Raw genomic sequence first — 72,089 nt, forward strand, 5'->3', positions numbered from 1 at the left:
CTCGGTGGTGGTATCTGCGGCGGTGTATGCTTCCTCCACTAAAGCACCTTCCTCCTCCTCCTCCTCCAACGCAACCTCTGTCTCGCAATCAAGATGTGTCAGCAGCACGTCGCCAGCAGTCGGTGTCACGCGGCGTGGCAGCACAGCGGTGGGCAAGCGTCAGCAGGCCGTGCTGAAACTACTCAGCTTAGGAGAGAAGAGGCACACGGCCCACGAACTGCTGCAGGGTCTGACAGAGCAGACCGACCGCTGGCTTGCGCCGCTGAGCCTCCAACTGGGCATGGTCGTGTGTGACAACGGACGTAAGCTGGTGGCGGCTCTGCAGCTCGGCAGCCTCACGCACGTGCCATGCCTGGCCCATGTCTTTAATTTGGTGGTTCAGCGCTTTCTGAAAAGCTACCCCCACTTGTCATACCTGCTCGGAAAGGTGCGCCGACTCTGCGCACATTTCCGCAAATCCCACACGCACGCTGCCACCCTGCGGACACTGCAACATCGGTTTAATCTGCCAGTGCACCGACTGCTGTGCGACGTGCCCACACAGTGGAACTCTACGCTCCACATGTTGGCCAGACTCTATGAGCAGCGTAGAGCTATAGTGGAATACCAACTCCAACTTGCGCGGCGCAGTGGGAGTCAGCCTCCTCAATTATTTACAGAAGAGTGGCCCTGGTTGGCAGCCATCTGCCAGGTCCTTGGAAAATTTGAGGAGTCTACCCAGGTGGTGAGCGGCGATGCTGCAATCATTAGCGTCACCATTCCTCTGCTATGCATCTTGAGAAGTTCCCTGCAAAGCATAAAGGCAGACGCTTTGCGCTCGGAAACAGAGCCGGGGGAAGACAGTATGTCGCTGGATAGTCAGAGCACCCTCCTGTCTATATCTCAGCGCGTTCAGGAGGAGGAGGAGGAGCATGAGGAGGATGAGGAGGAGGGGGAAGAGACAGCTTGGCCCACTGCTGATGGTACCCATGCTGCTTGCCTGTCATCCTTTCAGCGTGTATGGCCTGAGGAGGAGGAGGAAGAAGAGGAGGAGGAGGATCCTGAAAGTGATCTTCCTAGTGAAGACAGCCATGTGTTGCGTACAGGTACCCTGGCACACATGGCTGACTTCATGTTAGGATGCCTTTCTCGTGACCCTCGCGTTACACGCATTCTGGCCACTACGGATTACTGGGTGTACACACTGCTCGACCCACGGTATAAGGAGAGCCTTTGCACTCTCATTCCCGAAGAGGAAAGGGGTTCGAGAATGATGCTATACCACAGGGCGCTGGTGGACAAACTGATGGTAAACTTCCCATCCGACAGCGCTAGTGGCCGAAGGCGCAGTACCGAGGGCCAGGTTGCAGGGGAGGCGCAGAGATCATGCAGCATGTACAGCGCAGGCAGGGGAACATTCTCCAAGGCCTTTGCCAGCTTTATGGTTCCCCAGCAAGACTGTGTCACCGCTCCCCAGTCAAGGCTGAGTCTGCGGGAGCACTGTAAAAGGATGGTGAGGGAGTACATAGCCGATCGCACAACCGTCCTCCGTGACGCCTCTGCCACCTACAACTACTGGGTGTCGAAGGTGGACACGTGGCCTGAACTCGCGCTGTATGCCCTGGAGGTGCTTGCTTGTCCTGCGGCTAGCGTCTTGTCAGAGAGTGTGTTTAGTGTGGCTGGGGGAATCATCACGGATAAGCGTACCCACCTGTCAACCGACAGTGCCGACAGGCTTACACTCATCTAGATGAACAAAGCCTGGATTTCCACAGACTTCTCTTCTGCACCAGCGGACAGCAGCGATACCTAAGCAATACGTATTATGCACCCGCGGATGGAAGCATTGTTCTCTCTCACCATCCAAAACGGGGACATTTCTGCTTCATCAATCTGTGTATAATATTCCTCCTCCTCCTGAAACCTGACGTAATCACGCCGAACGGGCAATTTTTCTTAGGGCCACAAGGCTCACTCATAATTTTTCTAAACAATTTTTATACGTTTCAATGCTCTTAAAAGCGTTGAAACTTTAACTTGAACCAAGTTTTCGTTCAACTGGGCTGCCTCCAGGCCTAGTTACCACTTAAGCCACATTAACCAAAGCGATTAATAGGTTTCACCTGCCCTCTTGGTTGGCCATGGCCAATTTTTTGGATGTACATTAGTACTGTTGATACAGCAATTTTTGTGGCCCCTCGCCTACAGTGTAATCATAGCAATTTCTATGTTCTTCGCCTGCACTCATGGTACAGAAAGGTGTGTGGGGTTGGCCTACACTTTAGCTACATAAATGTAACTTGTGCCTTGTCTATACTGCAGCTACTGAAATGGAACGAAGACTGCGCTCCCACTATACTGCTGCTTCGGAATTGTTACTGGGGCCTGTCTTGAGTGCTACTATTACTGAAATGGAACTACTACTGTGCTCCCCCTATAATGCTGCTAGTGATATGTTAGTGGGGTCTGTCCTAATGCTACGGCTGAAGTGTTACTAATTATGGGCTCTGCCTATACCGCTGCTAATGGTATGTCTCTGGGGTGTGGAAACAGAGGCTTCCCAAAGACATGATGGCGGCGAGGCCATTTCCCACCAACGCTGTTACTGTTAAGGTGCATATAACCACGGACACGTGGAGAGGACACGTAGTGCCTCAAAAACATCCCCCGCCACAGCCCACTTAATCCTGGCCACATTCCGAAAACCAACAAAATAAAACCGCGCTACTAGGTCCGCAGTCATCAACACATTACCACCAACGCGGTTACTGTTAAGGTACATATTACCAGTCTGACTGGGGCATGCAGTGTGGGCCGAAGCCCACCTGCATTAAGCACGACATTACTACCTCAGCTGTGTTGGGCAGTGCAATGGGATATTTTTATGTACCGCCGGTGGCTTCCTGGCACCCACCCATGCTGTGGGTCCACAGAGAATTATAAATGCATCTGAAAGCACATCTAAAGAACCCCAGTCAGACTGGGGCATGCAGTGTGGGCCGAAGCCCACCTGCATTAAGCACGACATTACTACCTCAGCTGTGTTGGGCAATGCAATGGGATATTTTTGTGTATCGCCGGTGGGTTCCAGGGAGCCACCCATGCTGTCGGTCCACAGGGACTTCACAATAGGGAGTTGTACCTGCCTGTGTCTATGAATTAAAAAGCCCGGTCTGACTGGGGCATGCAGAGACACCTTAACAGAATGAATAGTGTGTGGCACATAGGTTCCCCATTGCTATGCCCACGTGTGCAGCTCCTGATGGCGGTGGCACAGGATTCTATTTCTCATTGCTTCTGTACAGCATTGTGGGCTATCGCCCCGCCCCTTTTAAAGAGGGTCGCTGCCTAGCCGTGCCAACCCTCTGCAGTGTGTGCCTGCGGTTCCTCCTCATGGCAGACGCACTTCTAAATAGGCATGAGGGTGGTGTGGCATGAGGGCAGCTGAAGGCTGCGCAGGGACACTTTGGTGTGCGCTGTGGGGGGGAGGGGGGGGGCGGTTGGGAAGCATGTAACCCAGGAGAAGTGGCAGTGGAGTGTCATGCAGGCAGTGATTGTGCTTTGTTGGAGGTAGTGTGGTGCTTAGCAAAGGTATGCCATGCTAATGAGGGCTTTTCAGAAGTAAAAGTTTTTGGGATGGGGGGGGGCCCACTCTTGCCGCTATTGTGGCTTAATAGTGGGACCTGTGAACTTGAGATGCAGCCCAACATGTAGCCCCTCGCCTGCCCTATCCGTTGCTGTGTCGTTCCCATCACTTTCTTGAATTGCCCAGATTTTCACACAAGGAAACCTTAGCGAGCATCGGCGAAATACAAAAATGCTCGGGTCGCCCATTGACTTCAATGGGGTTCGTTACTCGAAACGAACCCTCGAGCATCGCGAAAAGTTCGTCCCGAGTAACGTGCACCCGAGCATTTTGGTGCTCGCTCATCTCTAGTAACTAGGCCTGGAGGCAGCCCAGTTAAAATAAAAAATGGTGGAGGTGAAAGTTTCAACGCTTTAATGAGCATTGAAACGTATAAAAATTGTTTACAAAAATTATATGACTGAGCCTTGTGGGCCTAAGAAAAATTGCACGTTCGGCGTGATTACGTCAGGTTTCAGGAGGAGGAGCAGGAGGAGGAGGATGAATATTATACACAGATTGATGAAGCTAAAAGGTCCACGTTTTTGATGGTGATAGAGAACAATGCTTCCATCCGCGGGTGCAGCCTACGTATTGTTTAGGTATCGCTGCTGTCCGCTGGTGGAGAAGAGAAGTCTGGGGAAATCCAGGCTTTGTTCATCTTGATGAGTGTAAGCCTGTCGGCACTGTCGGTTGACAGGCGGGTACGCTTATCTGTGATGATTCCCCCAGCCGCACTAAACACCCTCTCTGACAAGGCGCTAGCCGCAGGACAAGCAAGCACCTCCAGGGCATACAGCGCGAGATCAGGCCACATGTCCAGCTTCGACACCCAGTAGTTGTAGGGGGCAGAGGCGTCACGGAGGACGGTCGTGCGATCAGCTACGTACTCCCTCACCATACTTTTACAGTGCTCCCTCCGACTCAGCCTTGACTGGAGAGCGGTGACACAGTCTTGCTGAGGAGCCAGAAAGCTGTCAAAGGCCTTAGAGAGTGTTCCCCTGCCTGTGCTGTACATGCTGCCTGATCTCCGCGCCTCCCCTGCTACCTGGCCCTCGGAACTGCGCCTTCGGCCACTAGCGCTGTCGGATGGGAATTTTACCATCAGTTTGTCCACCAGGGTCCTGTGGTATAGCATCACTCTCGAACCCCTTTCCTCTTCGAGTATGAGAGTGGAAAGGTTCTCCTTATACCGTGGGTCGAGCAGTGTGTACACCCAGTAATCCGTAGTGGCCAGAATGCGTGTAACGCGAGGGTCACGAGAAAGGCATCCTAACATGAAGTCAGCCATGTGTGCCAGGGTACCTGTACGCAACACATGGCTGTCCTCACTAAGAAGATCACTTTCAGGATCCTCCTCCTCCTCCTCCTCCTCCTCAGGCCATACACGCTGAAAGGATGACAGGCAAGCAGCATGTGTACCCTCAGCAGTGGGCCGAGCTGTCTCTTCCCCCTCCTCCTCATCCTACTCATGCTCCTCCTCCTCCTCAACGCGCTGAGATATAGACAGGAGGGTGCTCTGACTATCCAGCGACATACTGTCTTCCCCCGCCTCTGTTTCTGAGCGCAAAGCGTCTGCCTTTATGCTTTGCAGGGAACTTCTCAAGAGGCATAGCAGAGGAATGGTGATGCTAATGATTGCAGCATCGCCGCTCACGATCTGGGTAGACTCCTCAAAGTTTCCAAGGACCTGGCAGATGTCTGCCAACCAGGCCCACTCTTCTGTAAAGAATTGAGGAGGCTGACTCCCACTGCGTCGCCCATGTTGGAGTTGGTATTCCACTATAGCTCTACGCTGCTCATAGAGCCTGGCCAACATGTGGAGCGTAGAGTTCCACCATGTGGGCACGTCGCACAGCAGTCGGTGCACTGGCAGATTAAACCGATGTTGCAGGGTGCGCAGGGTGGCAGCGTCCGTGTGGGACTTGCGGAAATGTGCGCAGAGCCGGCGCACCTTTCCGAGCAGGTCTGACAAGCGTGGGTAGCTTTTCAGTAAGCGCTGAACCACCAAATTAAAGACGTGGGCCAGGCATGGCACGTGCATGAGGCTGCCGAGCTGCAGAGCCGCCACCAGGTTACGGCTGTTGTCACACACGACCATGCCCGGTTGGAGGCTCAGCGGCGCAAGCCAGCGGTCGGTCTGCTCTGTCACACCCTGCAGCAGTTCGTGGGCCGTGTGCCTCTTATCTCCTAAGCTGAGTAGTTTCAGCACGGCCTGCTGACGCTTGCCCACCGCTGTGCTGCCACGACGCGCGACACCGACTGCTGGCGACTTGCTGCTGCTGACACATCTTGATTGCGAGACAGAGGTTGCGTAGGAGGAGGAGGAGGAGGGTGGTTTAGGGGAGGAAGCATACACCGCCGCAGATACCACCACCAAGCTGGGGCCCGCAATTCTGGGGGTGGGTAGGACGTGAGCGGTCCAGGCTCTGACTCTGTCCCAGCCTCCACTAAATTCACCCAATGTGCCGTCAGGGAGATATAGTGGCCCTGCCCGCCTGTGCTTGTCCACGTGTCTGTTGTTAAGTGGACCTTGCCAGTAACCGCGTTGGTGAGGGCGCGTACAATGTTGCGGGAGACGTGGTCGTGCAGGGCTGGGACAGCACATCGGGAAAAGTAGTGGCGACTGGGAACTGAGTAGCGCGGGGCCGCCGCCGCCATCATGCTTTTGAAAGCCTCCGTTTCCACAACCCTATACGGCAGCATCTCCAGGCTGATAAATTTGGCTATGTGCACGTTTAACGCTTGAGCGTGCGGGTGCGTGGCGGCGTACTTGCGCTTGCGCTCCAACACTTGCGCTAGCGACGGCTGGACGGTGCGCTGACAGACATTGGTGGATGGGGCCGAGGACAGCGGAGGTGAGGGTGTGGGTGCAGGCCAGGAGACGGTAGTGCCTGTGTCCTGAGAGGGGGGTTGGATCTCAGTGGCAGGTTGGGGCACAGGGAGAGAGGCAGCGGTGCAAACCGGAGGCGGTGAACGGCCTTCGTCCCACCTTGTGGGGTGCTTGGCCATCATATCTCTGCGCATGCTGTTGGTGGTGATGCTGGTGGTGGTGGCTCCCCGGCTGATCTTGGCGCGACACAGGTTGCACACCACTGTTCGTCAGTCATCTGCACTCTCAGTGAAAAACTGTCAGACCTTTGAGCACCTCGGCCTCTGCAGGGTGGCATGATGCGAGGGGGCGCTTTGGGAAACAGTTGGTGGATTATTCGGTCTGGCCCTGCCTCTACCCCTGGACACCGCACTGCCTCTTGCAACCTGCCCTGCTGCTGCCCTTGCCTCCCCCTCTGAAGACCTGTTCTCAGTAGGCATAGCAAACCAGTTGGGGTCAGTCACCTCATCGTCCTGCTGCTCTTCCTCCGAATCCCCGGTGCGCTCCTCCCTCGGACTTACTGCCCTTACTACTACCTCACTGATAGACAACTGTGTCTCATCGTCATCGGCCTCCTCACCCACTGAAAGGTCTTGAGACAGTTGCCGGAAGTCCCCAGCCTCATCCCCCGGACCCCGGGAACTTTCCAAAGGTTGGGCATCAGTCACGATAAACTCCTCTGGTGGGAGAGGAACCATTGCTGCCCAATCTGAGCAGGGGCCCGAGAACAGTTCCTGGGAATCTGCCCGCTCCTCAGAATGTGTCATTGTAATGGAGTGAGGAGGCTGGGAGGAAGGAGGAGCAGCAGCCAGAGGATTCAGAGTTGCAGCAGTGGACAGCGCAGAACTCTGGGTGGACGATAGATTGCTGGATGCACTTTCTGCCATCCACGACAGGACCTGCTCACACTGCTCATTTTCTAATAAAGGTCTACCGCGTGGACCCATTAATTGTGAGATGAATGTGGGGATGCCAGAAACGTGCCTCTCTCCTAATCCCGCAGCAGTCTGCTGCGATACACCTGGATCAGGAGCTCGGCCTGTGCCCACACCCTGACTTGGGCCTCCGCGTCCTCGCCCGCGTCCACGTCCTCTAGGCCTACCCCTATCCCTCAGCATGCTGTATTACCAGTAATGCAGAAACAGAACGCTGTAATTAAATGTGCCGCTTATTGGCCTGTGGTTGGAGGCTAACTTCGCTTACGGAACGCCAGGAAATAATTTTGTGCAAGCCTGCTGTAACACTTAGCTGGCTGCATATGAATTAGGACAACTACTACACCCAGCACAGACCCAGAACACTGAGGACAGTCACAGGCAGCCCAAATAGATTTTTTTTCCCAAATGTTTTGGCAAAGGCCCACTGCCTATATTCAACAAATATATCTCTTCTCTCTCTGCGTCACCGCTACTGGCCCTGGAGTATGTCAAATAACTGCAGAGTGTTGCACTGTGGACTGGAATACAGCGGTGATTTAACAGCCAACACAGACCCAGGAAATAATTTTGCGCAAGCCTGCTGTAACACTTAGCTGGCTGCGTATGAATTAGGAGGACTACTACACCCAGCACAGACCCAGAACACTGAGGACAGTCACAGGCAGCCCAAATAGATTTTTTTCCCCAAATGTTTTGGCGAAGGCCCACTGCCTATATTCAATAAATGTCTTCTGTCCCTGCCTCACAATATATGTGTTCTGTCCCTGCCTCACAATATATGTCTTCTGTCCCTGCCTAACCACCACTTCTGGCCCTGGAGTATGAATAATTACTGCAGGGTGCAATGCTCTGCGCGGCCGATATACAAAAAAAAAAAAGTGCAACACTGCAAAAAGCAGCCTCCACAGTACTGCACACGGTTAGATGTGGCCCTAAGAAGGACCGTTGGGGTTCTTGAAGCCTACAATACTCCTAACACTCTCCCTATAGCAGCTCCGGCACCAACAGCACTTTCCCTCCTCTATGTCAGAACAAATCTGTGGCGAGCCGCGGGAGGGGACGATTTTTATACTCGGGTGACACCTGATCTCGCCAGCCACTCACTGCAGGGGGGTGGTATAGGGCTTGAACGTCGCAGGGGGAAGTTGTAATGCCTTCCCTGTCTTTCTATTGGCCAGAAAAGCGCGCTAACGTCTCAGAGATGAAAGTGAAAGTAACTCGAACATCGCGTGGTGCTCGCCTCTAGTAACGAGCATCTCGAACACGCTAATACTCGAACAAGTATCAAGCTCGGATGAGTACGTTCGCTAATCTCTACTGCTGACCAATGAAAAATTGTTTTTTAATTTTTCCAACATGTCAGTTTCAAGAACTGACTGTTCATATGTTGCCTAATGTATCCCATCCCTGGAGAGGTGTCATCATGACAAGACAATCAATGTTATGAGAAACTTTAAGAATTGACAGCAGAAAAAAAAATGGTCCGTCTTAGTTAGTTATCTCGCTTGGACAAAGAGGGTCCGTAACGCCGATCTAGAATGACCACGACCAAGAGCATTGTTCCATTCAGTGTTGATGTTGGAGAAGGTACTGTTGCCTATCTGTTGCACCCACGAGTTCCGCAGATGACCAGGGGGCCTCCACCATCCTGCAGGGGGTCGTCTCTCGATTTTCCTAGCAATTGCTGCGGTTAGAGCACTGTGGGCCGGGACAGCTTCTGACAAGCATGCAACATGACCAAAAAGTGCAAGTCGTCTCCTTGTTATTGTTTTTGTGATTGACTCAAGCCTCGTGAAAGCCTGTATCTCGTTGTTTCTGATGAAGTCAAACCAACAGGCACGGAGAATCTGGCGTTGGCATCGCATGTGAAAGGACTCCAGACTCTCAGTGGTATGTGACAGCAAGGTCCAAGTCTTTGAGCCGTACAATAATATTGGCATAACGCAGGTCTGGTAGAATTGAATCTTATTCCTGTGTTATGTTCTGCCTTCACCAGAGTTTATCCAGGGACCTCATCACTGAGGCAGCCAGCGCTATTTTCCGCAGGATGTCTGAAAGCGCCCTCCCATCTGTGTGCTGAACGCTGCCGAGGTACAAGAACTCACTGACAGCGTCGACTCTCTGTCCGTTTACGTCTAGGTCCGGTGGGATTGCGCCGGCTCCTAGATTCTGCAGCTTGTTTTTTTGCCAGGAGATGTGAAGCCCGAGACAGGATGCCTCAAAATCGAACTGTTCCAATGAGTGTCTCAGATTATTAGATGTGACATACAAAAGTGCAACATAGTTGGCGTAGTCCAGGTCGATAAAGTGGTACTCCGAAAGAGTGACCCCATTACATTGGACAATACGCTGAAGAATCCAGTCCATGGCCCTGTAGAAGAGTGCAGGAGTCAAGATGCAACCTTGTCGAACACTAAACGAGGTCTCAAAACTAGCAGAGGTTGAACCGTTGATACAGACTTTGACGGATGTGCCCTGATGCATGTCTTTTAGTAGGTTTAGAAGGGATGTTGGGACGCCAATGCCACACAAGGCCTTCCAGAGGGCTTCTCTGTTGACCGAGTTAAACGCCGCCTTGAGATCAGCAAGGTGGCATTGGAGGTCAGGAGTGGTTGTACCCTTGAGAGTAGAACATGTGCAAAGATCTTGCCGGGAACTGAGAAGAGAGTTATCAGCCTGTAGCTAGTGCAAGTTGTTTTTGGGCCTTTTCGCTCTGTCTAGTGCATGCTTATATATTATTTCCTTTGTTATTTTTCTCTTAGGCCTTAATCAGACAAGCGTGCCTGATTTTGGTCTTCAAAAAATGGGCCAATTTAATGTATGTGTATATCCATGTGATGTTCACATGCGCTGCATTCGTTTGTTTTTTACTTCTATGTGTAATGTGTGTGTTATGTTTTTCTCGAGGACAAAAAAATAGGAGGGAGGTCCAATTTCTTTCTAGTGTTGCTTAGCAACAGTCTATGAAAAATGGAGCATCTGTGTATGATCTATATTCTCTTGAACTGTCATCCAAGAAATCGGATCAGAATAGGATATGTTGTGATTTTTTTTACATGGGCCATCAGTGTGGGAATAGCCCTATTGGCTGTAATGGGTCCATGTAATGCCATCCATGTTTAATCAGTTGCCATCTCAGTGTCAGGATGTTACGTATATCTCCAAATACTACATCCTGAAGCTAGAGGGAATCAAGACCCAGTGCAGCGGGGCTCGACGTTGAGCTACAGCCGGAAGTGAGGTGGGGAAGTATAAAGGCTGCTATGTATTGCATTAATCCAATAGATAATGGCTGGTTTTGGTTTTTTGCGGCCTATCATGACCTCCTTTCTTGATAACAGGTTGAAAATCATGTATTACAGAGTAAATGGGTGAGGGAGGCTGAAAATAGGGGATAGACTCGGTCCCTTAGGTTTGAGACCTGAGATTGTCTCTATTGTGGCAATTTTGGTTGTGCACCAAGATTGGTTAAGGAGAACTTAAGGAATCCTATATTTTGTTATTGTTCTTGACTAGAGATGAGCGAGCATACTCGTCCGAGCTTGATACTCGTTCGAGTATTAGGGTGTTCGAGATGCTCGTTACTCGAGACGAGTACCACGTGATGTTCGAGTTACTTTCATTTTCTTCCCTGAGAAATTTGCGCACTTTTCTGGCCAATAGAAAGACAGGGAAGCCATTACAACTTCCCCCTGCGACGTTCAAGCCCTATACCACCCCCCTGCAGTGAGTGGCTGGCGAGATTAGGTGTCACCGGAGTATATAAATCTGCCCTCCCGCGGCTCGCCACAGATGCCTTCTGACATAAATCAGGGAAAGTGCTGCTGCTGGTGCTGCTGCTATAGGGAGAGTGTTAGGAGTTATTTTAGGCTTCAAGAACCCCAACGGTCCTTCTTAGGCCATAGAAATCGCAGATCGCACCTATGTGCGATCTGCGATTCCTGTTCTCTTCTCTATATGCGCTCAATGGGGCCGGAGGCAGCAGCGCCGACCCCATTGAGAACATATAGAAGACAAATCATTCTTCTCTGCTACAGCTGTAACAGCTGTGGCAGAGAAGAACGATGTTTGCCCATTGAATTCAATGGAGCCGGCAATACAGCAGGTTCCACTGAAAGCAATGGGCTGCCGGCAATCGCGGGATGAATTGTCGGGAAGGGCTTAAATATATAAGCCCTTCCCTGCAATTCATCCAGAAATGTGTTACAATAAAAATATATACCGTATATACCGGCGTATAAGGCGACGGGGCGTATAAGACGACCCCCCAACTGTCACCTTATACGCCGGGAATACAGCGGAGCAAAGAATAAAAATCATTACTCACTTCCCCCGGCGTTCTGCGGCGCTGCTGCAGGCTGTCGCTCCCTCCTGGTCCCCGGCAGAGCATTGCTTTCTGGACGCAGTGCTTGAAATCCCTGCCTCCAGAAAACACACGTGCCTTCAGCCAATCACAGCCAATGACAATGATGTAATTAAATGGCTGTGATTGGCTGAAGGCACGTGTGTTTTCTGGAGGCAGGGATTTCAAGCACTGCGTCCAGAAAGCAATGCTCTGCCGGGGACCAGGAGGGAGCGACAGCCTGCAGCAGCGCCGCAGAACGCCGGGGGAAGTGAGTAATGATTTTTATTCTTTGCTCCGCTGTATTCCCGGCGCATAAGGTGACAGTTGGGGGGTCGTCTTATACGCCCTGTCGCCTTATACGCCGGTATATACGGTATATATTTTTACTGTAACACATTTCTGGATGAATTGCAGGGAAGGGCTTATATATTTAAACCCTTCCCGACAATTCATCCTGCGATCGCCGGCAGCCCATTGCTTTCAGTGGAACCTGTTGTATTGCCGGCTCCATTGAATTCAATGGGCTAGCATCGTTCTTCTCTGCCACAGCTGTTACAGCTATGGCAGAGGAGAGCGATCTTTATGCTGACAGTGGGGGGGGGGCACTCTTGCCGGTATTGTGGCTTAATAGTGGGACCTGAGAACTTGAGATGCAGCCCAACATGTAGCCCCTCGCCTGCCCTATCCATTTCTGTGTCGTTCCCATCACTTTCTTGAATTGCCCAGATTTTCACAAATGAAAACCTTAGCGAGCATCGGCGATATACAAAAATGCTCGGGTCGCCCATTGACTTCAATGGGGTTCGTTACTCGAAACGAACCCTCGAGCATCGCGAAAAGTTCGTCTCGAGTAACGAGCACCCGAGCATTTTGGTGCTCGCTCATCTCTATTCTTGACCATATTTGTGTTTCCCTTGTTTGGGTGATATAATACATGTATATATTGGTCCATTGTGGACGCTAATTACACCGTGGTTTGACGTGTTGTTGATATCTGTGAGGGACTCAAACTTTCACCCTGGGTTGAACTTAACAATACCAAACATATAAGTTCCCACCCAACAAAAAAGGGTCATATGCTGTGTTATTACCCCCAACTTGATTGCCCTTGAAAGGGTACCATGTAACACTATGTTGTAATGTGCTAGTGACGACAGCTTGAATGGGCGCCATTGAGAAATGCAAGTTATTTCCTCCACCAGTTGGACATGAGGGGTTTTACCAGCCATACCTTTGAAAATCAGCTGATAACCTGGGAAGCTACTTTGGGAACTGGGAAACCCATTTACTGGCCTATAGATGCAAACATAAAATATAATTGTTCTGGAATGAAGTTTTGTTTTAGTAAGCGATATTCACTAAAGCTAACTTATTAGTTTGTAAATTGATAATTATGCTGCTACATTTTTGTATTTCTTAAATTAATAGATAGTGTGAATGTTTGAAAGAGAAAACATGAAGATAACAAAGAGCCGTACAACTATAATGGATTATAAAACAGGAGAATTATTTCAGAATAATAACACAACAGCATATCTATTAATAATAGCTTATAGCCTAAGCAGTTGAATTATTGCAACAATGGGTGCATGGATAAAGCACATTCTCTGATGTAAATCCAATTTGCAACTATCAGTGGAAAAAACTGAACATTTTCTAGGTTAATTTTCTTTTGAAATAATGTTAAGATAAATGAAAGAAAACCGTTCTTTCCTCTCCTGCATGCCACAATCCAATCACAGTAGGATATATCAGGCTGCATTAAATACTTTTTAAGAAGATATTCTGTTAGGTCCTAGCAAATGAAGGACAAAATCTATAACCAGCTAAGACGAAGCTTGACTACATGAAGCTTACTGTGTAGAGATGAGCAAGTATACTCGCTAAGGCACATTACTCGAGCGAGTAGTGCCTTAGCCGAGTATCTCCCCGCTCGTCTCTAAAGATTCGGGGGCCGGCGGGGGGTGGGTAGTGGCGGGGGAGAGCGGGGAGAACGGAGGGGAGATCTCTCTCTCCCCCCCGCCCCGCAACTCACCTGTCACCCGTGCCGGCCCCCGAACCTTTAGAGACGAGCGGGGAGATACTCGGCTAAGGCACTACTCGCTCGAGTAATGTGCCTTAGCGAGTATACTCGCTCATCTCTATTAGTGTGAAAGTTTAATTTGGGAACTTTACTTTGATTTTTAGATAATGCTGTCTTTTGCTAACCATGGTGTGCTCTATCTTACATGACTTTTTTATCCTATTAAATTTAATGAGAAGGGAATCCACATATAGTAACATTGTAATGTTTCATGCACAAACTTTATTAGACAAATTGTTTTGGATAACCCACAGAACTGTAGGGATTCCGTGTGTCATGATGCACGGTTCCATGCGGGTGATTTGTGGTGGAGAGAAGAGCCTGACACTGAATTACTTCTTCTGCTTCCTGACACATAGGGTTTTTCTCTTAGAAGAGATTTTTCCAGCTCCTACTGAGCGCTACTGTAGGTGTATAAATTCATTTGCATTGCACTCCTCCTAGTGCAGGCAGTCAGAGCTTTATCATTTATTATTGTTAGTGTAAATATCGCTAATTGGTATGTTTTCAGGTTTCCAAATTCAGTTAATTCATGCTCAAGCATCAAGGAAGTTTGCATATCACACACACATTGGATGTGATTGGAATTCATCTTTTTATTTAATTAGCAAGTAGAAATATATATACAAAGACATTTAAAATGAGGCTAGAACATGCCTCACTTGTAGGAATTATAATATATTATAATTCATTTATTATCATTTGTTATTAAAACACAACGAGAATAATGACATCTTAGTTAGAGGCAGGGCTTCTTTCAGGTCGATTGGAACTATTTCTCATGAGAGTTCTGTAAAATGGCCTTAAAGATAGCCTAGCATTCTTATAAAAGAACAGTAATATGAGCTAAAAAAGGCAGTGAAGAGCTGTAAGAAGAGCCGGTAGCAAAACACAAAAATGGAGGACAGGAAATCTTATAGTTTCTTTCACATTCTATACAGTTTTCTGTGAGGGCTTTATCAATGCTTTTATGCAGTTTTCTTGATGAAGGTAAGGTATATGGGTAAACTTTGGAAGTATGCTTACTATATTGATCCAGAGGAGGTTTAAAAACCCATAAGGCATAAACCTATTTATCTGAAAAATTAAAAAAATATCCCACCTGGTCCCAAGTGGGGATCAGACTGGATTATCACTCCAAACAAAAATTGTATATGTTTACGTGAGTGTTCATATTTTGTTCTCAGAAATCAGCTAATCCCTTTTCTTAAGCCATCATGTGTTACTGCTATAACCAGCTTCAGAGGTAGACTATTTTTTAGATTTCTGACTGCAGCACTGTAGATAACCAATATATTTTTCCATTACTTTTTTTTTAACATAAGAGAAGCACTCAAGCATTTTTATTGTCTATGAAGTGCAACACAGACTATTATCAAAATAATAACTTAGATACTCTTTCTTCCCCTCTACTGTGGTTCTCGTATGTATCCAACATTTCCTATTACTCCTCTGGGTCTTCAGAGACAGAGTGGGCGGAGTCTTTTCACACTGCACTTGCTTTGCTCTGAGTCCTATATAAGGGCAGCAAGCGATAGATCACTGGCATAGAACCTGCCAACTCACACTGCATAGTCTCTGTAACTTCAGCCTATCTCTGAGATGCAACTTCAGCCTATCTCCCCTGCCTCCTATTTGTAATAGGTTTCTCCTTGTCAGCTCTTACGAGCAGTAAGCAAAGGAAAGAGTATGAAGCTGAATCTTATGCAAGGTTGTTTTAGGAGTGTGTGCAAACAAATCAAAAGATACAAGCTTACCACCTTTATCCACTATGTTTCCTTGAGTGCTTAGTTAGCTGCTGGTCTTGCAGTGAAGTAATCTCCCAAGAATCCAAACGAATTCAACACTGCCAAATAAAATCTTTAACTTCTATAATCTCAAATAATGTAACAGGGGGCTTCCTGATAGTTTGGGCTACCACCAAACTGCCTCATCTGTGATGTGCCTACACAGTGGAATTTCACATTACAGAGGCTAAGCCAACAGTAGAGAGCATAAAATGGACAGATAGTGTATGCTGTAGGCACTATATAGAGGTTAGGCACTTTGTGCCTGTGAAGTGGTTACAGATCAAGGATTTTTGTGCTGCTTTGACTTGCTTTGAGGAAGCAACAAAAAGTGGTCAGTTGTGAGGATGCACTAATCAATACTACTATTCTTGTCTGCCTGCTGGAGCAGATGCTACAGGAGCTCAAGGACCATGATGTGTTCTCACAGGAGGAGAAAGAGATACCATTCTCCTAAGTTTAAGGCCAGTCTACATTATTCAACACTATAGAGAGGGTAACCTGGGATGAAAAAAGGGGGCATCTTTTCCAACATGTTCTCCACTCATGAGAGAAATATGAAGGAGAAACAGCAGGAGGAGGAAGAAGAGGGGGATAATGTACGTTCAGAGTCAGGGGAGGGGGCTGTGCAAAGGACATTCCATGCATCACAAACCCTAGCTATTGTTTGTGGATTGCAGAACCAGCCAGATGACACTTTTAGGACTGACCCTGAGGAATGTGAAGCATCACCCTTAGGCACTTTGAGGCATATGAGTGGTTTTATGTTGTAGTACTTGCAGAAGGACCATTGCATAGCTCACATTAAGTCATCAGATCATTACTGGGTTGTCACCCTCCTTGATCCTTTCTACAAGGTCCAATGTGGATCCTCTGACCAGGCATGGATTTAATGTGACTTCTGCACCTCTATGGTGGATTCCACTGATTATTTACAGCACACCGTCAAGTTACAGTCACATATGCTTAAGCTTATATTTCTATCAAAGACCACAGTCTGCCCTCATGGTGGGGTTGGTGTCACATGGTGGTGAGATTCAAGATGGTGCAACAGCTGACAGATGGAGACAGAGGCTAGATTTTTGAATAAAAACAAACTTTACGAAATAGCACCCGGATGAATGCTCCCACTCCATAGGAGAGCACAGTACTTGAACGTTGCATACATTTTAACCAACATTCAACGTTAAGATTATGCATCAATGTCAGTCCAGCAAGACGATTCATAAAACTCTCATAAAACTTTCCACCTGTATCATAACTCTGCAAACTTCATTTCCGGAGGTTCGCGACACACACTAACATCACTATCTCAATGCACCATGGGTGTTGTTTGCACATCATACAGACCATAACTCATAATTTCAGAGCTCAAGCTACTGACAGACTCCCTGCACCGTAGGTGCATAAGGTACATGAAATATAGTTGGACTAAAGGTGGTAGATCACTTCCATTGCATAATGTCTGTACTTGCATAGCGCCACTGTGAAGTGTCTTGCCATCTGGGTACATAGGTGTCATTAACCCTCCCAAAACCAGCATACATATACTTAATCCCCACATCACCAGTGTACAACTCAACCCATAACAACTAGAGATGAGCGAGCACCAAAATACTCGGGTGCTCGTTACTCGGGATGAACTTTTCGCGATGCTCGAGGGTTTGTTTCGAATAACGAACCCCATTGAAGTCAATGGGTGACCCGAGCATTTTTGTATTTCGCCGATGCTCGCTAAGGTTTTCATGTGTGAAAATCTGGGCAATTCAAGAAAGTGATGGGAACGACACAGCAACGTATAGGGCAGGCGAGGGGCTACATGTTGGGCTGCATCTCAAGATCACAGGTCCCACTATTAAGCCACAATAGCGGCAAGAGTGGGCCCCCCCCCCCTCCCAAAAACTTTCACTTCTGAAAAGCCCTCATTAGCATGGCATACCTTTGCTAAGCACCACACTAGCTACAACAAAGCACAATCACTGCCTGGATGACACTCCGCTGCCACTTCTCCTGGGTTACATGCTGACCAACCCCCCCCCCCCCCCCCCCGCACGACGCAGTGTCCACAGCGCACAACAAACTGTCCCTGCGCAGCCTTCAGCTGCCCTCATGCCACACCACCCTCATGTCTATTTATAAGTGCGTCTGCCATGAGGAGGAACCGCAGGCACACACTGCAGAGGGGTTGGCACGGCTAGGCAGCGACCCTCTTTAAAAGTGGTGGGGCGATAGCCCACAATGCTGTACAGAAGCAATGAGAAATAGAATCCTGTGCCACCGCCATCAGGAGCTGCACACGTGGGCATAGCAATGGGGAACCTATGTGCCACACACTATTCATTCTGTCAAGGTGTCTGCATGCCCCAGTCAGACTGGTAATATGTACCTTAACAGTAACCACGTTGGTGGTAATGTGGTGGTGACTGCGGACCTAGTAGCGCTGTTTTATTTTGTTGGTTTTCGGAATGTGGCCCGGATTAAGTGGGCCGTGGCGGGGGGATGTTTTTGAGGCACTACGTGTCCTCTCCACGTGTCCGTGGTTATATGCACCTTAACAGTAACCGCGTTGGTGGTAATGTGGTGGTGACTGCGGACCTAGTAGCGCGGTTTTATTTTGTTGGTTTTCGGAATGTGGCCAGGATTAAGTGGGCCGTGGCGGGGGGATGGTGGGGGGGCTCTCTTGTAGTGTCGGTAAAGGTGAAATTCTTGGACTGCCACCAGACGAACCAATGCAAAGGCATTTGCCAAGAATGTTTTCCCTGTTGGAGGAGGAGGGGGATGTTTTTGAGGCACTACGTGTCCTCTCCACGTGTCCGTGGTTATATGCACCTTAACAGTAACCGCGTTGATGGGAAACGGCCTCGCCGCCATCATGTCTTTGGGAAGCCTCTGTTTCCACACCCCAGAGACATACCATTAGCAGCGGTATAGGCAGAGCCCATAATTCGTAACATTTCAGCCGTAGCATTAGGACAGGCCCCACTAACATATCACTAGCAGCATTATAGGAGGAGCGCAGTCTTCGTTCCATGTCAGCAATAGTAGCACTCAAGACAGGCCCCAGTAACAATTCCGAAGCAGCAGTATAGCGGGAGCGCAGTCTTCGTTCCATGTCAGTAATAGTAGCACTCAAGACAGGCCCCAGTAACAATTCCGAAGCAGCAGTATAGTGGGAGCGCAGTCTTCGTTCCATGTCAGTAATATTAGCACTCAAGACAGGCCCCAGTAACAATTCCGAAGCAGCAGTATAGCGGGAGCGCAGTCTTCGTTCCATGTCAGCAATAGTAGCACTCAAGACAGGCCCCAGTAACAATTCCGAAGCAGCAGTATAGTGGGAGCGCAGTCTTAGTTCCATTTCAGTAGCTGCAGTATAGCCAAGGCCCAAGTTACATTTATGTAGCTAAAGTGTAGGCCAACCCCACACACACTTCTGTACCATGAGTGCAGGCGAAGAACATACAAATTGCTATGATTACACTGTAGGTGAGGGCCCCAAAAAATTGGTGTACCAACAGTACTAATGTACCTCAGTAAAAATTGGCCATGCCCAACCAAGATGGTAGGTGAAACCCATTAATCGCTTTGGTTAATGTGGCTTAAGTGGTAACTAGGCCTGGAGGCAGCCCAGTTTAACGAAAAATTGGTTCAAGTTAAAGTTTCAATGCTTTTAAGAGCATTGAAACATACAAAAAGTGTTTAGAAAAATTAGATGAGTGAGCCTTGTGGCCCTAAGAAAAATTGCCCGTTCGGCGTGATTACGTGAGGTTTCATGAGGAGGAGCAGGAGGAGGAGGAGGAATATTAGACACAGATTGATGAAGCAGAAATGTCCCCGTTTTGGATGGTGAGAGAGAACGTAGCTTCCATCCGCGGGTGCAGCCTACGTATTGCTTACGTATCGCTGCTGTCCGCTGGTGGAGAAGAGAAGTCTGGGGAAATCCAGGCTTTGTTCATCTTGATGAGTGTTAGCCTGTCGGCTCTGTCGGTTGACAGGCGGGTACGCTTATCTGTGATGATTCCCCCAGCCGCACTAAACACCCTCTCCGACAAGGCGCTAGCCCCAGGACAAGCAAGCACCTCCAGGGCATACAGCGCTAGTTCAGGCCACGTGTCCAGCTTCGACACCCAGTAGTTGTAGGTGGCAGAGGCGTCACGGAGGACGGTCGTGCGATCCGCTACGTACTCCCTCACCATCCTTTTACAGTGCTCCCGCCGACTCAGCCTTGACTGAGGAGCGGTGACACAGTCTTGGTGGGGAGCCATAAAGCTGTCCAGGCCGTCCAAAGACTGTTGCACTGCCTGGGCTGTACATGCTGCTCGATCTCCGCACCTCCCCTGCTACCTGGCCCTCGGAACTGCGCCTTCTGCCACTAGCGCTGTCGGATGGGAATTTTACCATCAGCTTGTCCGCCAGGGTCCTGTGGTATAGCAACACTCTCGAACCCCTTTCCTCTTCGGGAATGAGACTGGGAAGGTTCTCCTTATAGCGTGGGTCGAGCAGTGTGTACACCCAGTAATCCGTAGTGGCCAGAATGCGTGCAACGCGAGGGTCACGAGAAAGGCATCCTAACATGAAGTCAGCCATGTGTGCCAGGGTACCCGTACGCAACACATGGCTGTCTTCACTAGGAAGATCACTTTCAGGATCCTCCTCCTCCTCCTCATCCTCCTCAGGCCATACACGCTGAAAGGATGACAGGCAAGCAGCAGGGGCACCGTCAGCAGTGGGCCAAGCTGTCTCTTCCCCCTCCTCCTCATCCTCCTCATGCTCCTCCTCCTGAATGCGCTGAGATATAGACAGGAGGGTGCTCTGACTATCCAGCGACATACTGTCTTCCCCCGCCTCCGTTTCCGAGCGCAAAGCGGCTGCCTTTATGGTTTGCAGGGAACTTCTCAAGATGCATAGCAGAGGAATGGTGACGCTAATGATTGCAGCATCGCCGCTCACCACCTGGGTAGACTGCTCAAAGTTTCCAAGGACCTGGCAGATGTCTGCCAACCAGGCCCACTCTTCTGAAAATAACTGAGGAGGCTGACTCCCACTGCGCCGCCCATGTTGGAGTTGGTATTCCACGATAGCTCTACGCTGCTCATAGAGCCTGGCCAACATGTGGAGCGTAGAGTTCCACCGTGTGGGCACGTCGCACAGCAGTCGGTGCACTGGCAGATTAAAGCAATGTTGCAGGGTGCGCAGGGTGGCAGCGTCCGTGTGGGACTTGCGGAAATGTGCGCAGAGCCGGTGCACCTTTACGAGCAGGTCTGACAAGCGTGGGTAGCTTTTCAGAAAGCGCTGAACCACCAAATTAAAGACGTGGGCCAGGCATGGCACGTGCGTGAGGCTGCCGAGCTGCAGAGCCGCCACCAGGTTACGGCCGTTGTCACACACGACCATGCCCGGTTGGAGGCTCAGCGGCGCAAGCCAGCGGTCGGTCTGCTGTGTCAGACCCTGCAGCAGTTCGTGGGCCGTGTGCCTCTTATCGCCTAAGCTGAGTAGTTTCAGCACGGCCTGCTGACGCTTGCCCACCGCTGTGCTGCCACGCCGCGCGACACCGACTGCTGGCGACGTCCTACTGCTGACACATCTAGATTGCGAGACAGAGGTTGAGGAGGAGGAGGAGGAGGAGGGTGCTTTAGTGGAGGAAGCATACACCGCCGAACATACCACCACCGAGCTGTGGCCCGCAATTCTGGGGGTGGGTAGGACGTGAGCGGTCCCAGGCTCTGACTCTATCCCAGCCTCCACTAAATTCACCCAATGTGCCGTCAGGGAGATGTAGTGGCCCTGCCCGCCTGTGCTTGTCCACGTGTCCGTAGTTAAGTGGACCTTGCCACTAACCGCATTGGTGAGGGCGCGTACAATGTTGCGGGAGACGTGGTCGTGCAGGGCTGGGACGGCACATCGGGAAAAGTAGTGGCGACTGGGAACTGAGTAGCGCGGGGCCGCCGCCGCCATCATAGCTTTGAAAGCCTCCGTTTCCACAGCCCTATACGGCAGCATCTCAAGGCTGATAAATTTGGCTATGTGGACGGTTAACGATTGAGCGTGCGGGTGCGTGGCGGCGTACTTGCGCTTGCACTCCAACACTTGCGCTAGCGACGGCTGGACTGTGCGGTGCGAGACATTGGTGGATGGGGCCGAGGACAGCGGAGGTGAGGGTGTGGGTGCAGGCCATAAGACGGTAGTGCCTGTATCCTGAGAGGGGGGTTGTATCTCAGTGGCAGGTTGGGGCACAGGGGGAGAGGCAGCGGTGCAAACCGGAGGCGGTGAACGGCCTTCGTCCCACCTTGTGGGGTGCTTGGCCATCATATGTCTGCGCATGCTGGTGGTGGTGAGGCTGTTGGTGGTGGCTCCCCGGCTGATCTTGGCGCGACAAAGGTTGCACACCACTGTTCGTCGGTCGTCAGGCGTCTCTGTGAAAAACTGCCAGACCTTAGAGCACCTCGGCCTCTGCAGGGTGGCATGGCGCGAGGGTGCGCTTTGGGAAACAGTTGGTGGATTATTCGGTCTGGCCTTGCCTCTACCCCTGGCCACCGTACTGCCTCTTGCAACCTGCCCTGCTGCTGCCCGTGCCTCCCCCTCTGAAGACCTGTCCTGTGTAGGCGTTGCACACCAGGTGGGGACAGTCACCTCATCGTCCTGCTGCTCTTCCTCCGAATCCTCTGTGCGCTCCTCCCTCGGACTTACTGCCCTTACTACTACCTCACTGCAAGACAACTGTGTCTCATCGTCATCGTCCTCCTCACCCACAGAAAGTTCTTGAGACAGTTGGCGGAAGTCCCCAGCCTCATCCCCCGGACCCCGGGAACTTTCCAATGGTTGTGCATCAGTGACGATAAACTCCTCTGGTGGGAGAGGAACCACTGCTGCCCAATCTGAGCAGGGGCCCGAGAACAGTTCCTGGGAGTCTTCCCGCTCCTGAGCATGTGTCATTGTAGTGGAGTGAGGAGGCTGGGAGGAAGGAGGAGCAGCAGACAGAGGATTCGGATTTGCAGCAGTGGACGGCGCAGAACTGTGGCTGGACGATAGGTTGCTCGAAGCACTTTCTGCCATCCAGGACAGGACCTGCTCACACTGCTCATTTTCTAATAAAGGTCTCCCGCGTGGACCCATTAATTGGGCGATGAATGTGGGGACGCCAGAAACGTGCCTCTCTCCTAATCGCGCAGCAGTCGGCTGCGACACACCTGGATCAGGAGCTCGGCCTGTGCCCACACCCTCACTTGGCTCTCCGCGTCCTCGGCCGCGTCCACGTCCTCTAGGCCTACCCCTACCCTTCAGCATGCTGTATTACCAGTGATTTGATTTCACAGGCAGGAAATTAATTGGCGCAAGCCTGCAGGCCAAATATAATTTTTTAACTTTTTTTAAAAAGGAAAGGCCCACTGCCTCTAGTGAATGAATAATAAGTTTAATAACTGTGTTGCGGCCCTGCAAAAGTGTCACAGAACTTTACTGTTGCAGAGTTATTAACTGTGGCAGAGCAGGTATTTCCCAGGCAGGAAAGAAATTGGCGCAAGGCTGCACTCAACCGTAGCTGGTTGCGTCTGATTTTTTTACGTTCTCCACGCAGCACACACGTACCCAGAGCCCTGACGGCTGTCAGAGGCAGGGCAAATATACTTTTTTCCCTTTTGTTTAAAAGGAAAGGCCCACTGTGCCTATTCAATGACTAATAACTGTGTTGTGGCCCTGCCTACACAATTCTGTGCCTGTAGTATCAATGCAGGGTGCAATGCTCTGCACCGCCGATTTTGAGAAGAAAAAAAAAAAGCAACACAGCTAACAGCAGCCTGCACAGTACTCCACACAGTTAAATGTGGCCCTAGAAAGGACCGTTGAAGTTCTTGAAGGCTACACTCACTCCTAACACTCTCCCTGCCTAAGCACCACTTCTGTCCCTAATGCCGGGTGCAATGCTCTGCACTGCCGATTTTGAGAAGAAAAAAACATTTCTCCACTGCTAACAGCAGCCTGCACACACGTAGATGTGGCCCTAAGAAGGACCGTTGGGGTTCTTGAAGCCTACACTCACTACAAACACTCTCCCTACAGCAACTCCAATAGAACAGCACTATCCCTCAGCTAACTCACAAGGCATGTGTGGCGAGCCGTGGGAGGGGCCGATTTTTATACTCGGGTGACATCAGATCTCCCCAGCCACTCACAGCAGGGGGGTGGTATAGGGCTTGAACGTCACAGGGGGACGTTGTAATGCCTTCCCTGTCTTTCAATTGGCCAGAAAAGCGCGCTAACGTCTCAGAGAGGAAACTAAAAGTAACCGGAACACCGCGTGGTGCTCGTTACGAGTAACGAGCATCCCGAACACCCTAATATTCGCACGAATATCAAGCTCGGACGAGTACGTTCGCTCATCTCTAATAACAACTTATCACGTCCGTTCATCATAGTCCACAAAATCAGTCAAGCATCTCTAGTGTGCACCCACTTAGTCATACGAGACCGGTCTCATGTGTCAGGCACCTTTTTCCTGAATTATATTGCCCTCTTCTAAGACTTAATCCCATGAGAGAAGGGAGCTTCCCTCTCCTTCCACATAATCTGTGTCTTTTATCCCTGGTCATCAGGCCCTCCTTTACGTCCGGTGGTTTGATGATGTGCCATGGCTCACTGGTCTCTTCTTGTGCTTTTCCCCCCAGCCTGGGGACAGCACACTGGACATTGCACTTACTAGCTGCCACCACATACTCTTTCGATGGCTTTTCTCTGCATTATCAAATTCTGTAACTGCTGGATCTCTCTTTTGCTACAGACCAGCACATGTACCTTGCAGGACCTGGCATTGGGGCGGGCTTAGCCCTGCACTAAGAGTTTATTTTCTGTGTGGTAACATGCTAGCCGTGTCACCGCCTGCATCATTATAGCGGCACAACCCCTCGTACAAGGCACCAACAAAATGGCACCAACAGTGCTTGCCACAACTCTCCTTCCCGCTCCCCAGCTGTGGCTCTGCTCTGGCTGGCAGAAGGAACCTCAGATCACAGTGCTTAACAGCCCTCCTCAGACTGGTCCTGGAAAGCGCCAGTTTCTTGTCTCCCTACTCCTCCTCCCAGGTACTGGCTAAAAGCAGCGGGGCTTTACATGTGGCCACTCAGTACAGCGGCACAGATGCTGCTATCTGCAACATGGTGTTGGCACTGCTGTTGTCCTTCTCCTACTTCTTCCATGTTTCCTTCTTCTCCTTCAACTTCCCTTCTCCTTTACACAAAACAAAATTATTTAAAACATACTAGCTCTAATGTCTCCACGAGCAGCAAACTCTGCCCTCAAGGCGGTAATGGGGCTGTTGCTGTTCTTCTCCTACTTCCACCATGTTTTCTCCTCCTACTACTACTACTACTTCCACTTTCCTCTTCCTCCAAAACAAAAATCGCACAAGAAAGAGCTATAGTTCCAATGCTTTTCCTTGGAGGAGGGTCGGTCATGTTCGGATCTTCTCTGCACCTGATATCATTTTTTATTCTTAAAAATGTAATGCATTGTAAAAAAAACAACATGCCTTGTCATAATTTTTGGTCCCGCAGACCCTATATGGTCCTTCTTTTGTTTTCAGTGACACCCCTGTGCTATAAGTGATATCCCCCACCCCCCATACCAATGTATACTATTTTTATTAATTTTTTTGATGAGCACAGTGTTCCCCAGAAGTGTTGCTGTATTTCCATGCAATTTGGGGGCACTTAGCTGCATTAGGGACCTTCTGTGAACCCGAATTTTACTCCCATTGACTTTAATTGGAATTGGGATAGGGCCCCCCTGATTCCTGAGTATTTTTTTAAAATTAGGCCGATCCCGACCTGAATCGAATTTCCAATAATCGCTCATCACTTCTAATTCTTCTAATAATCGCTCATCACTATTTCCAAGACCAAAGTCTAATTTTAATATAGTGATAAGTCATCACACAATACTATAGGGAGTACATAAATGACCTCTCTTCTTGATTTTCTGCTCTTCATAATGAAGAATCCACTGTGAACCATTTGTTTACAACCTGATCACTGGCTTCCTGTCTGCTGCTTCTACTACATTTCCCATAATCCCCCTTGGTTGTATATCTGTATATTATTCTCCTCCCACACCTCATAACTGCTATTCCCCGCCCACCACACACATGATCAGCTTGCTTCCCATTTTATACTGAGATGACAAACTCCCAGTGTGAAATCAGATGAAGTAATCTGAGCTGTTATGTGACATCAAGCTATATGTGTCACTTCCTATGCCAATACTGTGCCGCCCTGATACAGACCACTGTAACTCCTGTTCAGACTAAATATCTTCCATTTGGTCCAAATGTCATAATTATGAAGGTGAAGTGAAAGTAGCTGTAACATTAATTTGTATTTCCAAAACATTGAGTTGAGGAATTGCCTATAGCATTATCTAAAATATAGGTATTCACAAGCTTGGACTGGTGCACGGGGGAGTCGTAAGTGAATCCCCGGTGGGCCCTGAGCCAGGAATGGGTCCTTAGGCTTCACATGAATGGCGCACTGTGTATTGGGACTGGCCTATTTTGCACTTTACTGGCCAAGCTATTTTCTTAGTTTTTTGTATTGAAAGTGCTATAACTGTTTTATGTTTTTGCATAATAAAAATACTTAAAAATTGATTTTATGTCACTGCATTACAAGACCAAGCACATTTTTTATTTTTTCATTATCAGCTGTATAAAGACTAATGTATAACAACCTTTGATGCAGGGTCTCAGTGCATCAAGTCTGGCGGGAGCATGTGCTGTGAAGGGGAGAAGCTGTCTGCAGGATAGAATGGCTTCCCCATACACAGCACACCACCAGAGGAAAGAGCAGTGGAGGCAGAAGAAAAATAGTTCTGAGGATAGAGGTAGGGCTCAGAAGAAAGTACTCAACACCTGATGCACTGAGACCCCGACCGTACAATGGTTCTGGCTGGAGCAGATGCTGTGAAGAGGAGAAGCCATCTGCAGCACTGTAGAAAGAGTAGCAGAAGCAAAAGAGAGATAGTGCTGGGGCAGATGTGGGACATAGAAGAAAGTATTATGTGTGTAAGAGTCAATAAAATATAAAAAGCAGGCTTCATTACTAAAGTATTAGAATGGGAACAGCTGTGTCTATAGCTGCTCTAGAGAGAACAGTGCAGGCACAGCTGGAGGTCCCGCTTCTGCAGTGCAGTTAGATGAATATGGATTTCCCTAGCAATGTCGTCTAGCTCCAGAGCAGAAGAAGGGCGTTGAAGCAAAAATTGCCTATTCTGTACATGTTTTTCATTTAAATGACTGTTAGGCCACTATCACACATCCGTTTTTTACTGCGAGTATCGCAGCATTTTGAACACCACGTTATAATGCTCCCATTAATTTCAACAGGGCCAATTTTCAAGCCCTGGCTGCTCTATTTTACGGCAATTAACGCACCTCCTCACCCATCGCAATCCAAAAACGGCCGTAAAATCGCGCCGACCTTGTGTGTGAGAGCGGCCTTATAGCTTAATATTTGAGAAAAATTTTCAAAACATACAGATGCAAAGAAAAACCTCTGAAACCTAATACAAAACCTTAGTGTTATCTCAGAAACTGATACATTTTTTAATGTACCTTGATATTTAGAAGCAACTCAATTTCCTGTGTTCTATTTCTGAAGAGTAGAGGATACAGATTTTAAAGGTGGGACAAAAACGAAAGAGGAGGAGCGTCAGGTTTACATGTAAAGGAGTCGTGTATGTGGCTTTACCACAGAAAGCTCACAGTCACACTTTCATACGAGAGCTACAAGTTTAAAAGAAATGAGGCTGACAATCTTTCTTTCTCTCCTGTGCTGCAGCTTCGCTTTTGATCTTTGCGTTAAAGGTACTGTATCATATGTTACATTTACTGCTACTTTCAAGCTTATTTTAATTAATTTCTTGTATCAGTAATAGGCTGCAACATTGGTTGCTTAAAGGAGGCATGCCAGAATTGTAAGGTCTTCAGCTACTTATAGATATACACTGAATGGACACTTTATCATAGACAGCCACCCTTTCACTATTGCAGCTTACTGTAATTATATACATGACCCCGGGGTGCAACATAAAATCAAGTGGATTAAGTGAACAAGTTTTCTGTGGACTAGTATTAGCGTAAGTCCACCTTAGAATACTAAAATGAACTTGTGCGACACTGAACAAGGCCTGATCATTAGCACTTGGGGGGTTTTCTTATGCAATAGAGTCACAAATATATAGAAAATGGTATGATTGAGGAAGAATGTGCAGCGAAGATGGATAGTGTTAACATAAGGGGTCATAGGAGGATGTCAAGAATCATTCTGATAGGCAGTGTAAAGTAAAGCAAATTGTAGCCAAATATAATGCTGGTAAGCAGCTAAGTTCCTCTAGTTTTTTAGCACAATGGTTATTATAACAGCAGACAATTAGTTTGAGTGCAATCACTGCTTTAAAAAAAAGCAGAAAGACAAGACTTCAGTGGAAAAAAAAAGAGAATAAAAACTGGATTATTGGGCAGTGAACAAAAATCACCCGGTCAGATGATTTCAGATATCTGCAGCGTTATACAGATGAGAATTTGGCGCAAGCAGCAGGCTTATTTCCTCTTCCCATTGAAGACACATGCAGGTTTGGCTGAGCCAGTGAGTTTGTATATGGAGAACGGCGGGTGGTTAGAAGGAGTATGTGTCAGTCTCGACTGACAGCTATCTCAGGTATATGGGTAACTTTACAGAGGCAGCTCAGCTGCAGGCAGTGCGTTATTAAATGATAAGGCATACTGAATTTAAATGATTTGCACACAACTTTTCAAGATCAGAAAATCCCTTTTCTTGATAATTTGCCTGCCTGTGACCAGCTTCAGTCATCATTTACTGGAGTGTTAGAATGGGATGGCTCCTATCTGTTGCCAAGATTGCCAACCGCCCATAAAATCCCAGACAGTCTATATAGTAGGGGGCTTTTTGCTTGTGTTTATAATAATAAAGAAGTGTGATTATGTAGGTTATTGTAATGATCACAACAAATACTGCCAATGTGTTCACATCAGTGTCTAAGCTTAGATACATATGGCTTACAATTGTTATTTATTTACAAACAATTTTTAAGGATCAGAAACCCCCTTTTAATGACTATTATTATGTCTGTGACCACCTTTAGCCTGGGTTCACACAGGGCGGATTTGCCGCGGATTTGCCGCGGATTGCCGTTGCATATCCGCACTGCGGCAAAACCGCTGCGTTTGCAGTGCAATGCAGCACAAATGTGTTTTGGCAAAAAGCTGTTCTCACAGGACGGATTTTTTCCGCACAGCCGCAGTGCGGAAATACAACTGCAGCGCGGTTTTTCAAGACGCAGCATGTCCACTCTTCTGTCTTTTCCGCAGCGCTTTTTTGTCCATAGACCTCTATGGACGCAGCAAAATCCGCACCAAAATACGCTGCAAAAAGTTTAAAAAAGCGCTGCGGAAAAAACCGCTTGCGGATTTTTTCGAAAGAAAATACGCAAGCCAAAATTAACCTTTGAAGCGGTTTTGCCGCAGAAGCAGTTCTTCTGCAGCAAAACCGCAATGGAAAAACCGTGGCAAAACCGCAGCAAATCCTCCCTGTGTAAACCTAGCCTTAGGCTCGGTTCACACAGGGCGGATTTGCCGCAGAATTTCTGTGCAGAGAGTCCACACAGCAATTCCGCCCGCAACTCCTAATCTCGGAATTAGCCAGCAAAGTGGACAAGATTTTGCAAAAAACTCGTCCACACGCTGGAGCCAAGCCGCACAAAAACTGACATGCAGGACGGAATTCAATTCCGCAGCATGTCAATTCTTTTCTCGTTTACGCAGCGGTCTCTCTTCGTTTATGTTTTTTTTTCCCTGTGACATATAGGGCTATTTTTTAAATATCTTTTTGACTGACTTTTTTCAGTTTTTTAAGTTTTATTGGGAGTAAAATGCTAAAAATGATTTTTTTTTAAACATTTATAGTTTTTTTCTTTTAAAATAGTATATTTACACTAAAATAAAGTAAAGGAACAGGTTCGTCATTTTGTTTTGGATGTTTTTGATATATAATATGTATGGTTTTGGATTACAGGGCGCATACAGCGACGGTTTTGGTTGGCGTCGGCTTTGGGTTATTTTCTTTTTTATGTATATATTTCTATTTTATTTTGTAATTTTGTGTTACTTATTTCTGTAATTATTTTTTTCCCGGCGTCATCCTGACGGCAGACATGGAGGTTGCACCTTGACCTCGTAGGGACAGGAAGCAAGAGACTTTAAAAGGCTCCTCCCGTCTCCCATTCACCAGTGCTTCCTGTCCCTACAGGGACATGCAAGAGGAGCTCCCTCCAGGGAGCTGCAGGATGACAGCTGGGGGAACGGTCCATAGGGCTGTTTTCCCCCCTCACCCTTTTCCAAGGAGGCTGACTGGAGGGATTGACGGTCCACAGGGCTGCTTCCCTTCTCATCTCCCCTCCGGAGAGTCAGCGCGGTCCAGGAGCACGGCGGGCCACAGGTCTGACCGCCCGGGGTTCACCACCGCAACGGTCGGAGTGGCGGACCAGAGGTCCTTGAGTCCCCTCCTTCCTCCTCCAGCTCGGAGTTGTTTTTCAGCCGGGGAGAGCGGCGGGCCACAGGCTCAGATGCCTCTCTCCTCCAGGCATGCCGGCGCGGCCGCGCGCGGCGTCGGGGGGGCAGAGCCAATGACGCGGCGTGACGCGGTGACGTCAGACGCCGTCAGCTGACCCGGAACAGCGGGAGATTTGAAAATGGAGACCCCCCCGACAAGCTTCCACTGACAGCACACCTTCAGAGAAGGATTTATCTGTCTACCTGGTTCTGTCTGCGTTTCTGCATCATGACTACAAAGGAACCAGAGATGGAAGCCCTGCAAACTGTAAGTGTTACTTGTTGCAGGAATGTTATGCTCAGGGATTTAGCATTGTGTGGGGGTTTTCCCTTATGTGCATGCATGTATATTCTGCAGGACAGGGAATCCACTCGGTCTAAACAGGACCTAAAGAAAAAACACAGGAAAGGCGCTCTGTGTCTTTAAAAAAAAAAAAACTGGACGAGGCATATAAAAAAGCCGCTATGCCCCGATTGTACCTCCAAGATCCTTACGGATGAACAGGCTGCATTCAGGGAAGATATATCCCTGGTTAGAGAGGAGGTCCGGGCATCAATTTCCAGTCTCCCCCCCCCCCCCATCCCCCCCCTCCAGCTCAGCGGAAGGAAGGGCCGCTAAAAGGGCGAGCCACATACCGCTAACGAGCTCACAGTTTGAGCAATCCCGGGGCGACTTGTCAAATGGCGAACTCTTTGACCGTCCCCCTGACGCCAGGGATGAGAATAAAAAGTACTATTTCTCATCTGGGGACCTGGTTGACCTGATCAAAGCAGTCAGGGATACAAGGAAGGTCGAGGATGTGGTCGAGCCAGGGTCCGTACAGGACGCCGTGTCCGGCGGGCTCAGACCAAGGAACCGCACAGTGTTTCCGGTTAATGATACCCTGAAGAAAGCAATCACGTATGAGTGGGCTGCGCGTACAAACACCCCTATTTGTCCCGCGAATATAAAGAGAGACTCCGCTTTGCGGAGAAAGACGTGAGCATCTACGCACGGTCCGGGAGCACGGCGGGCCACAGGTCTGACCGCCCGGGGTTCACCACCGAAGCAGTCGGAGCGGCGGACCAGAGGTCCTTGGGTCCCCTCCTTCCCCTGCCACAGCTCGGCGCAGTGGTTTCAGCTGGGGAGAGCGGCGGGCCATAGGCTCAGATGCCTCTCTCCTCCAGGCATGCCGGTGCGGCCGCGCGCGGCGTCGGGCACAGGTGGCCATAATGGCCAAAAAGACAGCCCTGCCATTCAAGGACTCCTCTCATCTTAAAAACCCGATGGACAGGGTCGACGCCTTGATGAAACGGGCCTGGCAAACAACGGCCTATACGCTGAAGTCCAAGGTCGCAGCGACTTCTGTGGCAAGGTCGATGTTCCTCTGATTGGGGGAACTTGACGACCAGATTAAACAGAAGGCCTCTAGAGATGTGTTACTGGAATGCATGCCTCTACTTAGATCAGCAACAGGCGGTCTGGCTGAAAACATGGAAAGCAGATACGGCTTCCAAAGGAAGGCCGTGTAACATCTCTGTTTCATGGCCAGCACATGTTTGGCGCGGACTTGGAGGAGATCCTAAAAAGAGCTACCGACAGGACCCGCAGTTTCCCGGACCAAGCAAGAACGGGATTTCCCCACAAACCTCAGCCATCCTTCAAGCCATACCGAGGCAAAGGAAAGACGGGGTGCTGGTCCTACCCCAAAGGAGGCAGGAGTAAAACAAAAACAACCCCTTCCCCTGTAGGCGAGTACCAGGTGGGGGGCAGACTGTTGAGCTTTCCCAGCCCCCACGCGATCCCCCGCCCTGCAGGGTATCTTTAGAAACGAAATTTTTAAGGTGCTACAGATGGGGGCGGTAGTCCAGGTCCCCGCAGTAGAACAGGGCTTGGGGTTCTACCCCTATTTCTGATCAAAAAACCGAACGACAGTTTCGGATGATCCTTAATCTGAAGGGCCTGAACAGGTTGATTACCTACAAAAGGTTTAACCATCAGGTCTGCAGTAACTCTGATCAAAAGAGGGGACTTTATGAGTACCGTAGATCTAAAGGACGCGTACTACCACATCCCAGTCCTGTCGGAACATCACAAGTACCTGCGGTTTGCCATCAGGATGGGCAGCCGTGTACACCATTTTCAATTCCAGTGCCTACCCCTCAGAATTTCAACGGCACCCAGGATATTCTCTAAAATAGCGGCAGAGATGGTGGCGCATCTCCATGTGGCAGGCATAAACATTGTCCCATACCTGGACGATTTGCTGGTAATGGCATCCTCGCCGAAGATCCTCAAAGAGGATACCAGCCGAATCATCTCCCTATTTCAGAGACTGGGGTGGATAGTTAACTTCCCTAAATCTAGTCTTCTCCCCGAGACGCGAAAGGCCTCCTGGGGGTACAGATAGACTCAGTGTCTCAGATCTTGTCTTTGCCTCCACCCAGGCAGGAAAACCTTAGGCTGGCAGCGCAGAAATGCGGCCAGAAGAAACAAATAACGATTAGGGACGCAACAAGGCTCCTGGGCCTCATGACCTCCTGTATCGGCATTATTCCTTGGGCCCAGGCTCACTCAAGGACGCTACAGAGAGCCATCCTGGGCAACTGGGACGGGGCAACAACCTCTCTGGACCGCAGAATGCCCGTGTCATCAGCGGTCACAAGGTCCCTCCGCTGGTGGCGGTCAACTGGCAACCTAGAGGCGGAGTCCCCATGGGTGACAGAGCCCTTCATCTCCGTAGTCACCAACGCAAGCCAGCCTGGCTGGGGAGCGCAAGTGGGGCAGCGTTTGCTCCAGGGCAAATGGGGTCCGACATTGCATGCCTAGACCTCAAATTCCAGAGAGCTTAGGGCCATCTGGGAGCATGTTAGGATCTTCTCGGATAACCGGACCGCCGTTTCACTTATTCACCCCCAGGGAGGCACTAGAAACTTTCACCTGCTGAAATTAACAGCCCCGAGTCCACGGTACAGTCCTGACAGCGGTCCATCTCAAAGGATCCCAGATCCTGACAGCCGACTTTCTAAGTCAAAGAGGCCTAGACCCTGGGAATGGTCTCTGAATCAAGAGGAATTTCGTCTCATTACAGAAACCTGGGGCAGTCCACAGGTGGACCTGTTTGCGAGCAGCAAAAATTCAGAATGTCCCGGCTATTTTTCCCTAGATCCGAGGGACAAGTCCGAGGGGTTAGACGCTTTTTCCCATAGTTGGGATTTCAGTCTGGCGTACGCCTTCCCCCTCCCCCATACACCTGATCCCGAGAGTTCTTCAGAAGGTCCAGCAGAGCAACATCACGCTGATCCTGATCACCCAACACTGGGGAAAAAAGGGCATGGTTTCCGGTGCTCCTAAAGCTCGCCATCTCTGAGCCAATCCGCCTTCCATCCAGGAAGGACCTTCTAGCGCAGGGCCCAGTTCTTTGCCCCAACCTAGAGAGACTGAACCTCGCAGTGTGGATATTGAGGAACAGACGCTAAGACAAGGTCTGTCCTCCAGAGTTATCGCGACTCTACGCCAGTCCCGAAAAACCTGTAACCTCAGCTACTTATAATAAGATCGGGGAAAAAATTCTTCTCCTGGAGGGGGCTGGAGGTCTCCAATCTTGACACTTTGGTGGCGGAGATTTGGACTTCCTCCAGATAAAAACCTGAGACCACGAACCCTGGAAGTACAGGTAGCAGCGCTCTCAGCCATTCTAGACCAACCTTTGGCAGATCATAGACTGATCCGCAGGTTCATGAAAGCGGCAGAAAGAATGAGGTCAGTTAGCCGTAGTACAGTTCCCCCCCATGGGACCTGAACCTAGTTCTCCAAAGCCTCTGCAAAGACCCCCTCAACCTATTGATCAGATTCCGATTAGGTTCCTCACGTTTAAAACTGTGTTCCTGGTAGCTATCACAGCAGCAAGGCACGTAAGCGAGCCCCAGGCCCTATCTTGTAAGACGTCTTACCTATTAAGCCAGGACGATAGGGTCATACAAAAAAACAGACCCCCGTTTTTCTTCCAAAGGTAGCCTCAAAATTCCACAGACAGCAAGAAATTATTCTCCCATCCTTCTGTCAAAATCCCCAAAACGATAGGGAAAGAGACTACCATAGCCTGGATGCAAGGAAGGCCATTCTATGCTACCCAGAGCAGACATTATCCTTTTAGGAAGGCTGACTGTCTTTTGTTCAATTTCAGGGGCCAGGCAGAGGAAGAGCGGCTTCTAGGAGATCCATTAGCCGCCGGATAAAATCCACCATCCAGCAGGCCTACTCCGTCCTGCAACAGCGCTATCCCGGAAGGACTCGAGGCCCATTCTACCAGGGCAGTATCCTGCTCCTGAGCAGAGAGGGCTATGGCGACGCCGGACCAAATCTGTAAGGCAGCCACATGGTCCAACCTGCACACATTCGCAAAACATTACAGGCCGAATGCGGACCTCTCCTCCGATCTCTCTCTTTCGGGAGAGAGGTCCTGCAAGCAGTGGTCCCTCCCTAAGAGTTAATTTGGTATACTCCATGTCTGCCGTCAGGATGACGCCGGGAAAAGGGAGTGAATTTCTTACCGAAAATTCCTTTTTCCCGAGTCATCCTGACGGCACGTATTTCCCTCCCAAAAATTCACACGTTTATATTAACGTTTATGCGGGCACGAATCTGTAGCCCAGACGCTCCTATGTTGGACATTTCCCTTCATGCGGTAAATTTGTGCATATTTCCTGTGTTTAAGTCTGGGTAAGCTACCCTCTTCTTGTTTATGTTCAAATGAAACTAACCATTTTATTTTTTTCGGAGCAAATAAATATCTTCCTTGGTTAACCACGACATGCCCATGTAAGTAATTTAGAAGACACTGGTGAATAGGAGACGGGAGGAGCCTTTTAAAGTCTCTTGCTTCCTGTCCCTACGAGGTCAAGGTGCAACCTCCATGTCTGCCGTCAGGATGACTCGGGAAAAAGGAATTTTCGGTAAGAAATTCACTCCCTTTTTTACCATCTATGTCCCCCATGACGTCACATAAGACCTCTGGGGGACATTCACATGTTTTTTGTTTTTTTTTTAATTTGACACTTTCCCACTGTAGCTGGGGCATCCATAGGAGCCTCAGTTACAGCGGGAACATCCCCTGTAGTGACAGTAGTCACTGGCAGAGCAGTTCAGGGTCTGCTATGACCCTGCAGCTCTGCTGTGGCAGGGAATCCCGGAAGTCACTTGACTGCTAGCTTTTGTAGTGGAAGTTATACTTCCACTTTCACTTTTTAGTACAGAGCTCTCATTGAGCACTGTGTACGCAGGAAAGGAGAAGGCAGAAAGGGTTAGACAACCCCTCCTGCTTTCTCCTCCTGGTTATCAGCTGTGACTAACAGCTGGCAGCTTGTCCTGCTTCTGATTGATTGCAGAACAGAGGCTTTAAACCCAACTGTATTTTTACTATCAGCTAAGTTTAAAGCCCAGGACCAAATGCCATAAATTTATAGTGCTTGGTCCTTAATGGGTTAAACGTTATGTATTTTTAACCAGAGTTCTCTCTTGTAATTTATGTATCTACTCATTCATGTCACAGGGGATCACTTTGGCACAACAAAACACTTTGAACCTGAAACCATACTAACTACTGTCCTGGTAGAACTCCATACTCATTATCATACTCCATATTACATTTTCTTAAAGGTCCGCAGCATGGCAACAATTGTTTTAATCAGTGTCCTGCAGTACTGCGGATCATCCCAAGTCTTCCGGCAGCCGTTGATCACTCTGATCACTCTCACACCAGGCAAATGTTCATCTCTTTATAACACACACTGTTCCTTTTCCCACAGTATTTAATCTGGTCCCATGCTGCACCCCTCATTGCACAGACAGCAGCTGCCTTTGCAGACTAGCGCATCTCCAGGAATATCTATTTGGCAGCACTTCCAGCTCATTCTAGTCCCCTGCTCACTGCTGTGACACTGCTTCAACACCTCTTATATTGCTGACATCATCTCTCCTGAATGTTCCCACAGAGCATGCTCAGTTCAAATGTGCTGAAATTTTGGTGCAAGTCACAGTCCATCTCCATGGCAACATTTTAATCCTTTAGAGTAGCCCCTTACATGAAGTTTTGCATTGGAGCTTTAACCCTTTCCAATCCAATTTGTATCCTGGTTTTCCTAGGAGGCTTACTCTTTTTCTGCTGTTGTACAACAGCGCTATCTGCTGGCTAAAGCCAGTACTGCATGAGGTGACACGTTGGATAGGCTCCGACAGCAGAGAGGCTGGCAATATACAGTAAGAGAACTCCGATAGATGTCTTCCAACATCGGAGCTGTACAGTCTTAAATCATAATGTCTTCAGAGGTCAGACAGTGGATTGGAAAGGGTTAAGCTACTATATATCTAAGAACAAGTTTATATCTTAGGGAAAAATTTAAAAAGACATTTTTGAAGTGTTTTAGAGCACAAATCTCCTGCGCGTGCACCAATTTAAAATGCAATTTATTTTAGGATCCTTTCGCAACATTGCAAGCAAAACTTGCAGCATACAAATCCTATAGACAATACTATGATACTGTGTCTACTATTGCAACTCATCCCCAATCAAGTGAATGGAGATGAACTGCAATACCAGACATAGCCTATAGACAAACATGGCGCTCTTTCTGGAAATACAGCAGTATTTTTCTAGTCCTGGTATTTTGCATTTGAAAATCAATAAAAACACTCAGTTTAACTTTTTCAAGACAAGACAGTAAGCTGTTGAGGGACTGAGAGACTTTGGAAGCCACTGCTGAGTTGGTGCGGGGTGTGGACATGGCAGCCCAGGGTAAGGCTGGCTCTGACCCTTCCTGGCGACCCCATGCACCTCCGTTTTTCTGTAATAAGGGTGACCGCAGACACCGGCTGTCAGTCATGCAGAGTAAAGATTTAAAAAAAAAAAAAAATGTTTTCCCCACACCATCGCTAGGGGAAGACGCAGAACCCCGCAGCCTATTCGCAATGTTGATTGGGTCAGATGGCTTCCATTGACTTCAATGGAAACCGTCAGTGTGGATTCCGCAGAAAAACATAACATGCTGCGATTTTAAATCTGCTCGTGAAATCGCAACTGATATCCGCTCATGTGAGTGGACATGTGAATGTTCTATTCTTTCAATGTGTGCAGAATACCAGGGACCGTCCGCGCAGGCGACAATCGCAGATTCCGCAATTCAAATCCTATCATGTGCAGCCGGCCTTAAACAGATAATGAGGGGCTGGTTGCCCTGAGTCCTAGAGACAGGCCTCTTCATGCAAGCCTACTGAGTGAGAAGACTGGTTGGTAAGATGCACAATAACTACCAACTAAGAGTTTGTTGTACAAGTTCAAGTTTTAGTGTGCGAACCCTACTCTTGTGTAAGAAGTTATGGTTTAAGTGCTGCACTGTGTTCTACAAGCACGAATGAACCAGTGGTGAAGTTGCAATATTACTGCTGCTACAAGTTAATGTGTAACTAAACTTTCAGAAAACTTCTGATATATCATAGTGACATGTCAAAAGTTTTGATTGGTGGGCAGAAGCACTAATCAGCTCTTTCTAGCTCTACTTTGAGTAGTGTATATTCTCAGTAGAAACTCTGGTTCTGTACACTGTCACAGCCGAAGAGGCACAGCACTCCAATGAGCACTTCTGCCTCTTTGTTTTAGCAGTTGGTGCTGGTCTTGGGACTCAGTCAACACCGATCAAAACGCTTGACGTGTCAGATATTTTCTAAAAGTGTAGTTATTCGTGAAGTTAAATGGTTCCTTAAATAGACAGTATCTGTTTTTTGACAAGAACAGGGACTGGAAAATAAATAATTCTTGAAGGAAAATACATTGGACATTCATTGCAATTCTTTCTGTGTGCAATGATCGCCTATACAGTGGGCAGAACATACATTTCTGTACAAATGTGCTTATGTTTGATAGAATGTGATTGTTCTCAGTGAGAGAAACCAAGTAATCTTGTAGATATGATACCTTTTAATGGCTAACAAAACTACATGATGTTCATGCGAGCTTTCAAACCTCTCAGGATTCTACCTCAGGCATAATGAAATAGATCTGTACACATATGAAAAGGCACCGACATAGTGAGACTGATTTGCACTTAAAACAATACCAGACAAGATGATTGGTAAGGATTGTGACAGTTTTATGATCTCTAATAGAGATGAGCGAGCACCAAAATGCTCGGGTGCTCGTTACTCGGGACGAAATTATCGCGATGCTCGAGAGTTCGTTTCGAATAACGAACCCCATTGAAGTCAATGGGCGACCCGAGCATTTTTGTATTTCGCCGATGCTCGCTAAGGTTTTCATGTGTGAAAATCTGGGCAATTCAAGAAAGTGATGAAAACGACACAGCAACGGATAGGGCAGGCGAGGGGCTACATGTTGGGCTGCATCTCAAGTTCGCAGGTCCCACTATTAAGCCACAATACCGGCAAGAGTGGGCCCCCCCCCAAAAAAAAACTTTTACTTCTGAAAAGCCCTCATTTGCAATGGATACCTTAGCTAAGCACCACACTACCTCCAACAAAGCACAATCACTGCCTGCATGACACTCCACTGCCACTTCTCCTGGGTTACATGCTGCCCAACCCCCCCCCGCACGACCCAGTGTCCACAGCGCACACAAAAGTGTCCCTGCGCAGCCTTCAGCTGCCCTCATGCCACACCACCCTCATGTCTATTTATAAGTGCGTCTGCCATGACGAGGAACCGCAGGCACACATTGCAGAGGGTTGGCACGGCTAGGCAGCGACCCTCTTTAAAAGGGGCGGGGCGATAGCCCACAATGCTGTACAGAAGCAATGAGAAATATAATCCTGTGCCACCGCCATCAGGAGCTGCACACGTGGGCATAGCAATGGGGAACCTATGTGCCACACACTATTCATTCTGTAAAGGTGTCTGCATGCCCCAGTCAGACCGCGGTTTTTAATTCATAGACACAGGCAGGTACAACTCCCTATTGTGAAGTCCCTGTGGACCGACAGCATGGGTGGCTCCCAGGAACCCACCGGCGGTACATAAAAATATCCCATTGCATTGCCCAACACAGCTGAGGTAGTAATGTCGTGCTTAATGCAGGTGGGCTTCGGCCCACACTGCATGCCCCAGTCAGACTGGGGTTCTTTAGAAGTGGAAACAGATGCATTTATAATTCCCTGTGGACCCACAGCATGGGTAGCTCCCTGGAACCCACCGGCGGTACATAAAAATATCCCATTGCATTGCCCAACACAGCGGATGTAACGTCAGCTGTAATGCAGGTGGGCTAAAAATTAATTTGATTACACTGTAGGCGAGGGCCCACAAAAATTGCTGTATCAACAGTACTAATGTACATCAGAAAAATTGGCCCTGGCCAACCAAGATGGCAGGTGAAACCCATTAATCGCTTTGGTTAATGTGGCTTAAGTGGTAACTAGGCCTGGAGGCAGCCCAGTTTAACGAAAAATTGGTTCAAGTTAAAGTTTCAACGCTTTTAAGAGCATTGAAACGTATAAAAAATTTTAAGAAAAATTATTTGAGTGAGCCTTGTGGCCCTAAGAAAAATTGCCCGTTCGGCGTCATTGCGTGAGGTTTCAGGAGGAGGAGCAGGAGGAGGAGGAGGAGGAATATTATACACAGATTGATGAAGCAGAAATGTCCCCGTTTTGGATGGTGAGAGAGAACGATGCTTCCATCCGCGGGTGCAGCCTACGTATTGCTTAGGTATCGCTGCTGTCCGCTGGTGGAGAAGAGAAGTCTGGGGAAATCCAGGCTTTGTTCATCTTGATGAGTGTTAGCCTGTCGGCACTGTCGGTTGACAGGCGGGTACGCTTATCTGTGATGATTCCCCCAGCCGCACTAAACACCCTCTCTGACAGGACGCTAGCCGCAGGACAAGCAAGCACCTCCAGGGCATACAGCGCTAGTTCAGGCCACGTGTCCAGCTTCGACACCCAGTAGTTGTAGGTGGCAGAGGCGTCACGGAGGACGGTCGTGCGATCGGCTACGTACTCCCTCACCATCCTTTTACAGTGCTCCCGCCGACTCAGCCTTGACTGGGGAGCGGTGACACAGTCTTGCTGGGGAGCCATAAAGCTGTCCAGGGCCTTAAAGACTGTTGTATTGCCTGTGCTGTACATGCTGCTCGATCTCCGCACCTCCCCTGCTACCTGGCCCTCGGAAGTGCGCCTTCTGCCACTAGCGCTGTCGGATGGGAATTTTACCATCAGCTTGTCTGCCAGGGTCCTGTGGTATAGCAACACTCTCGAACCCCTTTCCTCTTCGGGTATGAGAGTGGAAAGGTTCTCCTTATACCGTGGGTCGAGCAGTGTGTACACCCAGTAATCCGTAGTGGCCAGAATGCGTGCAACGCGAGGGTCACGAGAAAGGCATCCTAACATGAAGTTAGCCATGTGTGCCAGGGTACCTGTACGCAACACATGGCTGTCTTCACTAGGAAGATCACTTTCAGGATCCTCCTCCTCCTCCTCCTCCTCCTCCTCAGGCCATACACGCTGAAAGGATGACAGACAAGCAGCATGGGTACCGTCAGCAGTGGGCCAAGCTGTCTCTTCCCCCTCCTCCTCATCCTCCTCATGCTCCTCCTCCTCCTCCTGAACGCGCTGAGATATAGACAGGAGGGTGCTCTGACTATCCAGCGACATACTGTCTTCCCCCGGCTCTGTTTCCGAGTGCAAAGCGTCTGCCTTTATGCTTTGCAGGGAACATCTCAAGATGCATAGCAGAGGAATGGTGACGCTAATGATTGCAGCATCACCGCTCACCACCTGGGTAGACTGCTCAAAGTTTCGAAGGACCTGGCAGATGTCTGCCAACCAGGCCCACTCTTCTGAAAATAATTGAGGAGGCTGACTCCCACTGCGCCGCCCATGTTGGAGTTGGTATTCCACTATAGCTCTACGCTGCTCATAGAGCCTGGCCAACATGTGGAGCGTAGAGTTACACCGTGTGGGCAGGTCGCACAGCAGTCGGTGCACTGGCAGATTAAACCGATGTTGCAGGGTCCGCAGGGTGGCAGCGTCCGTGTGGGACTTGCGGAAATGTGCGCAGAGGCGGCGCACCTTTACGAGCAGGTCTGACAAGCGTGGGTAGCTTTTCAGAAAGCGCTGAACCACCAAATTAAAGACGTGGGCCAGGCATGGCACGTGCGTGAGGCTGCCGAGCTGCAGAGCCGCCACCAGGTTACGGCCGTTGTCACACACGACCATGCCCGGTTGGAGGCTCAGCGGCGCAAGCCAGCGGTCGGTCTGCTCTGTCAGACCCTGCAGCAGTTCGTGGGCCGTGTGCCTCTTATCTCCTAAGCTGAGTAGTTTCAGCACGGCCTGCTGACGCTTGCCCACCGCTGTGCTGCCACGACGCGAGACACCGACTGCTGGCAACGCGCTGCTGCTGACACATCTTGATTGCGAGACAGAGGTTGCGTTGGAGGAGGAGGAGGGTGGTTTAGTGGAGGAAGCATACACCGCCGCAGATACCACCACCGAGCTGGGGCCCGCAATTCTGGGGGTGGGTAGGACGTGAGCGGTCCCAGGCTCTGACTCTGTCCCAGCCTCCACTAAATTCACCCAATGTGCCGTCAGGGAGATATAGTGGCCCTGCCCGCCTGTGCTTGTCCACGTGTCCGTTGTTAAGTGGACCTTGGCAGTAACCGCGTTGGTGAGGGCGCGTACAATGTTGCGGGAGACGTGGTCGTGCAGGGCTGGGACGGCACATCGGGAAAAGTAGTGGCGACTGGGAACTGAGTAGCGTGGGGCAGCATCTCAAGGCTGATAAATTTGGCTATGTGGACGGTTAACGCTTGAGCGTGCGGGTGCGTGGCGGCGTACTTGCGCTCAAACACTTGCGCTAGCGACGGCTGGACGGTGCAGTGCGAGACATTGCTGGATTGGGCCGAGGACAGCGGAGGTGAGGGTGTGGGTGCAGGCCAGGAGACAGTAGTGCCTGTGTCCTCAGAGCGGGGTTGGATCTCAGTGGCAGGTTGAGGCACAGGGGGAGAGGCAGCGGTGCAAACCGGAGGCGGTGAACGGCCTTCGTCCCACCTTGTGGGGTGCTTGGCCATCATATGTCTGCGCATGCTGGTGGTAGTGAGGCTGTTGGTGGTGGCTCCCCGGCTGATCTTGGCGCGACAAAGGTTGCACACCACTGTTCGTCGGTCGTCAGGCGTCTCTGTGAAAAACTGCCAGACCTTAGAGCACCTTGGCCTCTGCAGGGTGGCATGGCACGAGGGTGCGCTTTGGGAAACAGTTGGTGGATTATTCGGTCTGGCCCTGCCTCTACCCCTGGACACCGCACTGCCTCTTGCAACCTGCCCTGCTGCTGCCCTTGCCTCCCCCTCTGAAGACCTGTCCTGAGTAGGCGTTGCACACCAGGTGGGGTCAGTCACCTCATCATCCTGCTGCTCTTCCTCCGAATCCTCTGTGTGCTCCTCCCTCGGACTTACTGCCCTTACTACTACCTCACCGATAGACAACTGTGTCTCATCGTCATCGTCCTCCTCACCCACTGAAAGGTCTTGAGACAGTTGCCGGAAGTCCCCAGCCTCATCCCCCGGACCCCGGGAACTTTCCAATGGTTGGGCATCAGTGACGATAAACTCCTCTGGTGGGAGAGGAACCACTGCTGCCCAATCTGAGCAGGGGCCCGAGAACAGTTCCTGGGAGTCTTCCCGCTCCTGAGCATGTGTCATTGTAGTGGAGTGAGGAGGCTGGGAGGAAGGAGGAGCAGCAGCCAGAGGATTCGGATTTGCAGCACTGGACGGCGCAGAACTGTGGGTGGATGATAGGTTGCTCGAAGCACTTTCTGCCATCCACGACAGGACCTGCTCACACTGCTCATTTTCTAATAAAGGTCTCCCGCGTGGACCCATTAATTGGGCGATGAATGTGGGGACGCCAGAAACGTGCCTCTCTCCTAATCGCGCAGCAGTTGGCTGCGATACACCTGGATCAGGAGCTCGGCCTGTGCCCACACCCTCACTTGGGCCTACGCGTCCTCGGCCACGTCCACGTCCTCTAGGCCTACCCCTACCCCTCAGCATGCTGTATTACCAGTGATTTCCCAGGCAGGAAATAAATTGGCGCAAGCCTGCAGGACAAATAGAATTTTTCCCTTTTTTTTAAAGAAAAGGCCCACTGACTATATTCAATCAGATAAGAAATGTGTTCCACAGAAATGCAGTTATATGAAGTGCAGCAGAGCGGTGATTTTTCCCAGGAAGGCAGGAAATAAATTGGCGCAAGACTGCTGTTAAACGTAGCTGGCTGCGTATGATTTTTTTACTATCTCCACCCACCACACACGTACACAGAACGCTGAGGACTGACAGAGGCAGGCCACATAGAATTTTTCCCTTTTTTTTTTAAAGAAAAGGCCCACTGACTATATTCAATCAATAATATATGTCTTCTGGCCCTGCCTACACAATTCTCTCCCTGTAGTATTACTGCAGGGCGCAATGCTCTGCACAGCCGATTTTGAAAAAAAAAATATGCAACACTGCTAACAGCAGCCTGCACAGTACTGCACACGGTTAAATGTGGCCCTAAGAAGGACCGTTGGGGTTCTTGAAGCCTACACTCACTCCTAACACTCTCCCTGCCTAACCACCACTTCTGTCCCTGGACTATTACTGCAGGGCGCAATGCTCTGCAGACAGCCGATTTTGAAAAAAAAAAAAATTGTGCAACACTGCTAACAGCACCCTCCACAGTACTGCACACGGATAGATGTGGCCCTAAGAAGGACCGTTGGGGTTCTTGAAGCCTACACTCACTCCTCACACTCTCCCTACAGCAGCACCAGCAGCAGCACTTTCCCTCAGCTAACTCACAAGGCATCTGAGGCGAGCCGCGGGAGGGGCCGACTTTTATACTCGGGTGACATCTGATCTCCCCAGCCACTCACAGCAGGGGGGTGGTATAGGGCTTGAACGTCACAGGGGGAAGTTGTAATGCCTTCCCTGTCTTTCAATTGGCCAGAAAAGCGCGCTAACGTCTCACAGAGGAAAGTGAAAGTAACCCGAACACCACGTGGTGCTCGTTAGGAGTAACGAGCATCCCGAATACTCTAATATTCCCCCGAGCATCAAGCTCGGACGAGTATGTTCGCTCATCACTAATCTCTAAATTGGTGTTAGGAGGTCACAGGGCTGTGCATTATCTCTCCTTCAGACCTGCAAATAAGGAAGATGAAACAATACCTCTATAGCACCACTTATTGGATGGCAGCATTCCTTCAATTCAATTTATGACTTTTTACCAAGTCTGTAAAACAATGATTGGGAATAGAACCCCTTCTGGGTGCTCTCCATGGGGAGAGACGATGCCATCCCCCAACCCACTCACCCCTCAGGTGTCTCCACACACACCCTGGGTGCTCTCCTTAAGGACACACTTCTTGATCTCCTTCAGACCTTTCATATTCTCCACTGATGCAAGAACTCATTCCCGAGGTTCATTCCATTCTTGAGGGTATCAAAAATGGCCATAAATTTATACTCCCAAAGTCTTCTGTGACACTCTAAAGTGCAACTGAAGGGCAACTTGAAGTTGCCCTTCAGTATGATAACTCTCATGCTTAGTAGGCTACATTTGTTATTCTTGAACTCACAGCTATTTTGTATCTATAGAAGCAACTCTGCTGCAATGACAGCCAGCATATACAACCATTAATGGCCATTTACATGGGACAATTACTGTTGAGAATCGTTCAAATTCCCGTGCTCCCACTGGAATTTGAGTGATAATGGTTCAGTTTTTGCATGCAGAAAACTGAACGACACACCGGTCAGTGTAAACTGCCGTCAATCACTGAATGACTGTCTATTTACAGTGAATGGAAGTGGGCGGTGGGGGGGGGGGGGGGGGGGCGATACTGGGAAGAGCTGCTGGGCATCGTTTGCAGCTCGTCCCGGCTAAATGGAGCGTTGCTCATACTTAGCATCCAACTCAGAACCAGAATCACTGAAAGTTGATTCCAGGCAACTTTTCATTTGCACTAAAATTGTGGTAAATTGTTCCATTTGCGCCTAAAAATAACCGATTGTAAACTTAAAATGAATTTTAGGTTTCCTTTAATATTAATAGGCAGTGGAGTGGCAATGCTGTCTTTGTAGATTGCTTGTAAATTCTAATGATTGTGTCGTGGGTGTGGTAGAAAATGGTACTGAAACTGATTCCTCGCAGCTTGTTCTGAGACATTCCAAAGTTATTCTTTATTTTGCTTTTCAGAAAATAACCTGTTACAAGAACCTAATAAAATCGAAGTTAATTCTGGAGGCAATGTTGTCATCAATTGCACTGTGAATGGATATGAAACACATGGAATCCAGATGAGGAAACGTTTCAAGCCCATAGTGTACATCGATGATAAGGGAAATAATATATCTGAAGATTATAAGGATCGTTTGTCATGTTCTGGAAATCGTTCATACGTCAGTGTGACATTAAAGAATCTCACAGTCAATGACTCTGAGATCTATCTTTGCGATGCTTTAACAATTAAAGATACTGCAATCTGTTCACGTGGAACGTTACTGATTGTGCGTCCACCAGGAGGTGAGTGGGTCCTATTTTGTCTTATAATGTCAAATCAATGTAAGGCCTCATGTCCACTTGCACACACGGATACCACTGCTGAATCCCGCAGCAGAATGTGTGCGTGCCCGCGGCCATGAACATTAAAAGACAGTTTCTCCTTACCTCTCTGGATCCAGCGCAGGTCTTCTCTGTGCCAGAAGGATCTTCTTTCTACCGCGGCACGTCCACAGTAACAGCTGCGGGTGTGTCACAGATCAGATGGCTTCCATGGACGTCAATGGAAGCTGTCCCAGCGGGATCCACAAAAAAATGGAGCATGCTGTGATCTCTTGCCGTGCATGCGATCCGCGCGCCAGGAAAAAAAATTACATCCACATGCTTTTTACTGTCCTGGGGACACTAATGCATGCCTATGGGCGGCTTGATTTGCAGATCCCCATCCCCACAATTCAAATCTGCTCATGGACATTGGGCCTAAGGCCTCATGTCCACTGGGTAAATGGATTTGCAGATTCCGCAGGGGATTTCCTGTGCAGAATCCGCAGCGGATTTTGCCCATAGGGAATCATTGGCTATCCGCGGGTCTATTAAATTGATTTTTGCACCCGCGGATGGCATTTTAAAAGAATAGCGTTTTTCACGCGTGGGAGAAAAAACGCGGCATGCTCCATTTTGCCGCGGATCGGCCACATTGCTATCACATTGATAGCAATGTGTGCGGATATCTGCAGGCAAAAAAAATACCATTTAAAGCAAATCCGCACAGAATCTGCGCGGATTGTATTTTTCTAGTGGACATGAGGCCTAAGAGTCATATATGTGTTTCCAAAGACTGGAGGAGATACTGTCATAGGAATACAGGACAACCTAAACCCCCCCCCCCCCCCCCACCCCCGCAAAAAATAAATAAATAAATAACTGGGCACTTTGGGAAAAATGTACTTACTTTCACACAACAAGACCTGATCTTGCGGCTGACACCAAATATACAGCCATAATACAAAATAAAGCCTTAGCATATTATTAATCTCATCTATAAAGCCATACAACTATATTATTGACCAATTTAATAACAAATGGTGTTCAAGGGCTTCATGCCTAGAGCAAAATTTCATCTTTGTAAATGGTTCAATTTTTGGCATTATTTCTAATTCTCCCCAAAACAATATTTCTTGTTCTAAATTACCCAAAACAGTAACCATCTAGTTGTCCCATACATTGCAATGCCAAATATGTGTGCATCATCCATCATGTGATATTGCTATAGAACCAAGAAACTTTTTCTTTTAGTTTTGCATGTCTCTCCCACATGCAGACTTGGCACATGGGTGATGATGATCGAGGTACAGATATTTTTGAGTGAAGAGCAAAAAGAGTTTGGGTGGAAGAGAAAGAAATGAGCCATCAACAATCCTTTTGTACGTACATTTTTCATGATATGTATATATTATTGCGCGAGCACCTGACACCCATACAAATTTGATTATGTGATGCAACATGCATGATACTGATGTGTATAGGTTTGGAGAGACACGCTTTTATTTTGGACTATTTGGTTACTGTTAGCTTCCCGAAGAACATAAGGTACACTGCCCAGGGTGGTTTATATTGTGCACTATGAATATGATATGTCGATATAGGGATGGAAATCTGACAGTTTCACTGGCAAGTCTAAAATGGACTCAGAGAACTTGTCATTTCTAGTGATTAGCAAATACTGGAATAATTGCGTAGGAAGTGATCGGCAGGATTTTCAGAAAATAATCAGAATGACCTGATCCCATTTCCCATTAAAGTCAATTGGTTTCACTATTTGGCCTCCAGAAGGTCCCTAATGCAGCGCAGTGGTGTGGGTTCAATAAATGTAGTTAGTGTTGTTGGCTTGTAGTGCTGGGGTCCTAGACTCAAATCCCATCAAAGACAACATCTGCATGGACTTAGAAAAACTCCATGGAGATGCTATCCTTGGTCAGAACTCTAGCACTGCAAGGTAGCCATACTAAGAACAGCGCCACCACACATGTTGTCCTTAAACAGATTTGAACCTGACATTCCACACTCCTTGTTCCTTCTTTAGAAGAGGAGAAGGAGAATACAAATAAACACAAATAGAACACACAGATGTTGTATATGATGATGATTATCCATTCAGTCGCATCCGACCTTTGGTCACTCTATAGATCAATGTTCTCCACACGTTCCTGTCTTTCACGGCTTCTTTCAATTCCACGATTGACATGTTGCTGGTGGCCTTGATTGTATCTTACCATCTTTTTCGTTGTCGCCCTCTTTAATCTTCTCTTTCCACTGACCTTGCCAAGCATCAGTACTGTTTCCAGTGAGTTAGCGTGCATCACATGGCCAAAAAAAGAGAGCCACTATTTGATGAGTTTGCCCTCTAGTGATATTTTTGGTTTGACGTGATCTAACACTACCTTGTTTGTTGTCATGGCAGTCCAAAGTATCTGCAGCATTCTCCTCCAGCACCATAGTTCAAACGCATCAATTTTCCTTCTCACTGTTTTTCTGAGCATCCAACTTTCGCAACCATACGTCGTTATGGGAAAGACGATTGCATTGACCAGTCTGGTCAGACCTAAACCTAGAACCCCATGGCTACAAGTCAACAGTGCTAGCCACAAAAGTCCTTCCTTCTCCTTCTCTTTCTCCTCTGGAGGAGAAAGAAGAAAAACAAGCATGGTGGCTCAGTCATTGGCACTGTTGCCTTGCAGTGCTGAGATCCGAGGTTCTTATCTGACCAAGGACAACATCTGCATGGACTTAGTAAATTCTCCTTGTGGTTCTTCTTCTCCTTCTCTTACAGAGAAAAAGAAAGGAAGAACAAGCATGGTTCAATCGTTGGCACTGCTGTTGCTCTTGGTTCAAATCTGAACAAGGGCAACATCTGTATTGAGTTTTTTATATTCTCTTTGTGTGCACTCTTCTCCTTCACCTCTAGAGAAGAAACATATGTGGTGGCTCAGTTCTTAGCACTGCTGCCTTGCAGTGCTGGAGTCCAAGCTTTAAATCTGACAAAAGACAACATCTGTATAGAGATTTCAAAGTACATGCAGATGTTGTCATTGTTGTCGGCTGTACTCAGTATCTATAGCACCAAATATATATATATATATATATATATATATATATATAAATGCAGGTGATTCAATTTAAAGAGGTTGATGATGAAGAAAGGAAGCTGTCAATGAACTCAGTTGTTATCTTAGAGTAACTGCACTTTAGTAAAACTTTTGGCATGTTATAGAGACTTGTCAATCATTTGATCAGTAGGGGTTTCAGCACTTGGACCCCCACTGATAAAATGTTTTGACACGTCTCTATGATATGGCAACACCTTGACTGAAGTGCAGTTATTCTTTATACTAGTTTTATAAATACTTTCTTACAATCCCATATGGTAATGTCAAGTGAAAAATGAAGTGGAAAACAGGAGGAAACACATAGAACATTTACTTGGCACACCTAGGATATGCCGAAATGGATGACAGATTTCTAGAATGATGAGAGAGAATTATCACTGTAGAGGGGCAAGAACCCAAAACAGCTTTCTGCATATAGGCATCTTTTCGGTATGGAGAAGAGTCTGGATTGGCTTATATCCTTAGTAATGTTGCAAGGCCTGATACTGACTTATAAGGTAGTTATTTTCCAATATTTACCAGTGGAAAAACAGTTTTCTTCCTTTCTGGAAGGAGAGCTTATTTGTGTTCCTTGTTTCCCAGTGGAGCATTGCATGACATATTAGATTACCTGCATCTACTTGGCACTCTCCACACGGAGAACCAACACCCCACCAAAGCCAAAAGAGAGAATGAAATCAAAGCCATGACCATGTTTATCAGTTCTATCATGAACTCTAGTACCATAGTTCTCACCATCTACTAATGTATTATCCCCTCCCTTTTTAGGAAACATAATCAATGAAGAAAAAGACAACATCAAAGAGGAAAGGGGACAAACCTGTGAAAACAAATCAGTTGATCCCTCTCCATATGTCATCACAACATTGGCTGTGCTTCTTCTCTGTATGGCTGTTTTCATCTATATGAAACTCAAAAAATCAGTAAGTGATAGATTTTAACCCGGTTAAATTGCATCATATTCCCGTCACCACTATTGTAACAAACCCCGTCACTATAAAGTCTTTAAATATAAGAAACAATCGTCTATCACAATGCTTAACTCAATGCAAAGTGAGTGAACAAAAGAGAGATCCAAATAAAATCAATATTTGCTGTAAGAACCCTTTTTTCGCTAAAAACGACGCTCACAGTCGTGTGAATGGACGAGAAAACACTGGCCGTGATTACGGAAAAGTGCCCATTCAGGCACTTATACACAGCAGGCGTGAAAACGTAAAATCGGAGTCGCCGTATATGTGCTCATGGGAAAGATGCCTTACACTGACGATAGTTCTTAGGCTTTTTTCCCCCGAGCGTATATTGGCTGGCGTTTTCACGGCCGGCCGATATACGCTATCATCTAGGGTGTAGAAGCTCGTGAATGGGTGCACAAATCTAACATTTGTGCGCCTGTTCACACAGCATGGGCCCTGGCACATATACGCCAAGGTCACCATGCCATCGCCCCTTTCCCCTCCCTCCCCCTTGCAGGCTCACCTCTGCTCTCCTCCCCACGCGTTCTTTACAATGGGAGAGGCGGGACAGGGGTGAGGCTAAGCGTTGCCCATCCCACCTCCTCTTATTGATGGCTATGGACAAGGAGCGAGGAGAGGGCCGGAGCTTAGCTCCGCCCCATCTCACCCCTTGTCCACAGCCAGCAATGGGAAGAGGCGAGACAGGGTGGCACTTAGCTCCACCCCATCCTGCCCCCTCCCATTGCAAAGAAGGAGTGGGTAGAAGAGCAGAGATGAGCCTGCAAAGGGGAGAGGATAGCAGAGGGAGGGAGCCCTCTGACAGCGAAGTACCAGCTCTCCCAATGCTGAGAAATACATATATGTTGAATGTTGAAATTATTTTTTATTTTATAAGAAGTTGATAGATAAAGCATATTTATATTATTTGAACGTTATTATTGGTGTACATCTGTATCTATACATTCTCTTTTCTTGCTTAGTTTGCTTTTTTTAAGCTTATGTTTAGTAGTTATAACTTTATACTGCTGACTACACGTCTGTGAAGTTAAAAGAACTTAAATCTGAGGATGAATTAATGCAAGACTTTTCTTTGTTGCAAATTATAATATAAGTGATTGGAAATACAGTGCACATTGTTACTGTGGAACAAGAACTATGTCAGATGTAATGGATGTGGATTCACTGAACCATAGACTGGTTTAGCATTGGACCTAAATCTGAGGTGACCCTGGTCTACACCCTTTATTCCCACTGGGATATTGGGCTTTGCTTCAAGGGTTCCCAGGCCATTACTCAGGAAGTGGTCCCAGTACTGTAACAGCACTGATGCTACTAGATGCCTAGGCACGGTACTCAAGAGTATGAACAGGACTATAGTCAGATAGTCTGGATCAGGGTAATCTTCAGCATGAGGTCAGGTCGCAGAGAAAGGCTCATCATAATGAGTCAGGCCAGACAGCGGACAGAAGCATGGTCAGTACAACAATCCAGGGCCAGAAGCGAAGACAGGTATGTAGTACAGAATAGGCTGTACAGGATACAGGATAGGCTGGAGATTAGGTCAAGCAGTAGACAGAAGCATGGCCAGTATAACAAGCTGGGTTTAGGAGTAAAGGCAGGAAGGCATTCAGAATAGACCAAATATTGAGACCAGAGTCAGAAGAACTTGTAACAACATCTTGAGCAGACCAAATGGACCGCAATACTCAGACATTCTCCTCAAGGGAGGATGCCAGATATTGGCAGGTGTAAACTGTGATTGGCAGGGAAGCATTTTCTTTGGGTGCACTAACTTTTTAAGAGCATGTGTCCCCCAAGAGGCTGTCACAGCCAGTGCAGACTCTGGGGACCAGTGTCTACCAGGAAGGGGTCCGGAGTGCGTTGGGAAGGGTAAGTCAGCAACGGTGACTGCACATTGTAACAAACTACAGTATGTTGAAGCTGCAGATTACTTTCTTGTGAGTACAGCAGAGATAATATTTGCTATCTATGCATTGGGTGTATATGCAGTGTGAAAACTGGATTTTATTGGGCCCATCAGGGACAATTATTCTAATGGCATGGAACAAATACACAAAAGCCATGAGCTCATAGATCCATTTGTCAATAAAAACAGACACTAATGGTCCCCGATGACTATTATGGCTTCTTTAAGGGTTTAAAAGTATTTTTGATGGCAAGAAAATATTATTGACTTCTTGCTCTTTCCCCCATTCCACCGCTCTAATGTTGAAAATGTATTAGCAGGATACGTTTGCCATCCTTACTTATGTTTTCTGCAAAAAAAACATTGGTCTCCAGTTGGAACACATAATAAGAAATTATTTTTTTCAAACAATTAGTTTTTATTGAAAAGATTTTCTTTAGGGTGGCTTCACACGAGCGTGTTTTTGTGCATACCTAGGTATGCACCCCTGTACACGCAAAAACACGCGTGTATGAAGGTCCATGCATTGCCTTCAATGGAGCCGCGGCCGCCGGCAGCAGACGCGGCTCCATTGAAGGCAATGGTCTCCCGTCACCCCTAGATTGTCTTTCAAGGAAGGGCTTTATGTATAAGCCCTTACCTGAAAAACAAGAATTTTATTGTAATGCGGCAGATGTTTCCTTCTTTCCCGCGAGAAAAAAGAATTATCTGCTGCACCTGCCATATCTGTGACATATATTATTCCCCTGCGGGGAATAAAGAATTCCCTACCGCAATTGTCGCAGATGACAGCTGCGGTAGAAGATCCAGCTGCCCGCATCCTTTAAATATAAGCCCTTCTCTGAAAAACAAGTAAAAGTGGTGTTGAATAAAGATGAGCGAACGTACTCGTTTAGGAGAATTACTCGATCGAGCATCGCTTTTTTCGAGTAACTGCCTACTCGAGCGAAAAGATTCGGGGGGCGCCGGGGGCGGCGAGTTGGAGCGGGTGGTAGCAGTGGGGAACAGGGGGAGCTCTCTCTCTCCCCCCCCACTCCCCCGTGCAACCCCCCGCTCACCCCCGGCGCCCCCCCCCCCCCCGAATCTTTTCGCCCGATTAGGCAGTTACTCGAAAAAAGCGATGCTCGATCGAGTAATTGTCCTAAACGAGTATGTTCGCTCATCTCTAGTGTTAAAAATTAAAAAAAGAATCATACTCACCTTCCTTCAGCTGCCGGGGCTCAACCACATCGTCTCTGCGCTGTTCCGGCTCTGTGATGCAGTTCTTTCAGCAGGTGGGGATTTAAAATCCCCGCCTACTGAAAGTGCTGCTTCAGTTTGGCTGAGGCTCTCAGCCAATCACAGGAAGCTCTTGTCTGACATTCATTCAGTGAGAGCTGCCTATGATTGGCTGAGGTGCTCAACCAATCACAGACAGCTGCTTCTGATTGGCTGAGCACCTCAGCCAATCACAGGCAGCTCTCCCTGAATGAATGACAGGCGAGAGCTACCTGTGATTGGCTGAGCGCCTCAGCCAATCAGAAGCAGCTCTTTCAGCAGGTGGGGATTTTAACACCCCTTTTCCTTGTTTTTCAGGGAAGGGCTTATATTTAAAGCCCTTCCCTGAAAAACAATTACAGGATGTCGGCAGCTGGATCCCCTACCGCAGCTGTCATCTGTGACAGCTGTGGTAGGGAATTCTTTATTCCCCACAGGGATGAAGAATTGCTTTGCTGCATCTGTCACAGTTGTGGTGGGTGCAGCAGGGAATTCTTTTTCTTTCCTGGGATAAAGGAAACATCTGCCGCATGTGGCAGATGTGTTCTTCATCTCCGTGGGGACATGTCAGCGGTGGACAGGTAAGTTTTTGGGGGGTTTTTGCACTAAAATTCTTGTTTTTCAGGAAGGAGCCTATATTTAAAGCTCTTCCCTGAAAAACAATTATGGGGTGCCGGCAGCAGCCGCGGCTCCATTGAAGACAACGCGTGCATTCCCTGTGGTGCACGCATGTCCTATCTTTACAGTCATGCACCTGTAAAACATGGAATGTGCACACATCATAGGGAATGCATTGGTTCTAATTGAAGCGCGTTTTTGTGCGCACGTATGGACGCATAAGAACACGCTCATGTGAAGCTACCCTTATACAGAGAAAAATTTACAATCCAGTATAAGGGCTTTTACCCACTAGTGTTTTTTTAACGACGCGATATCGCAGCGTTTTTTTTTACTGCAAATGTCAATGGGACTTTCTAATATTAAAATTGCATTGCACAAAAATCGCAGAAGCGCAAACTTGCCATTTGTGTGCGTTGCGATTTTAACATTAGAAAGTCCCATTGACATTTGCAGTAAAAGCAGTGATATCGCAGTGTTAAAAAAATGCTAGTGGGTAAAAGCCCTAAAGCAAAAAAAAACAGTGTTGGTGTTTTCAAAACAATAAGATTATAGGCAAATTATACAGCATTGGCTCCTAAAACAAGGAAAAAAACTGGAAGTTATGGAAATAGGAAATAATTACCTAAATAACCCCATTTATATTACTACAAAAAGCAGATTGAACTGGAAAAGAGCAGACCAAAGGGCTATGAACATTGTAAAGCAAGGAAGGGGAAGACAACGAGAGGGAAGAGAGGGGAGGAAGGAGGAGAGGATATGACTAGACTAAAGCCCCTTGTGCAGGGGATGACTAGATAGCACACCCATCCCAGCTATGATCGCCCCTGTGCATAGGAGGATCATCGCTCATTGAATGGAGGCAGAGAGGGTCGTTACAGTCTGCCTGTCTCCATTCACAGTAAACAGACAGTCATTCCACGGACGTGATTTCGCGAGCGAATCACGCCGTCTGAAGCTTTCCATAGCGTTGCTATGGCAAACGCCAGCCCCGTGTCCATGAGCGGAGAATCATTGCGATTCTCCACTCGCGGCCAGCAATTTGCATCATGCTGCGAATTGCCGTGATTCTCCATGGTCAGCCTAGGCTGACCGGCGGAGATTTGTCTGCCGGCTCCTGCTCCCGGGCGGCGGCTCCCGCGGCGGAGATCCACAATGCCCGTGAGCGGGGGGACTAACAATTTTATGGTCTGCATGAATAAATAAATATAATAAATCTTATTTGTGTAGCGCCAACGTATTCCACAGCGCTTTCAGGTAATTTATTTATTACCCCCCACTGAGTACTTATTTTACCGACCTCAGAAGGATGGAAGGCTGAGTCAACCTTGAACCGGTTACCTGAAATATGCAGGGACTGAACTCGCAAACCTCAGGTCATGAGCAAGAGCTTAGGACTGCATTATGCACCACACGAGGCATGGCTGTATGCATTCACATAGCACAATTATCTTGCAAACAGCTCGATCTAATGGCCGATTTGCATATTAATCATGCTGTGTAAAAGGTGCTTTATTTATGCTTCATACTCTGATATATTAGAAAAAGTGAATGGTTAAGGTAAAGGTATTTAGGCTAAATATGGAAATTTCTGCAGCCAAGGAGACCCGTCTAGGTGGATTTTTGAAATACACTTTGTTAATAAAATAAATTTCTTAAATTGCTTGGTTTCCTATTCACAATCATTGTTATAAAGACTTGCATAAAGGGTCTGACATTGATTTGAAGGAATACTGCCATCCAAGAGGTGGCGCTCCAGAGGTATTATTTCATCTTCCTTATTTCCATAAATTACCCAGAAGAGCGTACATGGCCTTATACGTTTTCTCACTCACCCTTCTGGGTGCTCTCCTTGGGGAGAGACGATGCCCCTCCGACCCACTCACCCCCTAGGTGTCTTCACACACTTTTTGGGTGCCCTCCTTAAGGAGAGACGACACCCCTCTTGACTCACTGAGTAGTAGGATATCCAAATAAGGATTTGTTCTATGAAAGGCTGGGAAACTAATTCAGAAAGGAAAAAAGACATCCTTATCAGCTTGTTCTTGTCACTAAATTAATATCTTTTTTCTTTGATTTTGGATAGAAGGAAAAACGAAACTGCAATCAGAACACATATGTGGATATGACACAAACCATCCGTCGGAACACAATGGGAAGTTCTTTCATCTACAACCGAACTTAGAAGGAAGCTGCTTCTACAGCCATGAACGTTTGAGAAACATTGTTGCAAGGGGCCTAAGCAACAGTATTTCAACTAACTCTGCTGTTAGAAATAATAGATGCCACTGTCAAATGGCAACCCAGAAAGCTACATCTTCACCAGTTACTAGGAACTTACATGACACAGAAATATCTTTACTTATCTTTAGATTTGCTTAATGACTGTGTATGATAACTGGAGAGGGATCATTCTCTGCCTGTGACTAGTCTTGAGTGAACTGAACCAGTAGAACCCAGTTTGGGGTTCAAATTCGCTAAAAGGTTGTGAAGAACCAGAACTTCAGGTAGTTCATTTTGGCTAAATTGGAAGTTCATACAAAGCAAACCTAAAACTAGCATTGAACACCAAGAGCCCTAAAGCACCAATGGTGGTTTACTGAATGAGTGATTAGCACTGGAACCTGGGCTCCAAGGTTCACATCTGACCAAGGACAACATTTGCATGGACTTTATCAAACTCCACGCAGATGTGGTCCTTGGTCAGATTTGAACTTTGGACCTTAATGCTGCAAGGCAGCAGTGTTAACCACTGAGCCACATCCATTGAAACACCACCACCATCACCATTGTTGTTTCAGAGCTCTTATACAATGTTCAATACTAGTTTTAGGGTTTTTTTATGAACTTCCAGTTCGATTAAAACAAATTTGGACTGAAACGAACATTTTGATGAAATTCGACGAACAGCCAAACCGAACGTTTGCAAACTTCGCACATCTCTACTTAGGACCCCTGTAAGCCTTATCTGCATTGGCTACAGGAATGCTTTCATCTTTTTGCCCTCCACTACACTAGGGGTGGTACAAGCTCTGTTAATGTTCAAAGCTGACAAAATGTGCCCTGCTTTTCATTCCCAGAAGTTCAACATGATAATTGCCCTAAGAACAATCATATTACATTCATTACATAGGAGGACGCTGATTGGCAAAAGAATAATTAATTGCACTCCACTAATAATTCCCAAAGCAAGCACTTGTATGGTCTACCTCTCATTTTGCCCCTGCTGAGTAAAGTAATCCTAACCTATAGCATTGTCTTAACAGCATGACATTTATATATGTTTATTTCATAGACAAAATATAGTGATACAACTTCTTAAAAAGTAAAAGGTAAGAGCGATAATATCCTGATTAGAGATGAGCGAACGTACTCGGATAGGCACTACTCGTCCGAGTAATGTGCTTTATCCGAGTACCTCCCCGCTCGTCCTGAAAGATTCGGGACGCGCTGCGGAGCGGGGAGCTGCAGGGGAGAGCGGGGAGGAACGGAGGGGAGATCTTTCTCTCCTTCTCTCCCGCCCGCTCTGCCCCGCTCCCCGCTGCGACTCACCTGTCAGTAGCGGAGCGCCCCGAATCTTTCAGGACGAGTACAGCGGTACTCGGATAAAGCACATTACTCGGACGAGTAGTGCTTATCCGAGTACGTTCGCTCATCTCTAATCCTGATATTAAACTCAAACTTCATGTATAGTAGTATTGCTGCTGCAACTGTACATAACAAGGTCTTGTGCTTCCTGTATGGCCACAAACCAATGGTGGAGAGGATCCGTGCCCTATCAAATCACAAGCACATTGTACCATTACTTTTCGGAATCAATGTGCTAGAATGCTTTGAGCTGCCAGGTAATGTTAAAGGAGTTGTGACCTTTTATATGAATAAACCGAGCTCTATTGCTTTGCTTCAGATTGTTATAATTGCTGTTAACCTGCTAACAGCCACATTAAAATTGGAAAAACCTTCCTAAAAATCTCCCTTTTTATTGTACATTTTGAATTGATGTAAATATACTTGGCGCAGACCTTAGTCTACAGAAGTGGATTTTTATCCCCTTAGTGACAAATTTTAGCCTTAAGAGCAAGTAAATTGTTTCCCCTTTTGTCCTCCAGTTTTCATAACTTTAGTATTTTTCGTCAATGTAGCTGTATGAGACCTTGTTTTTTGCGGGACAAGCTCTAGTTTATATAAGAACTAGTTTTGGGTACATATAACATATTGAATAACTTTTATTAATTTTTTGCTGGGGGTAATGGAAAAAAAAGGAATTTCACCGCAGCTTTCTGGGATTTATTTTAACAGCGTTCACCATATGGGATAAGGAGAGGTGTTAAGTGAATAAACGCCTATGCCAGCATTGCCTAGTGCAGGGGGACAAATAGGAAAATCACATATCATTCTTTACTGTCTCCTCATCTTTGTTACCCCCCCCCCCCCCTCATTCTGCACATAGACAAGACAGTATTGCTGACCCTACTTCAAACGGCTGTAGTTTCGGTTCTAAAGCATGTCAGTAGCTCTAATGGAACCGGAGCTCCAGCCGTTTGGACTAAAATGAACTCAGTTTGTTCAAAACTATAATGTCCTTTTCCTGCAGAAGCAGCTCTGTTGGTGGTAAACTGTAGGGGGATTAAAAATACATTCCCGTCAAATAGAGCAATTTAACATATGGCTACCTGATTGGTGAATGGAATCTTATGTGACCTCAGCGCCAAGTGTAGCAAGTGTAAAGGTAGGCCATGAGTATGTGATGTTAGCTCATTACACTGCTGTCCAGATTATGGGATTACTCAAATTGTTGTATGTGAATAAGGCTTCTTTCACACGGGCGATAGCGAGAAAATCACAATGATATTACATTGGTGTTTTATGTGAAATTGCTGCATTTTCTTGTGGCGACATTGCAATTTTGTGTCTCTACAAAGTTGCGTGACTTTGTAGTACAATTTTCAGGGGGCTTGAAAAAAAAGCCCTTCCCCGAAAATAAGCCCTAGCTGCATTAAAAGAAAAAAGCAAATACATCACCTAACAGCCATTGTCAGCTCTGCCACACATCTTCTCAGCAGGTCCATGGAACTGGTCTTTAGTCCTCAGGCAACACTTCCTGGTCAGGGACTCAAAAACCCTGCCTCCAAGAAGCGCTGCCTCTGATTGGTTCTCGAGCGCCAGCGCTTGATGAACCAATCAGTCACTCAATGCGATGGCTGTGATTGGTTCATCGAGCGCTGTAGTGATTGGCTGAACAGCGGCGCTCTACAACTAATCAGAGCCAGCGCTTCCTGGAGGTGGGATTTTTGAACCGTCTGACCAGAAAGCGCTGGCTGAAAGCTACAAACAAGTGCCGCGGAACTGCCAGAAGAGAAGTACGGCAGAGCGCGTTTTAGGTAGGTATTCTATGTTTTTTTTTAATGTAGCTATGGTTTATTTTAGGGACAAACAGTAGGACTTCCTGCTGTAAACGTTGAATCGCACTGCACGAAAACCGTGGGAAACATGGGCAACAAAACATCACAAATCACGGTTGCATAGAGCATGCTGTGATTTTTTTTCTTGCAATGTAGCAGCCTACAAAACATTGCTAATGTGAAGGAACTCATTGGAAAGCATAAGCTTTACATACATGCGACTTGTAGTACTTTTACGTCGCGATTTTGTTACGCTTTTTTCATGTCCAGCCGATATACGCTACCATCTGATGCATTAAATTCCAATGAATCGGATCAGACAGGTGATTTTCCGACACATAAAAGCACCCGGCCATCCAAGAAAAGATAGTTCAGGAACTATCTTTCCCGGCCAGAATACGTCCGCTGCCATAGACTCCTTTGGGAGCCAACGACAGCTGCGGGAGAAGGGAGGGGAGAGGGAGTTTAGCAGCGTGTCTGCTAAACTCCCACCTCCTTCTCTGCGCTCCTCGCCGGCTGTTTGTAATGGCAGGGGGCAGGACAGGGCAGGAGCTAGTTGCTAAGCTCCCGCCCCAACCCGCCCCCTCCCATTGCTGGTAGCCGACCAGGGGCAGAGAGGGGACGGGAGCTTAGCACACTAGCTCCTGCCCCCCCCCACCCCCCTTTCCCTTGCTGAGAGCCGGCAAGGGGGTGGAAAGGGGGAAGGCAGTTTAGCAGAGCTAAACTGTCTTCCCTATCCGATGGTACCCTGGGGTTGAGGTATATGCGCCGGGACTTCTGAAGGGGCGCACAAATGGCAGACATGTTTGCCCGTTCACATGTTTTTACGGCGCTGGAGGGCGCACGTAAAACTGCCTACACTTGTGTGAATAAGCCCTTAGTCAGTCAACCCGAAAAAGGGTTCTACTAGTTCAGTTCAATCAACACTAGTGACTACACAGGAGTAAATTGCAGTTAGGGCTCCTACGCACTTGCGTTTTTTTAACGCTGCGTTTTTTTAATGCGAATGTCATTGGGACTTTCTAATGTTAAAAACGCAAAGCACAAACTTTTTCACATTAGAAAGTCCCATTGAGAATTGCGTTAAAAAAACGCAGCAATATCGCAGAATTAAAAAAAACTGCAAGTGTGAGCCCTTACACATTACAAAACATGCAAAATACGCATTCTTAATAATGAACATTACTGTCACAATAAAGAGTTAACCCTTTGCAATCCAATTTTGGATTCAGGGTTTCCTGGGGGGCTTTCTCTTTCTGCCATTATACAATGGTGCCGTCTGCTGGCTAGAGCCAGTACTGCGGTATGGGTCATGCTGGAGAGGCCCCATAACAGAGTGGCGAGTAATATACAGTAAGAATACCCTGCCGGACATCTTTCAACATCGGAGCTGTACAGCCTTCAATCAGAATCTCTTCAGACGTCAGACAGTGGATTGGAAAGGGTTAATAGGCAATGATAACCCTGCACAGGGATAAGAAACATAGTGATGTTGCAGCACATGAGTAATAGTCAGTTATGTCATAAACCAAGGATTATGCGCACGCTGTTCTTTTGTCTTTCCATTACTACCCGAATACAAAGTTAGGCACCTTTGTAATATACTAATTTCCTACTAATCTGGCAACTCTGGTGACCCCATCTTTTGGCTTCATGCTATTATCAAGTTCACATGCCATTTATTGGACACATGATCAATCCCTGTCTTACATCAGCCCAATGTACTTGTGAACATTAATGACATTACGTACACACGCGAGCTGCAGCACTGGCGTTACGCGGATCATGCATGTCATGTATAGGGCGCTAGAACATAGTCATGGAGAGCAGGCAAAAGGCGTCATGGGCAATGTGGATGGAAGCTCCCTGCTGGAAGTCTGACATGCTAACAAGTGGAAGTCTAAAAAGAAATGCATCAGTTTGAAGCAGATGCATGGGGAGCAATAAAATGACACTATAGTTGTGAGTCACATCAAAATTGGAAAAACCCTGCCGAAAATATCATTTTTCATTGTAGATTTTGAATTTTACATTTCATGCAAATATATTTAGTACAGAACTCAGTCACTTAAAGTTCATTTTTAACCCTTTAGTGATATAACAAATTTTAGCTCTAAAAAAAAAACAGTTAAATCATTTCCCCTTTTCTGCTCCAGTGGTCATAACTTTTTATTCTTTCATCAGAGTAGCTGTATAACACCCAGAGGCGTAACTCGAAGCTCCTGGGCCCCAATACAAAACCTGTAACAGGGCCCCCAACTATAATGCTTTATTCATAGTACTAGGCTCCCTATATGGAGAAGAGGGGCCTTATGGGCCCCCTAAGGCTTCGGGGCCCGGGTGCAACCGCATCCCCTGCACCCTCTATAGTTACGCCCCTGATGACACCTTTACATTGCAGGACAAGTTCTAGATTTTTAAGGAATCCAATTTTGTGTCAATATAATTTACTCATTAATTTTAGTAATTTTTAGCTGCGGGAAACGGAAACAAGTGTCATTTTTTTTTATTGTGTTCACCATGCGGTATACATACTGTATTACGTTAAGTCTATTGTACAGGTCAATATGATTAGGATGACACCATACTGAGAAAGGTTTTATTATGTTTTCCTAATTTTGCACAATATAAACATTTTTTTTTTTTTTGCGTACCATCACATATCATGAGCGCAGCAGTTTTATCTTCCTGTCGACAGAGCTGTTTTTGCAGAATGATTTGTAGCTTTTATTGGTGTCACTTTGAGGTATATATGACTTTTTGATTACTTTTTATTCCTGTTTTGGGGAAGTGAGACAAACAGAAAATAGCTATTTTGATATTTTCTTTCTTAGTTTTTTTTTTTCCTTAAACAAAATTTACCATGCTGAAGACATAATATAATATTTTGTATTATGGATATATAAGAATGTGGTGATACCAATTCTGTGTTTTTCTTCTTAATATTTAACCCCTTCCCGTTATAGGACATAGAGTTACGTCCTGCGGGGTCGGGGTATGTATGAAGAGACATCGCGGGGCAACCTCACTTCATACAGCTTGGATGCCAGCTGTTTATTACAGCTGACACCCACGGGCAATAGCTGCAATCAGCTGTGCAGCTGATTGGCACTATTAACCCTTCAATTCTGACAGCAGCATTTAAATCCCCCAAACGATGTTTGGGAGTTGCGTACACCCCCCCTCCCCTCTCCCCAGTGATGAGATCGCAGGGAGCCGTGTGCGTGTCATGGTAGATGGGGGGCTTCTGAAAGGCCCCAGGACTGTCTTAGCAGACTGCCTATCCCTGTGGAGTGGCTTGATGGACTGCCTGCCCGATTGCAGTATGATGTAATGCTAGGTTTTAAGTATATTATACGGTACATTAAATAGCATCATTAAAAAATACAACTCGTCCCACAAAAAATAAGCCCTCAAACAGCTATGTCGATTGGTATATAAAGGAGTTACGATTTTTAAAAAAGGGGGAGGAAAAAATGAAAATGAAAAAAAAAGCCGTGACCTTGAAGGGTTAAAGCATTATGTCAGTGGGAAAAATAGTTTTTTAAATTTTTTTTCCGTAAAAACATTTAGATGCCGCAGTCAGTCATAACTGCAGCATATGCAGGGTTGAACAACATAGAGAAGTGATTGGATAAGCAAGTTCTCATTTTCTCATTCCTTTCCTGGGAAAAAAATAAGACCCCCATATGAGACAATCCGAGAGCAAATATCAGGGGGGCTGATAACATCAACAAGAGTCCATATTACTAATTTCTTGGGACAGGAGCACAGACAGGAGAATCATAGATTTGTTCTCCCATGCCTGTTCTTCTCCAACTGCATCTCCCCTGCTGTGCCAAAAGACTGAAGGTCGAGAAGGGTATCATCTCTCTTTAACCCGTTTAGGACCAGGCACAGTAAATTTACAGCACTTAGTCCTGGGCTTTAAGCCTGTAAAATTACAGCTGGGATTTAAGCCTCCTCGCTCTGCAATTAATTAGAGGCAGGACGGGTTTTCAACTGTTAGTAAGAGCTGATAACCCAGAAGAGAAGGCAAGAGGGGTTTCTCTCTTTCCTTCCCCGAGTACACAGCACTCAATGAGCGCTGTGTACTGAAAAGTGAAGGTAAAAGTGTAACTTCCACTATGGGATCCGGGGGGTGACGTGACTGCTAGGATTCCCTGCTGCAGCAGAGCTGCAGGGTCATACTAGACTCTGACCAGCTCTGCAAGTGACTAATCTCACTACAGGGGATGTTTTCCTCTGTAACTGGGGCTCCTATGGATGCTAAAGTGGGAAGGTATCAAGTAAAAAAAAAACATGTGACTGTCCCCCAGAGGTCTTACATGACGTCATGGGGAACATAAATAGTAAAAAACATAATTACAGTATAAAATAAAAATATATACATAAAAATGAAAATAACCCAAAACCACCACATGGGTAAAATCCCTAAAAAGTGTCTGGTCCTTAGGGACAAAACAGCCTTGTCCTTAAAGAGGTTAAAGAGAGCACCTAGAAGGTAATTGAGTGAGGAGACTTACAAAGCCATCCTTGATCCTCTGGGAAATATACCAATTTAAAACCAAAAGGCTTTGTGTTTTCAATTCCAAATCATTGTTACAAAAGACCTGTATAAAGGGTCTGACATTGATTTGCAGGAATGTTGCCTTCCAGTAGGTGGCGCTGCAGAGGTATTTTTCCATCTTCCTTATTGACAGACTGAAGTGACCACTAGAAATGCAATATTCCCAAACCCACTTCAGATTCCTGGAAGTCCAATTCCATTACCCCAAAAGCATGTCGGTAGCACTGATGGAACCGGAGCTATAGCCGTTTGAAGCTTTGTTCGTCCCAAACTATAATGTCCTTTTCCTGTACAACTTACAGAGCACATTGCAAACTTTAGGGGGGCTTGGTTTCAGTTTTTATATTCCTGGATAACCACTTTAACAAAACTGTAATGTGATACATGCTTATTAAACGCTGTGAATGGATGGCAAAAAAGATAGTGGAACAGTATAAGAATAATGGGGAGCATTAACAAAGCACAAAACTGGCATGAAAATAGGGGCCATTGTATTCCATGGCTTTATTTACATGGGCAATTTTCCTCTCGCAGCGCTTATTCAGCGATGCTTTGTGACTTTCTTACAAAACGCATGGCCGTCACATGCAAAATTGCAGAGATGTAAGTGTGAGATCGGTCCAAGGTTAGAATCTGGCATTCAAATGGCCCTGAATGAACCCAAACTCCACTGGAAATGCAAACTCCCAAACTCCCTGGAAATGCAGGTCTGAATGAGGTAAATAATGCTATTATCATAAGATTTTGTCTTCCAAGCAGGAGTAATTCTGACATCAATTAAGAATACGCTGTTTGAGCACATTTTTTTGTTGGAGATTATTGCCTAGAACCATATCTAGTCCAACAGATGAAGATGAATTGTCCAAAACCGATTTCACAGTAGATAATGGAAGCACTTAAGATGGAGCCGTACTTTCTGTTGTTTTGTAGAATGCAATCTGAGCGGCTCGTTACGTAACTTAACAATATCACAGTTTGAGAGAAAACATCTATCAGTCAGAAAGGTTTATAATCAACATAATTTGCATCAATCATAGTATTTGTTGCCGAAAATACTCCAGCAGCATTCATTATGTGTGTTATCAGGACAGCCTGGCACCTGCCATGCACTCAGCAAGCCCCGCTGCAATGAACTGGATTTGGGATCAGCTTGGGTTCACAGCGACTATGTATTCTGACTCCCATCCAGCTATATTATGGTGGTTGTAGTTTGTGACACCAATTTGCAGTATACCACAGTGAGGAGCAGCAATGTACTCGGGCTCTCACCCGGTCATGATATAAATAAGAATGATGGTGAGGGTTCTTGGTGTTGGGTGCTGCTCTCTGTTCCTTGAGGGTGGTGTAGGGTGGTGCAGGTTCCTTTCTATTAGAAGTTCAGGCAAGCAAGCTGGTGTTCCATACACCCCATGTCCATATATCTAAGTACAGAGTTTGGGGACTGGGGATACCGCTTTTCCTATAAAAGATTCCAATACTGTGCTAGGTGCACTGTTCATACACAATCCTTTGCTTCTGTGTCGTCCTGCTCTCCCTGTTCACTGAACTTACATTTATTCTCTTCCAGCACTTCTAGGGTTAATTGCTTCTGGGCCTCCTGCTCAGCTGATGCACCTTTTCTAATCACCTCCCCATATAGCTGCCCTGGGTCTTTCAGACAGTGCTGTAGTGTTGTTGTGTGATTAGTGTCCATAAATCCATGTTTAGCTGCTGCTCTGGCAGTTTCCTTGCTACCTTGCTTTTGCTTGTGTTCTGTGTCCTCCGTTCGTGTATCCAGCTGTCTGTTATCCTTGGGAGTCTGTTTCTCTGTTTATCCTTGTCAGTCTGTACTTCCTTTGTTCCTGTACACCCCGGTATCGTTCTGTCATTTGTTTTATAGGTGTTCTTTCCTGTCAGGGTCAGTCAGTGCCTAGAGGAAGACCGTGGTGCCGTCCTTATTGGGACGAGTGCTCCGCTTATAGGCAGGGGTTTCCCTCTTCTGGTTATTAGTTCAGGACAAGATACTTTCCCTAGTTTCCATCTACATACGGGGTTCATACATCTGGTATCTTACCTCCCATGCTGGGGTTGGCTGACAACCGTACTAGACTGGATCATCCCCTACCAGGTAGGTTGACACAGTGGTTCCACATCCACAGTCATTACATACTGCTTGTACGGGTGTCTCACCAGGGCCCTGGGAAACAATAAACATTGTCTCTGCCAGCTTTTCTTCTTTCCTCAGACTAGCTGTCTGAGGAAACTAGCTGTCTGCACTTCTGGCTACACCTATCCTTCACCAACTAACTGACTAACTCTCTAGAACTGGGCGGGTGTACATATTAGCTCTGAGTCCTCCCATGAACAAAGGGCTCAGGGGCTAGACAGGAATATCAGAATGCAGAGTCATAGTGTACACTACTTCTAAGGGTTTTGGGCTTGTTGGTTCTCCAATCACCAAATACATTTTAGCACTGTTATTAAAATGAACTTAACTATATAATACAGTTTATATAGTAGCAACTTCAGGTCACTACAATTCTCCCCTATTTTACAATAAGCTGTCCTCGGTGTTTGATTTCATAAATACAGGTCAAGTTATCATTCACTGTGACTTTTAATTTCCCCAAGTATGTATGTCCAAAATACACAAATACAAATATGCCTCTAGGCATCCCTAAAAATCACACTTCCAAGCTGCGGGTGTGATACCTATGTCTACAATTCCCAGCTTCAGGTGCATATAATAACAAAGCAACGTGAGAGTTGCACAACAGCAGTGAGTCAGGGCAGAACCTTGGGTCTCATGTAAGCTATGGGGTCCATTCAAAATTTTTACCCAAAGACTAAACATCTGAATCTTCCTTTATGACCCAGTAATACATAGCACCTGACTTTCTTCCAAATTTAACCTGTACGTGGATGGGTCATTTAGCTGTACCTCTCTGCCGAATGCTGCAGCAATGAGTCTTGCAGCATGGTTTGCAATAGCTGAGAATATGCCTGCCTGAACAAATAAAAAGGAAGCTGCCATAGTTATAATAACTCACTGGCCTCATTGCCTGTTATTAAGTTATATTCCCTAGTTACGTTCTTTTTTCCTGTTTATTGTGTATTAATTCCTCATTGATTCCTGTATGACCTGGCCTACTTGACTATCATTTGTCTTATCTAGAGATGAGTGAGCATACTCGGTAAGGCGATATACTCGAGAGAGCATCGCCTTTTTCAAGTACCTGCTGGCTTGTCCCTGAAGATTCGGGGGGGGGGGCCGCAGGGGGCAGGAGCGGTGCGGGGCAGCGAGGGAGAGCGGGGAGGAGAGTGAGAGAGATCCCTCTCTCTCTCGCTCCCGATCCCCTCCACAACCCCCCGCTCACCCCCCCGAATCTTAAGGGACGAGCCAGCAGGTACTCGAAAAAGGCGATGCTCTCTCGAGTATATCGCCTTACCGAGTATGCTCGCTCATCTCTACTCTTATCCCAATGTGACACATATTTGGCTCAACTACATTATTATTATGGAACCTTGGCTAGTCTGATTACTCTTTTGACTACTGCAACATGATCGCTACCATTACCACTATATAGTACAATAATAATATACCCTCATCATACCCCTTGAAGGCAAATGCCGCTTTTAGTGCTCCTCACACAATGAATGTGCCCCCTTTTATGCCCCCACTCAGTAATAATGCCCCCTTATGCCACTAGTCTTTAATATATCCCCTCTTATGGCCACAGTCTTTGATAATGTCCCTGTTATCCCCTAGTCTCCCCTCACTTCTGGCGCAGCGCAATCACGTGACCACTGTGGCCAGTCCTTGGCCTCAGCTGTATGATCATAAAGCTAGGGACTAGTCATGTGAGAGGCTGCCAAGGAGGTAAGCAGAGAAGAAGTGAACCAGCAGTGGGGGAAGCAAGACGTGAAGTGAGTTACTGTTTATTTATTTTATACAGGTCCCAACTCAGATCGCTTGGGGGCCCCTTTGGGGTTGGGGACTGTGGGCAATTCTCATTAGTTCTGATGGAAAGTAACCTCTGTGTGTCTGTGTGTATATATATATATATATATATATATATATATATATATATATATATATATATATATACATACATACATACACACGCACACAAAAGCTAGTGCCAGCTGTAGTACCCACAACCATAAAGCCACATAATGACATGTATAGGATCTGTAGCCATAGATTTCCACAATAACAACCATAATGCCAGCTCTCAATGAGAAAGACAAAATACAGTGGATTGGGTGGGCACAAACTCCCTACAAGTTTGTCATTTAGTTAAAATTATTTCTATTATATAGTGGTTTCTGTTTGATATTGCAAGCAATTGCATCTAGGAAAAGTACCACAGGGTGTAGGGGGCTACCCTAAAAGATTAAAGTATTACTATGGCCATAGACTATGAATAAATTAAAATGAGTATAAATGAACACATAACATATATTGTGCATCTGCTATGGCATATAGCTTCATTTTTCTCCTTTATTGACTGTGGTTTATATTTCTTGCTAATATACTTATTGGTTACATATTCAAACCACTAACAAACTGCAAAGTTCTCAGAGGTGACTGTTGTTGTGGTCAACGGTGCTATTAAGCTGAAACAGGTTGGAGGTGGATGGCGTATACGGCTAAGCAGTTGACAGATGGAGGCGGAGGCAGTATGCTGCAGAAATAAACCATTTTTACTAAAAACATAAATATGTATATTATGTGTTGTGTTACGTAGCGCCCCATAGGAGCGTATGAGTGCTTGAACATTGCATGCTAAGATGACATATTAGTATCATCTTCTTAAAGTGACTTCAACTGAGCATTTACTGGAATCCAAAAAGGTTACTAATAATTAGAGATGAGCGAACGTGTTCGTCCGAGCTTGATATTCGTGCGAATATTAGGGTGTTCGGGATGTTCGTTATTCGTAACGAACACCATGCGGTATTCGGGTTACTTTCACTTCCTTCCCTGAGACGTTAGCGCGCTTTTCTGGCCAATTGAAAGACAGGGAAGGCATTACAACTTCCTCCTGTGTTGTTCCAGCCCTATACCACCCCCCTGCTGTGAGTGGCTGGCGAGATCAGGTGTCCGCCGAATATAAAAGTCGGCCCCTCCCGCAGCTCGCCACAGATGCCTTGTGAGTTAGATGAGGGACAGTGCTGTTTGTACCGGAGCTGCTGTAGGGAAAGAATTGGTAGTTAGTGTAGGCTTCAAGACCCCCCAAAGGTCCTTATTAGGGCCACTGATAGCTGTGTGTTGGCTGCTGTTAGCAGTGGCAATTTTTTTTTCTTCTCAAAATCGGCTCTGCAGAGCGTTGCACCCGGCATTAGGGACAGAAGTGTTGCATAGGCAGGGAGAGTGTTAGGAGTGAGTGTAGCCTTCAAGAACCTCAACGGTCCTTTCTAGGGCCATATTTAACCGTGTGCAGTACTGTGCTGGCTGCTGTTAGCTGTGCTGCATATTTTTTTTCTTCTCAAAATCGCCTCTGCAGAGCATTGCACCCTCCATTGATACTACAGGGACAGAATTGTGTAGGCAGGGCCACAACACAGTTATTGTTCATTGAATATACGCAGTGCGGCCTTTTGCTTGTAAAACAAGTGAAAAAAATTCTATTTGACCTGCCTCTGTCCGTCCTAAGGGCTGTGGACACGTGTCGGCTGCGTGTGCAACGTTTAAAAATCAGACGCACCCAGCTACGGTTTACTGCTGGCTTCGCCATTTGCTTTCCTTAATTGGGAAAAAAAATACCTGCTCTGCCAGAGTTATAATAACTCTGCTACCCTCAAGTTCTGTGCCACATTAGCAGGGCCACAGCACAGTTATTAAACTTCTCATGTTCATTGAATATACGCAGTGCTGCCTTTTGGTGAAAAAAAACTGAAAATAATTCTATTTGTCCTGCCTCTGTCCGTCCTAAGGGCGGTGGACACGTGTCGGCTGCGTGTGCAACGTTTAAAAATCAGACGCACCCAGCTACGGTTTACTGCTGGCTTCGCCATTTGCTTTCCTTAATTGGGAAAAAAAATACCTGCTCTGCCAGAGTTAATAACTCTGCTACCCTCACGTTCTGTGCCACATTAGCAGGGCCACAGCACAGTTATTAAACTTCTCATGTTCATTGAATATACGCAGTGCTGCCTTTTGGTGGAAAAAAACTGAAAATAATTCTATTTGTCCTGCCTCTGTCCGTCCTAAGGGCGGTGGACACGTGTCGGCTGCGTGTGCAACGTTTAAAAATCAGACGCACCCAGCTACGGTTTACTGCTGGCTTCGCCATTTGCTTTCCTTAATTGGGAAAAAAAATACCTGCTCTGCCAGAGTTAATAACTCTGCTACCCTCAAGTTCTGTGCCACATTAGCAGGGCCAGAGCACAGTTATTAAACTTAGATTATTCATTCACTAGAGGCAGTGGGGCCTTTCGTTTTCAAAAAAGGGAAAAAATTATATTTGGCCTGCAGTCTTGCGCCAATTTATTTCCTGCCTGTGAAATCAAATCACTGGTAATACAGCATGCTGAGGGGTAGGGGTAGGCCTAGAGGACGTGGACGCGGCCGAGGACGCGGAGGGCCAAGTCAGGGTGTGGGCACAGGCCGAGCTCCTGATCCAGGTGTGTCGCAGCCGACTGCTGCGCGATTAGGAGAGAGGCACGTTTCTGGCGTCCCCACATTCATCGCCCAATTAATGGGTCCACGCGGGAGACGGTTATTAGAAAATGAGCAGTGTGAGCAGGTCCTGTCCTGGATGGCAGAAAGTGCTTCGAGCAACCTATCGTCAACACGCAGTTCTGCGCCGTCCACTGCTGCAAATCCGAATCCTCTGTCTGCTGCTCCTCCTTCCTCCCAGCCTCCTCACTCCACTACAATGACACCTACTCAGGAGCGGGAACACTCCCAGGAACTGTTCTCGGGCCCCTGCTTAGATTGGGCAGCAGCGGTTCCTCTCCCACCAGAGGAGTTTATCGTCACTGATGCCCAACCATTGGAAAGTTCCCGGGGTCCGGGGGAAGAGGCTGGGGACTTCCGCCAACTGTCTCAACAACTTTCTGTGGGTGAGGAGGACGATGACGATCAGACACAGTTGTCTTGCAGTGAGGTAGTAGTAAGGGCAGTAAGTCCGAGGGAGCAGCGCACAGAGGATTCGGAGGAAGAGCAGCAGGACGATGAGGTGACTGACCCCACCTGGTGTGCAACGCTTACTCAGGAGGACAGGTCTTCAGAGGGGGAGTCAAGGGCATCAGCAGGGCAGGTTGCAAGAGGCAGTGCGGTGGCCAGGGGTAGAGGCAGGGACAGACCGAATAATCCACCAACTGTTTCCCAAAGCGCCCCCTCGCGCCATGCCACCCTGCAGAGGCCGAGGTGCTCTAAGGTCTGGCAGTTTTTCACAGAGACGCCTGACGACCGACGAACAGTGGTGTGCAACCTTTGTCGCGCAAAGCTCAGCCGGGGAGCCAACACCAACAGCCTCACCACCACCACCATGCGCAGACATATGATGGCCAAGCACCCCACAAGGTGGGACGAAGGCCGTTCAGCGCCTCCGGTTTGCACCCCTGCCTCTCCCCCTGTGCCCCAACCTGCCACTGAGATGCAACCCCCCTCTCAGGACACAGGCACTACCGCCTCATGGCCTGCACCCACACCCTCATCTCCGCTGTCCTCGGCCCCATCCAGCAGTGTAGTTCAGCGCACCGTCCAGCCGTCGCTTGCGCAACTGTTGGAGCGCAAGCGCAAGTACGCCGCCACGCACCCGCACGCTCAAACGTTAACCGTCCGCATAGCAAAATTCATCAGCCTTGAGATGCTGCCGTATAGGGTTGTGGAAACTGAGTCCTTCAAAAGTATCATGGAGGCGGCGGCCCCGCGCTACTCAGTTCCCAGTCGCCACTACTTTTCCCGATGTGCCGTCCCAGCCCTGCACGACCACGTCTCACGCAACATTGTACGCGCCCTCACCAATGCGGTTACTGCCACGGTCCACTTAACAACGGACACGTGGACAAGCACAGGCGGGCAGGGCCACTACATCTCCCTGACGGCACATTGGGTGAATTTAGTGGAGGCTGGGACAGAGTCAGAGCCTGGGACCGCTCACGTCCTACCCACCCCCAGAATTGCGGGCACCAGCTCGGTGGTGGTATCTGCGGAGGTGTATGCTTCCTCCACTAAAGCACCCTCCTCCTCCTCCTCCTCCTCTGTCTCGCAATCAAGATGTGTCAGCAGCAGCATGTCGCCAGCAGTCGGTGTCGCGCGGTGTGGCAGCACAGCGGTGGGCAAGCGTCAGCAGGCCGTGCTGAAATTACTCAGCTTAGGCGATAAGAGGCACACGGCCCACGAACTGCTGCAGGGTCTGACACAGCAGACCGACCGCTGGCTTGCGCCGCTGAGCCTCCAACCGAGCATGGTCGTGTGTGACAACGGCCGTAACCTGGTG

The 72,089-nt window shown here is 47.5% G+C and overlaps 1 protein-coding gene across 1 annotated transcript; it reads left to right on the plus strand.

Annotated features, from left to right (window-relative positions):
- Positions 1–27,369: 27,369 nt before the first annotated feature.
- On the plus strand, positions 27,370–57,033 carry LOC136587578 (uncharacterized). Its single transcript, XM_066586256.1, has 4 exons — positions 27,370–27,477; positions 45,458–45,784; positions 49,696–49,850; positions 55,772–57,033. Exons 1-4 carry the CDS (start codon positions 27,414–27,416, stop codon positions 55,868–55,870), a joined length of 645 nt encoding a protein of 214 aa, XP_066442353.1. The 5' UTR covers positions 27,370–27,413; the 3' UTR covers positions 55,871–57,033.
- Positions 57,034–72,089: the final 15,056 nt, after the last annotated feature.

This window comes from Eleutherodactylus coqui, chromosome 13 (assembly GCF_035609145.1).
Source record: "Eleutherodactylus coqui strain aEleCoq1 chromosome 13, aEleCoq1.hap1, whole genome shotgun sequence".
Lineage (NCBI taxonomy): Eukaryota > Metazoa > Chordata > Amphibia > Anura > Eleutherodactylidae > Eleutherodactylus > Eleutherodactylus coqui.

Bases quoted from the DNA above. Each gene is read 5' to 3' on its own strand.
- LOC136587578 (XM_066586256.1), top strand. From the start codon at position 27,414: ATGAGGCTGACAATCTTTCTTTCTCTCCTGTGCTGCAGCTTCGCTTTT. The intron at 27,478-45,457 runs GTACTGTATCAT...TTTGCTTTTCAG, and splicing joins TTTTGATCTTTGCGTTAAAG to AAAATAACCTGTTACAAGAA. The intron at 49,851-55,771 runs GTAAGTGATAGA...GATTTTGGATAG, and splicing joins ATATGAAACTCAAAAAATCA to AAGGAAAAACGAAACTGCAA.